A 70,565-nucleotide genomic window follows, 5' to 3' on the forward strand; every position below is an offset into this window, starting at 1 on the left:
TCACATCTGTTCATCCACCCACAGAAATGCACAAAGCCTCTCATATTCATTGAGACAAAGGGGAAGAAGCAGGAGCAGACTTGCTATTTGTGCTGGCGCTGGAGAGGTGGTGCTTTCAGTCATCAAATTATTTTTGCCCTGTGTGTTTTACCCCCTCAGCCACATGCTTGTAGAGCAGCAGAGACCTTAGAAACTAAGACTGGGTTGCACCAAGAAGGATTAATTTTTAAACCCAAATAAATCATGGTTTAACGTCCAATTATGTTGCACTAAACATTTAAACTGGTTTCAAATTAATTAAATTTAAGCATCTCTTAAAACATCAGTATAGTTTTAACTCTAAACCTAGATTAAATTTATTTCTGTTGCACCAAAACACCAAACTCTGATTTAAAATGTGATCCAGTATTAACTTACACTTGAGGAGGAATGCGGAATTGTGCAAAATAATCAAGATAATTGTGCAAAATAATCAAGTTCCTTAAAGAAAGTTAAGGAAAGTTTATTCTTTCTATATTGTTCTGTTGTGCCTTTTTAAAACCTTCGATTGTTTGGCCATATAAACTTGCTTTATTAGCTAGCTAGCAAACAATATGACATTTGTTAACAAGGCAGTGTTTTGTTACTTTAGTTTTTTTAAATATATTTATTAAGCAAGGGTCTACCTATTGTTACAGTTTAATTTAATAGCAATTTAAATCTTGAAGCCTGGATTTACTACATTGAGATTAGTTTTTAATTGTACAACAGAGCTCTGCTTAATTTTAAATCTGGATTTGTGCATTTTAAACCTAGTTTTGCTGAACTCTGATTACAGGCCACATCTGATTAATTAAACAATGAGCAGCCGTCACTCAGGCCAGCATCCTCGTCCTCCTGAGACCTGCTGATAAACGTGCAAACGCTGCATCGCATTCATCTTTTCCTCCCTCTGGTGTGTCGTCTCCAACTAGCGGGGTGAGCAGTGCAGCTAAACCCACCCTCTGCCTTTCACTCATGGATGGGCGTCCTGATTTCTGCACCTCCCCGCTCGCTTCAGTCTGATTACACATGTTCCATCACGCACTCCTCATAAAGTCACACAAACACAATGAAGGAGAGCACCTGTTTGTGCTTGCACAGACATGCACTCATCAGACTCATGCATGTTATGCAGCAACTGTAATCCCCAAAGCTCGAGTATGTATTCATCCAGGCATACCGAACATATATGCATACACACTGAGAGTAAGCACAGTTATACATATGAAGATGGGTAAGACAAAGTGTAGGTAAAGAAAGTTAAATGAGTTTACCTGGTGTTTTTATCAGATAAAAATGTTCAAGGGTATAACTGCTTTGAGAGCACAGAGGCCATGTCTTTTTCTGTTTTTTGCTCCACTAGCAGCAGGAGGCTAAGGACGACCATGTTGGCTGTTCAGTCTGTCTGTCCGTCACTTCGGTTCAGACCACGATTTCTCAAGAACTACTGAGTCAGATCAGTGACTCACAAACTATTTCAACCTTATCCTCCTTTGGGTCACAGAAAAAAAAAAAAGTCATGGCATCCTTTCACCGCTTTAATTTCAAAGCATCCATAACAATGTAGGAGAAATTAACAAAAAAATTAATCACATTTATTTTATTTTATTGAAATAACACTGAAGACTTTGCCCAGATTGTCTTTTTTTAAAAAAAAAAAAAAAAAAAAGACACAAGGCTCTCCCGCTACACTGACTGTAAGATTTCTTTGTCATATTTTGGTCTTGACTGATATGTTTGCCTTGATTAGCATTACCCGTTTTTCATTTCCTGCTTGTCAAAAAAATTTCTTGTTATTTTTCTATGTAACTTGAATCTTGCTAACATAAAAGCGCCCTTATTCGTCTGTCATTCACACATTAATTAGATTCATTCAGCTTTAGTTCTGCTCCATATTTTTTCCCACTTTATTCACACAACCCCCTGCAATGCCACCAGTCCCCCGCTGGGAAGACCCACCACTTAGCAGTCTGAGAGCCACTAGGCTAGAAATTTAAACGAAATGAAATTGGTTTTGATCCACGGTATAGTCATGGTCCCCTGAAGATGAATCTAAATGTTTTTAGGGACTGCTGAAACTTTTCTCTTGTCCCTAGAAGACCAAAGTTTGATGTATTTCAAGCTTCATTTTTATCTTTCAGTCTGACTCTGGGTTTTAACCTTAAAGGAACATTCTTTACAGTCAGACGACATGAAGCATCACAGGGGGAGTATAATGCACCGTTTACATTAAAAGACCTCAGAGCCCTGAACCTCTGTGCAGCCATTCCAACAAACCATCAGGAGTGCAGAGATAAGGACCTTAAACACTGTTAGTACCCATGACTGAACCTGAAACTCTGTGATGGTGGGTTAGTGATTTGCCCCTGCACCTGTGTGCCTGAGATGTATTGTGGAAAAGATAATTTCACACAAGCTACTTTGATAAACGCTTTATTCTACAGATCTGTAATTCTGTCTAATCCTATAGTTTCCTAGGAAGAACCATGTGATTTATTACTAATTGTATGGGGAAAAAAACAAATTTGTTATTCACTTATTATTGGAAATGCTGTCTCTACACATGTGGAACTGTATGCTCTCCTGCAGACAAATTTCACATCTATGCATGTCCAGCTGACCTGCTGTGCACTGACAGTATTTTCCCTATAATTATTATCAAATTATATAGCTCTTCCCAGGAAACATATTGGAAATTATAAACATATTATACTGAAATTATGGACCCATAAAAAGTGTGATTGCTACTCTCTTTTAAAGTAAGGCACAGTCACATTTTTTGTGTTACAGAAACTAGTGTAATTTTATGTCTCTGTGCCTGTTAGTGGCTGGAGGAAAAAGTTCATCCTACTCTGGTGAACACGATATCTCAGGAACTCCTGGACATAATTTCTTCAAATTTGGCACAAATGTCCACTTGGATTTGAGGATGAACTGATTAGATTTTGGTGGTAAAAAAAAGTCAAAGTTCAAGTTCACTGTGACCTCAAGTTCATCTCATTTTCATGAACAAGATAATTGGTGGTTAAAGGTGCCATTTTAAGGTCAAAGGTCAATGTCACTGTGACTCATAATGTTCTGCAAAAACCCCTCTCTGGTCATTATTCAGTACCATAACAGAATGGGAGATTGCGACCATACATCACGTTCGGGAAGATATTGAATTAGTGGCACTAATCTTGGCTGCCCACCTTGAAATTGCGGTGATAGTATAGATCTTCTGTGCTGGGCGGGTTGAAGATGTGTGTGAAGCATCTATTTTTCAGAATCTGTAGCTTCTTTGCAGAGCATCCATATTTGAAGCACTGTAGTCCACCGCATGCCCATTTTGTTGATATTACACCCTGTGAAGAAGCTCTCTATCAGTCCTCTGATGACAGGCATCGTTTTCTTGATTCTAGTTCAGCGGTCTGCCTCATTCAGTCTCATTTCTCGGAAAATCTTCAAACGAGTCGACTTGTTTGAAAACTAGTTGAAATATTCTCACGACACTGTCAAGATAAACCTCTTCAATGCAATTTTAAATACTCAATAAGCTCATCATGGGGCTCATGCACCACCCTCAGGTTAAAATAACAACAGAAGATGTCTTTTAATGTAAAAAAAGAAAGCTGATTGCCATGAAATTGGCTGAGCACATACATGCTCCCAAAGGGATAAACTCTTTTGTTTTTAATGACCCTATAACCTTTCCTCTGGCAGCATCTGAACTAAGAACAAACGTGACATTTTTTTAGCCTCACTGCTAATAAAAACACACAGCAACATAATAACAATGTTTGATCCACTGGGCTGCATCATATTATTGTAAGTAATGAACATTGCAGCCTCTGGGGGTCTATAGCGCGGCTCCCTGCCTTTGAGGCTTATTAGACGTATGCAGTTCATTTACATTAGTGGATGGATATGATCTAGAGGCACGTATGAAGTCTAAAAGGCATCTTTAATTAAATGTATTCATATTCAACTTCAATTAAAGGACATAAGAACAAACACCTCCTTTGATCACTATTGAATCTCAACCTCGATTTGTTTATGTTCCAATTACACTCCTGTAAATATGCCTTTATTTAAGCCTCTACATCATATTGAATATTGATTTCAGTTGCATGAGAACAGACGGAATACATAAATTAATGGTGTGGGTTATTGATGTCTGCCTTGCGATGATCACGAGCTGGAGGTTCCTCTCACATCACAGCGGACGTCCATAAATACAGACACGCGCGCACACATATACACACACCTGGTGCGTTATTATCATATAAGTGGTCTCAGTGGAAACAAGACCGGGTCGACGCAATGGCACAAAGTGTCACGGGAGCAGGTGTTTATGCCTCTCAGAGAAATAGGAGTGCTTGAGATGTAGGCTGAGAAAAGGCTCCCCTCTTATTTTTCCCTCCTGGAGCTATCCTCAATCCATCAACAGATTTATTTTCCTCCTACAGCCACTTTTGATCTTTGCTCTTTCAGTTCATCTCTTTCTTTTTTGGCTTTATTCTTTCCTACTCAGCTCTCCCATCATCCCTTATCTCCTTCTGTGTTTTTTTTTTCTCTCCAGATTCATTCTTCTTCTTGTGTGTCACTGTTGCGCCTCTTATGTCTCTAAATATCCCCCCTCTCAATATTGTGTTCCCTCATCTTCGTTCCTCTTGTGTTCTTCCCCACTGACGTATTCATGCTCCGTCTGTTGGTGTCGCCCGTCATCAGCAGCATTAAAACACACATATATACATAAACTCAGAGATGGGCAGTATTTTTGAATGTATTTAAAATACATATTTAATTACTTTTGAGTATTTTGTCATTTCTATTTTGCTGGGCAAACAGAAGTAATTTGTGGAAAAACACCTTTAGGAGCTTGTATTTATGTATTTGAAAGATTAAAAATACAAGGAGAAATCTGTAATATATTTGTTACTTACATTTGAAAACTCATAAAATGGATGATATATTAGAGATCAAGGAAACATTCTAGGTTGAAATACTCTCCTTTCTGACAATAACGCGACAGCCGCTGCGTCCTCCTTTGAAATTTCTATTCTGTTTTAGTTAATACTAGTTGCTGTGAGAATAATACATAGATGTCTTTGACACAACTTCAAAATGGTTCTTTCTTCACATTCTGTTGATAGTTGAAGTTGATTTTTAAAAGTTTTAAACTTTCATATTGCTCATTCAAGGTCAGACCAATACTGCTGTTCAAAGGCTAACTGCTGTAACCACCATTTTTGGTGGAAACAGAGTTATAATGAAGAATGAACCTCTTGATATCTGTTATATCTTGCAATAAAGTGTAGGAGAAAAAGCGGTTCAAAAATTGCAGTAACAACAAAATCTGGAATGTGAAACTATTACTGCAGTTAGCCTTTGTGTGTATTTGTGTCCATCTCTGCATGAGCTGAGTGATACTGCATATATATAAAGAGATTATTGCAAGCCTGGAAAACATTGCATCATTTTTTTTTATTTACAACACACTGTCCATGGCAGACCTGCTCACCACATGGTTTACAATCCTGCATGATTGGTGAAGATCACAAAGCTCACCACCGCATCCGAGCAGCCAGCTCTAAATCAGGGGGAGGTTTGCCAATAAACAAACAGTCCCTTTAAAAGAAAACACCAAAAATGTTTCCACTGTGCATTACATCAAAATCTCACTTTTTTTTTTTAAGTCTAATGAATCCACACTGAGCACAATGCCTCCACATCAATATATATGACTTCTTCAGTATGACTATCTTCAGTATGATGTGAGTCTTGGCAGGGGCCAATATGATCCCTCCCGCACAATTCAAGTGGACGCCCTTGAAATTTGATTTGTGCATGCGCTGATGGTGGTGGTGATGATGATGATGAGGGAGCGGGGTGAGTGGGGGAAGTGACTAACATCAGTTGATCCACATAGTGAGGTGGCAGCGGGCCTCAAGACGCAGTGGCCCACATCTCTATACGATCAATTTACCCGCCTTAAAGCTCCATCATGGCTCCAATAATGGAACTATGCCAATGAGCAGTATACTGTACATACTGTACAAGACATATCCACAAGAAAGTCCAACACCTTGTGCTATCGATAAGACTGTATGCATGTAAGAAGTAAAGTCTTATTTGAGGAATAATACTGTTCAAATGGAGTCCCAGCCCTGTTGAGTGTTAGTGAGTGAGTATTAAGGAGTAAAAATCCTCTTTTGTTTGCATTTATTGCCACAGTGTCTGTCCCTTTTCTTGCTTCATTGCTGCTACTGTGTAACTCCTCCAGGGCAAAAAGCAGGTGTGCCTGACCATGACCATGAGCATGACTGTGGTCACTGTTATGGAGTTGTAGCATGAGTGCACAGCCTCATTTCCATTTTAATTTCCTGGCACATCGTTGTCTCCCTCAGCAGCTGAGGATCTTGATGAAGGCCCGTCTGAACTCGATGTTGAAGGTGGTGTAGATAACAGGGTTGAGGGCACTGTTGACGTACCCCAGCCAGGTGAAAGCACTGTAAAGCCCAGGGGGCACGTAGCATGTCCTGCAGTGGGTGTTCAGAATGTGAGTCACAAAGAAAGGCAGCCAGCAGATGAGAAACACCCCTGGAGCAGCCAGAGAGCAGAGAGGCATGGAGAAAGGACGAAAACCAAAAACACAAGAGCAAAAATTGTAAGGAATGGATTAGACAGTGTGTTTGTTTGCTGTAACATAAGCTGCAAATCTTAGCATGCTTGGTTAACTGGGGCCTGTTGCCCTGAAGACAAACATCCATTGCTCTGAAAATACACACTAACTGCATTTAGGTAAGGTTAGGGTTAGTGTGTGCAGGGGTAGTGTGTATTTTCAGAGACAGAGATCTTCAGAGCGATAGGCCTTTGTTTTCAGAATAACAGGCTGTCGGACAAATGCGCTTTGCAATGAGACATTTTTCAGACTGTTGGGGTTTTGGATTCAGCCATCGGAACAATGTCATGGCATCGGCTAGCCTAACAGCTAGCTTACTGCAGACAGCAGTATCTAAATTTAGCTATTAATGTATAATAATAAATGTAGCCATTAGCTAACTACATTAATTATCATGTGCCGTTAAAGAATGCTACTTTATTAGAGCTCAGAGTAACAATTGATCGATGTTGCGTATATTAAAAGTTTGATGCATGATCTTTTTAAAGCCTTTAAAAATCCAAGCACACAAATGGAAAATTGTAAGGAATGGATTAAACAGTGTGTTTGCCTGCTTTAACATAAACTTCAAACATTAGCATGCTTGGCTAACTGGGAACTGCCCATGGTTCCTAAGTCCAATGCCAAAACTCCAATGGGCTGACAAATGTCCTATTGGACTGAAAGCCCATTTGTCTGCTGTTGGGATTAGGGTTTAGGATTAATGTGCTACTGCAAGGAGAGTGGGTATTTCTGGAGCAATGGGCTTTTGTTTTTGGGGTAACAGGCTATCAGACATTTGCGCTTTTGGTTCAGTGGAAAACTAACTAGCTTACTGCTCAGCAAGCATTCTAAACTCTAAAAAAGTTTTACAAAAGCTGTCTAAATTTAGCTTTTAATGCTTTTAATGCTTATTTTTGAGTGTTATGTGCTAGGAAAAAAAGTTGACATAGCAACAGGCTTAATGAGGGTTCAATTAAATTACTTAATACACCCAGCAGCAGCCAACAGGCCATAGTTTATTTTGTATAAACAACCATAAATGCTGCAGCATAGTTCAAACACTCATTAAATTCAAGCACTATAATTGGGGTCACAACATCACACCAAAGCAGTGATCAGTTGGCTGAAAAGCAGGTGGGACATGGGCTGGGCAGAGATGATTTTCTGTGTTTGCGTCACAGTTTTCACTGGCACCGCTGTAATGCAATCAGACACCCCTGATTACATTTTTGTCAGTGAGATCTGTGCTGTGCCAGAGCTAACTTGACCAGGCTTATAGCAACCTGGCTGATAATTGGAGCGTGTGGAAGCTGTGTCAGGAGCTACAGCGTGTGCCTAGACACACACTGTTAACCCGAAGCCAGCCAGACTTTTTTTTTTTTTTTTTGACGTTTCAGCTTGATTTGTTGTGGCTGTGCAAAATATGCAGCCAATGCACACAGAGTAAGCAAATGTGCCCGTGCCATCACAACCAGGTGAGAAAGCAGCACAGGTGACCAGGTACATAAAGCAGAAAAGTACATAAGAACAATGTTAAAGTAACTCTGTTGTATATTGCATCTGTAAAATTGCTTGTAATAAAGGGATAGTTTGGATTATTTAATATGGGGTTGTATGAAGTACTTCAGTTAGTGTATTACCTATAGTAGGTGGCAGTTGGCATGCCAACAGTTAGGAGAAGCAAAGCAATGGACTGCTGTGGACAGGGTCAGCAACAGAAGGTATTTCAGCCACTTAAAAAAGGTACCCACCTAAAACTATCAGTATCAGTTTAAGTGTATGCTATATTTAGAATATTTTCGCCCCTTGAGTTTGCCGTCAGACAGCCTTTTCTGACAGGAAACCACTGTTATATAAGCCAAAATACTGCTCTATCCAAACCAACCAAACTCCATGGGTGAAATCAGTTATTTTACCTCATATAACATTGGAATTGTTGGTCCTTTTCCAAACCGAGGGTGGCCATCTACTGTACTGACCATCGATAACTAACAACCCCACAATAAATATCTGAACTATCCCTTACCATGACATTTAACAGTCTCCACTCACCGAGCACGATGGCCAGCATCTGAGTGGCCTTTTTCTCCCGTGCGTGCATGCTCCTGAATCGTGGGTTGTTGATATGAGAGTGAGACACCGGCCGCAGCGAGGTGTGTGTTCTTCCGTTGGACAGATCCTTCACCTCGCAGCTCATCCTGACAGGAGGCGGCGCGTGCTGGTTGTTCCCCTCCGCCTCCTCCTCCCCTCGCTCCTGCTCCAGATCCAGCTCGGTGCGGCCGCAGGAGGCGTGACTGATGCTGCAGCAGTCGTGTGTGTCCACCGGGGGCAGCACAGAGTTCTCCACCGGTCCCGTCTTTGGGCGTTTGCGCCACAGGCATCCTGACAGCAGGCTGGGCTTGGACGGACCTGAAGGGTCTACACTCTGCTGTCAGGACAAGTGATACATGAAATCACTAAATAAATTGGACAGCGAAGAAGAAAGCTTACAACCAGAGCATGTTTAATTGCACGCAATCACATTTATTGTAATATTGTCATTAAAGCTGCACTAATTAATATTTTTATATAAACAATATATCAAATGACTGTGTTGTCAATCATCCCTGCTGTTCCCTCCAATTCTACAAAGTGTTTTATAGTTTTTCAGCTCATTGTTTTTCTCATCTGGCCTGCAGCTTTAAAGCCCCACTTCAGAGTATTTTAGGATTTTTAGGGCATTTAAAATTTTAGGGTCATTTCATCATCAAGTTATTACCTGACAATGTTGAAAAACCACATTGTGAAATATATAACATATCTTCCTCCAGGCTTGCACTGGTATAGTATCAAGCCCCTTTGTCACTCTTGACCCTTTAGCTGCTCCCTCTCTGGTGGGGTACTGATGTCACTAGAAAAATATAGCACCCTGAGACAAACTGTGTTATGTGATTTTGGACTAAGATTATATGAATAAAATCTGAATTGATTTGAGTGTGCACCACAGTTTTTGGAGATAACACTGTTGTGGCTCACTGTAGTGGGATGGCATTGTTGACAGGCATCCCTGAGCGTGCTGCAGGCAAAATGAGCATTATTTATCTATTTTGTTAAGTATATTTTGGGGCTTGGCATGTTTTTATTTGATAGAGATAGATAAAATGAGGACAGGAGAGACCAGAGAGAGAGAGAGAGAGGGGATGACACGCAGAAAAAGGCCACAGAATAGAATCAAACCCATGTCTGCTGTGGAGGATGATAGCCTCAGTACATGGGGCATACGCTCTACCAACTGAGCAACAGGAGCAGCATTGACTTAACCAGCGGGACAGCTGATTAGCCAAGGGACCTGTGGAGAAGGCTGGGGAACAGTGGGTGCTCAGCAAGCGAGGAGGCTCATTTACCTAACCTGCAAGGAGGAGAGGGAGAGTCATCTCCTGTAGGTGGGGTGCCTCTCGCCATCAGCAGACCCCCATCTCAGTGACTGGTGACTATGCATGATAACCTACAGTGCTTTACACTACCTGCCAAGAATAAAAAGGCCAACTAAGTTAGCTAGCTGGTGGATATAAGGGAGCATTTTGCTCTCTAAAGGGCTCTGTAGTTGTTGAAGAGATAGAGAAGTGAATATTGGATTTGTAAAGAAACACAAGCCTACAGTAAATGTAGTTCTGTGTCTGCGTGTAAAAAGCGAATTGTTTGCTTACTTGTTTGCCAGAACTTGATAAGGTGACACTGTGTCAATGTTGTGCTTTTCAGTTTATTTTCAGGGTTGCTGTGGCTCAGCGGTGAAGCAGGTTTTCCACTTATCTGAAGAGCAGCGGGCAGTTCAAGCTCCTCCAGCAGGCGTGTCCAACTCTTCTTAGGCAAGATACTGAACCCAAAATTGCCCCCAAAGCCTGTGCCAGCAGTTTATGAATATGTGTGAATGGAGGTCATTTAAAGTGCTTTGAGTGATTGGATGACTTAAAAGGTGCTATTTTAATGCAGTCCATTTACCATTTGTTCTGCTGCCTCCCAGTTTCTTAAAAAAATCAATTAGTGCAGCTTTAATGTTTGAACTAAAGTAATCACAGTTCATTGCTCTAGGTTGAAATATTACCTTCATCTTATCCTGCTTTAAACACATTTTAGAAGCTGAGTGGTACTTCAGTAAACTGACAAAAGTGTTGAGTACAACTCAGAAAGTTGGAGTTAATGGCCAATACATCGCAGAAGTGCTGTTCAGACAAACTGAAAGTGGTGACAAAGCTCTTCCTGCACCTCCTCTCCAAGTCTTTAAGTCCCACATACACAGTTAGTATTCAGCACATATCAATGTGACCACAATATCAATGTACTAATTGTAAAAGCCTGTTTATTGACTTCTTTTACTAGCAAATTCTTCCACTTTCTATCATCAACAAATTCAACAATACAGCTCCAATGAACCATTTCTCTGCAGAGTAATAAGAAGCGTTAGTTCTAAGAATTATTGTGCAATGTGTATTTCCAATATGGCCAGAAACAGGAATTTTCGTTTCTCATTTCACACATTTTCCTCAGGAGCATTACAGATTGTTATTCCCTTCGCCTTCAAACAGTCTGTGGCTTGTGCAGGTGCTGCAGTGCGTCACCCACAGACTTTACTCAGCTGACTAGTGACCAGGTGACACAAGGCAACAAGTCACGCATCACAATTTTCAGCTCCTTCTCAGACCCCTGGGCTGCGACTGCACAGCGGAACGAAGAACCTCAAGCTTGCATGAACATACACACAGAAGACAGGCTCACATGAAAAGCTAAAAACAGAACTGCCTTGCGTGCCACCATGTCACCACACGCCAACACAGTGAGTGCAGGGAGTTAGTCAGGCATTAGGCCACGCTGCATTCAACAAAACTAGAGCAATGAGAAGAAGAAATCATTTCAGGAATGTGTTGGATCTCAGTGTGGGATAGTTCAAAATAACACCTACCACTTTAATCCTTATAGGTGACAGGTCTTGCTTCGCCTTGGGAGTCTCCTCCTGCAGACAGGTCTCCTAGGGGAGCAGAGGGAAGTTCACGATCAACACCTCTGTCCGATCAGTCTACAGGTGCAAAACGTTTTTGTCATTCTCTTGGAAACTCATTGATTCATCTCTATTCATCTCAGAGGATGTATTAAACATCAAACAAATCCCGTTGAGTGTCGCAGAGAAAATGAATCAAGGGAATTAGGATTCACATCTGTTATATTTTCAGTCACTTTCACTTCAGAGCCAAACATGTGCGACTCAATTAAAGCTCGGAAATAAAGAAAGCTGCGTTTGAAAACGGGGAAAAAAAAAAAAACTGAAAGCCTCCGTCTTCATATCAAATGTTCCTTCAGTTGACTGAGTCAGAGTGCTATTATGTTATTTCAAAACACTTTTCCATTATAACTCTCTCAGCCTGAACTCCTCCAGGGCTTGGATCTTACAACGGGTGTCTCCACTCATGGATGAGATCCCAAACTGAGGCTCAACCACAACCAATTATCTGTAACCTGCTGTTAAAATACAGGAGTTGACTGTGAATTTGTGTGCAATGAAGGCGAAAAATAGAGTGGAATGAATGTAGCCACGTTAGACAGGAAGCTCCTGGATATAAAGCTGGTCCAGCTACTGCCTTGAATTATCTAATAAAGCCTTTTTATAAACAGTATTTTAAAAATAGGGTAGATACAGATGCACAGAGCATGACTTGATGTCTCCTTGCCCGCGGCTAAAAGATAAAGCCATCATTTGTATGATAGATATAACTGGGGCAAATATTAGAGTGATGGATGTGATCAAAGAACTGACAGCTGGTTGAAAACTAATTTCAGATTTGCACTGAAATGAGAAATCCACCATTTAAAGAGCAGTGACCTGAGCGGTCACCCTTGTCACAAAATTACCGATAGTAAAAAAAATGAGAGGTGATGATTCTTTTTAAGGACTAAAATATAATTTAGCCTTTGAGTCTAAAAATAAACATGAAACAAAACAAACAGTCTGTGATCTATCTAAAAACAATTTGTTTTTTTGTGGGTTATAGTTTACACTTAATTTAGCTTGTTTTTACCCAACATGTAACATGACGTTAGCTGCTCCCTGAACCTTAGCTGCACTTTAGTGCTAATTAGCAAATGTTAGCATGCTAACATGCTAAACTAACTAACACTACTTACAGCCATAGTGAAGAATGACTGTCATGTTTTGAGGAAGCTCTCTTTCGGCATTCCTCCACTTTCCTCTAGCTCTCCCAGAAGTCCTCTGATCAAATTGGAATGAAATTGCCATCATGTCTTGCATTCAGTTCTGCCTCAGTGTCTCTCAGAATTGCAAGCATCTTCATCGCGTCACTGAATATTGTTAGGTTTTCTCATGGACCACGGCCAGCCAAAGTTCAGTCAGTGGATCATTGAATATTGTTTCCAAGACAACAGGGATTTGTCTTCAGAAAGGAAAAAGGAAACACACTGTATATTTTCAGCACTCTTTTTCACTCTGATGGTGAAAATCTGAAATATGTCTGTGAGCGAGCATCAAGGGGAATCATGTCCAAAGCTAATCTGGCTTTTTTAAAACTTTGGTACGGTACTTTGCCTTCTCAGTCCTCCAAAACTGGCGATTGTGTTGTTGGCAGAGAAAACCTCGACCTTGTTTTCCAGGTTAAATTCCTGGATGACCACCAAGACCTCAGCTGCAATCTTCTCTTGTTTCTCTTTCCAATTCAACAAAGTCAATCAGTTTTGATTCCACAGATGTGCTGCAATCAATATCTGACCACTATTGGCAGCAGCTTTCCATTTCCATTACTGGATGCATCAATGGCCTAGAAGGGACTCAAAATCAACTGGCCCCTATTTTACCAAAACAGTTCACGATGGTGCTAACATGATACTGACTTGCTTTTTGTCCACATTTAAACTTTGGCCCATAAAGCACCTGTGTCAGTTGTGCTGTGACGTCTCTAGATCCCTAACCATGATGCGAAAACAGCCTCCTGCACAGATAAATCAGCCTCTACCTCCTTGTGGTAATTGTGGTAACAGAAAACCAACATGGACAATCAGCGAGGCTTTATGCTTTTTTCATCTGTGGATGTTCTACCACTGGCGTTGTTCCATGCTAACACTTGAAAAAAGAGCACGTACAAAGAGCGCAGTGAACCATAGTATCATCTTGACCTGTGCTGAACGTATAAATGGAAATTCTCTCTTTGTGTTGTCAATAGCTTTCCTGTTTCTTGGAGAGAGCCATTGTCAGCTCCACTTCAATCTCTGCGTGTCACTCACTTACTCTCTTGTGTCTTTCTTCTCCTCCAGTCTCTCTCTTCCTCTTTTCTTCACTCGTCTTCCCTCTCAATTCAATTCAATATGCTTTATTAGCATAAATGTCTTGTGAGCAATTTTGTAAAAGCGTTAAGAACAATAATACATAATAAAAATGGTAATAGAGTACATTATCACTATAATAACAGCAACATAAATATATATCACTCCTATTATAATGATATACACATAATCACTACCACAATAACTGCAATGACAGAAATAAATAATAAAGTGCTATTATCATCATAATACTGTCCTTTCTCTCTCTAAAGAGACGAATGATAATATAATATGAATCGCTAATTAGATTAGAGAAAAAAGAGAAACGCAAATAGAGGTCATTACATAAAATGAAATAAATACATGAAGTGTTTGTTTTCATATGTATATTAGTCTAAAGATATATTTATGGCATGTAGTCACACACTATGCAGCTAGGTGAGCTGCATGTGTGACCTATAATATAACCTTTTATTTTTCATCTTGTTCTCTGAAGTTAGGGATTAACAGATCTTTTTTTTAAAAAAAGTATGATGCTCTGGTATGGTCACATTTGTTACATTTTAAGTCAGGACTTCTTGTGTCGTCTTCTCTCTACGGCTGGACTGTGGTCACTCAGTCAGGATCTGTCTCTGCTTTGTATCTCTGACAGTAAAGAGATAATCTGCCAATTTATATTCATGATTTAGGGCCAGATAATAATTAAGTTTGTTTTGAGTTTTGGTTTCATCTTTCCAGTGATCCAGATAGGCATCTTTTGCTAATAATTTGGTTTTCTCTGATTGGTGATTGGAAGGCAGTACTGGTCAGAGGTTAAACTCTCTTGGCTGTTGTTCGATCAGTAAGTCTCAGGACCAGTTGATAGAAGAGACTGTTTTCGTTCCTTTCCTTCTCTTTACCTTTCCACCTCACTCTTCACTCTTTTTACTCCCTTAATTTTTCCTCTTCCTTTTCTACACTTTCTTCTCCTTCCTCTCCAATCTTTAAAAATAAGTAGCTCAATACTGGATAAAACACATTGCTTGCCTCAAGTTGATATTTTATCTGAAAAAAAAAAAAAACATTGTTTGGGATAATACATTTGCAGGCTCTGTAATCATATCTTGACCTTTTTTTCTCCTCTTTTTGCTTCCCACTCCCTCTCCACTCTACTTCATTTGAAAAGATGTGTGATGTTTTGGATTTACTTGATATCTGCTAGCTTCTGGCCAATTTTTCCACAGAAGTTTTCCCTAAATCTAGTGCAGAGCAAGAAGTGAATAGAAGAGGAAGAGTGATACGAAGCTGCTATACTGACAGCCATCTTTGTTGGCCAAAATAAACACAATGCAATTGAAATGTCAACCATTATTAGTATTTAACTTTGCTCTCTTTTTTGAGCCTGCAGTTAAAAATCAGGACAAGTCAACAGCTCCAGCTGGGGTGCAGGCCACCAAAAGCTACTAGTATTTAGCCATAATAATGATTCCCATCAGCCTTAGCTGTACTTTGTACTTAGTGATAATTAGCATGTTAACATGCTAAACTAATATGGTGAAAATGGTAAACATTATCTGTGTTAAACATCAGCTTGTTGTGAGCAGGCCAGATTATTGAAAAGGGGAGGCATTTCAATTTTTTGGGATGAGCTAGAAATGCTAGAAACCCCATTTCTAAATTTCCTTTATCTGAAAGTCCTTTTCAGATGCCAGCTGGATCAGGAGGGCTTAGTGTTTCTGAAGCATTCTGTGTTCACCACAATGAATTCCACAACATCAATAACTGATGACAAGGGAGTGACAATTACTTATCAGCTGATCTGCATTGATTAGAGTGAAGATCTCCTGGCCTGTCACTGTGCGTCTCTCTCTAAACCTCCATATGGCTTCACACATGTGATGCCGCTTTGATGCACCCTGCATTATTTATCCGACTTTCCATGGCGTATTTCCAATTTGTAAATCCAGTCACAGTAAAGTGGCGTCTGGAGATGATGCAGGTGACTGAAACCTCAGACAAGGAGAGCAGAAAGCAGCGTCTTCTTGAATTGAATATTCCAGACAATCCCAGGATGAATACCATGAGCTCGTAAAAAGATCGTAGGAAACTTTGCTTAAATCACTTGCCTGTGGTTTTCAGTGGACAAAACATCTGTGGTATGAGCTTGATTTTCATGTTAATGTTGGAGAAGTTTGAGGCTAACATTAATGCAACAGGATGGCCTAAAGTTAGTGACTGTTGCATTGGTGGTTTTGCTGCACTTGCTTCACCACAGTTTGTCTCCGTTGCTGATTATGCTGCTGGCTCTTGCTCTACCTTTGTAGGTTCGGTTTTTGTTTTTTTGTTTTTTTTGACATTATCAAATATCCATGCCAGCATTTGCATCACTTTTTCAGCTTTTTTCCCAGACCAGATGCTCTGTGTATAGCTGCCTAACACTGCTTCCTAACTGGAAGCAATGCAAACAAGCAAACATCAGATTGTTTCCATTTTCCCAATTAAGCTGTTCGGAATTACAAGCAAGTAAACTGTCCCCCAGTTATATAGAAACTTAATAAATGTACATTAGTTATGAATAAATAACTTAGACAGTTAAATTACTCATCTGCAGAGGGAGAAATCATGAGCGTACCAGCTGCTACGATGCTCATAGTACATCTGGACCATATTTTTCAACATTTTTTTACACTCCATCTTAGTTTAGGTGTAGGCGGAAGGTCCCTATTGGCTGATTCTGGCCAATTATATTGTGAGGAGTCTTACACTTTTTAATTAATTTATCTATCTGTATTTTTTCTTTTTTCCTCAAAACTCATGTAGTCTTGTGAAAATGAGCACAAGGCTCCTCCACATTAAATTACTATATTTATCTTGAGCCGTTTTAATTAAGAACAGATTCAGTTTCACCACGATGGCTGTGTCAGCACGAGCTTTACAGTACATTTACATTTAATCTTTGACCTGTGTCCATCACAAAGGGCCAACTGCACACATTTACAGAGCACCCTCACACAAAGTCATGCTGATTTTCTCTCCTTTTAGATCAAGTAACATTCCTGAGATTCCTCTGACATTTCCTCTGAACACTTTTACCTGTGAATTATAAAAATCCATGCATATGAGAAAAAATACTTTTATATGGACAGTGTTTCTGACAGCAGCAATGCATTTTGATACCATAATGGAGCCAGTTACGAGGCTTTAGGGGAGGTTTTACTACAGTGAAGTATGTGCACATAAAAGGAAAAGGAAAGGTGAGCGACTCCAACAGTAAGAGGTTGCAATATAAAGGTGAAATGTAATTTGCAAGTCATTATGAGTGTGCATAATGTGAGCCATTGTTACTGAGGGGGAGAGATTGTATCTATATGAGAAATATAAGGTTGCTGCAAGGAGAAAAACTTGCTTACACAAAAAAAAAAATCAGCTCATTAGAAGCTAAAGAAAATATCAGCACTATTCTAAGCCTGACCACTATAAATTCATGACTTTAATCAATTAGATCTAAAGGGTTTTATTACAGTGGATAATGGTATTTTTCTTAGTTGGTAGACAGCCATATATAATTCAGGTTCAGGAGCAGGTAATTCAGCCAACAAGTCTGAAATTATAAATGTCAGTAAGTAATTAACAGTTATAAATGTTAATAAGTCATTAATAAACGATAATCAGCAATCACATCTGCAGTTATAAACAGTTATAAGTCATGTATAAACAATAATAATCATGTCTACCTGAATAAATGTTGGTATGGGTCTTATTTGTAAATTCATTTTGGTTCAGATGCCCTGCAGCTCTTATCCAGAAACTAAAAAGACAAAGCATCTGTCATGCTACAGTAAACTAACAGTTGTCCATATAAGCTCTTACACCTGATTAATAAAGCAATTAACAAGGCATTACATAAAACTTACAAATCTTTTATGAATAGTGTCATTAGAAAATGGTACCATAATTCAGTAAGACTGAAAACACCAACAAAGTAAAGAGAGGGAAAGAAAAATATGGTAATTATCTCACCACAGACGGCGGCGTTGAGCCTGGCTGCACTTTCCCGCTGACCTGGCCGAAGGTGATCCTCTTCCGCCTCATCCTGAGAAAGACATAGATGCGGATGTAGACCAGCAGGGTGACAATAAACGGCAGATAGAAGGACACCACCGAGGAGTAGATGACAAAGTCGGGGTTGGAGATGGAGCACACCATGGGGTCATCTGAGTCAAAAAGAAAATTTCATTATGCAAAACAGCCTGAAAATCACAGGATGATAATTTACAGCCGACCTCTGACCGTGGTGCATGCTCTCCATTTTGAAAATGACCTCGATGGCTTGTCCTCATTCATATTCTGCATACAAACTGAATCGTACAACCCTGCTTCCATTAACTCACAGAGATGACGGTGAGATGAGGGGATGATTAATTTGACAATAATTACGCAATAAATTCCAGATAAGAGACTATTTGACATTATAATAATAGTTCATAGACTAATTATTCAATCCAGAGTTAAATATCTATCAAGTGAGCTGAAGTAACCCTGCTATAAAATGAAGTGACACAGGCTCTGACAACAGCTGTGAAATATGTATTGCATGTCAATGGCATGAACATACTGAAGTGATTTGCCTCTCCCTGGACGTTACCTCGGATCAATACCACATACCTCAATACACAGAGAGATGGAAACAAGGACAGACAGATACAATCTATTTCTAGCCACACTTCAATCCGCCCTCAGTTTCTATTTTAAATTCACATTATTTAGCAATTTTAGTTGGCACATATACAGTATATGTCTTGCCAAGCTGCTCTCTTTCAGTCCATTTCTTCTGAACAATGATGAAGGATCCAGCAGCTGATGTGAACCCATTGGTCCCTCCCTCCAGCGCTAATGCGTGGTTGCATACTGACAAAACAGTTGGGATTCCTGCAATCAGCGGCCTTTGTTATGCATTGATTGTACATGGACTCAACAAAATCTCTGTGAGTAGCTTTATGTTTTGTTTGACTAATGCTCTTCATTGTGTGCGTGCAGTCATGCATCTGTCCTGCTGCTACTGAAATAATAATAGGTACTGGCAATGACACCTCCTGCATTCCTCAAGCCGATTTATTGATTACTGGGTTGATTGTTCTTGTTGCCACATCACACTGGCCAAATCTGGAAGACGTGATTTTGTTGGCACAGCAAATTTTCAGTTACTTAGAAAACATCCCTCAGAATAATCAGAGACGCTTTCAGAAATAGACACCATCTCTCCACCTTGTCATTGTCATTCATAATTGTTGTAGGCCTAAAGTGATTCTTAGATTTCCCAATTGTAAAAATGTACCGTACTGTTAGCTGTTAGCGGGCAATGGAACAGCAGCACCAGCCTCCCAGTGAACATGGTCAGACTGAACACAGCCTCCAAGACCAACATAAAACAAAGTGCCAAGGTCATTTACCATCATTAATCTTTCCTTTTGGAAAGATAACTTTACTTGTTGCTGCTGTTAACTCAGTTAGTTGTGCAACTAAGCAACTTAGCCAACTCTTTTATAATCAGTGTAGCTAGCATTAGCTGCAAAAGTCACTATAAGTTGCCAGATGACATCATACACTCATGTTTTGTATATATTTTGTTATCACGCAGTGGTTTTGTTGTTTGCAGCGAGGGAGAGATCCCCAGCCACTGTACTCTACTGTACACCGTCCCTTATTTATGGTGCAGCTATGACTCCATATAGAAACATCCAAGTACCAGAGAGAAAGAGTGAGAGAGAAGATCAAACAAACTATTTACATAATTACAGGCTATAAGAACATCTTGATCCAGAGATCTGCAGAGAAAGAATGAGAGAACATCACTTGTACTTCCAGATCCAATCCAGAGAAGGCTTAGACAGAGAGTGTCAATGTAACCATAGAGACTCACTACAACTGAGCTCCCTCTCCTGCGGAGAGTGGCGTCCTGCCTGCCACACACCACGCTAACTGCCTACACACTGCACAAGACGAGAGGGAGACCCCGCTAAATTTGTCGCTAGTCGCTTTTTAGTTCCTTCCTAGCTGCCCGTCTTTACAAGAAACATGTAAATATGTGTGACCTGTTGATTCCACTTGGTACAGCACGTCTGCGCCACGGTTTGATTCATCCTCCGCATGGTTTAACGCCCAACAACAGCGTTTCGGCAGGATTTCAGAAATGTAGTGTTTTGCCTACCTGATTATGTTTACTTGCTCAGATTTTGTTTGCTTTTTGTGCTTCCAGCATGGATAAGTAGGCTATGTAGTTAAATAGTTTCTTTTTTTGTGATTGCATTTTTACACAGTGTGTTTTATTTTACAAAATTGACTGAATACGGCTCAATCTGCTCTGTGGATAATGCTTATAGCTTATAGCTATTCCACCAGGCACGGCCGCATGGCGTTATGGCTGCGACACGTCCACTGGAGCTGCTTGCTGTCGTTACAGTCAATGCTTGTGATTCATGGGGATTTTAAATAGATAAATTTGCTATTTTTGCTATGTTACATATTTGTAGTGTTCCCTGATCTTTCAAACTCAACCTGGTCCAGTTGGTGACTCAGGCTTGCCGTTGAAAACTCGAAGTCTCAAGCTTATTTTCTCAGACTTGACAAAGCTCATGGCACAGGAGATATTATACAGTACAACATTTTCACAGGCTGAGCAGTGCAGCACTCCTCATGACTAACAAATTGACTCTGACATGCTAAATTGGTGGAGTGCACCTTTAAATCCCACTTTGCATTTCATGTCCTACCGCTGGCTCCACCACTGAAATTTGACCCTGAATCTTCACAACACAACACGGTGCCTCGCACTCTATTCTGCATCCTGTATAAGTTGTCTCTCTATTACAGTGAAGTCAAAATATGTTTAACCTGACCTGTGGTGTTGAAACCAAAGAGCAGGGGACAGGAGACGGCGAAGGCCAGGACCCACACGGTGGCGATCATCACAAAAACTCTCTTCCTGGAGCGATGGGTGGTGTTGTACAAGACGGGCATCACCACTGCTGTGTACCTGCACACACACACACACACACACACACACACACACACACACACAGATTAGAGTTTGTCCAGCTTTGAAAATGTGTATGTAGAGGTGGTGACATCTGAATGAAGTAAAAAGTGCTGATTTAGTACAGTAAAAGGGAGTAATTGGAGGGATAAAATGAGCCTACGTGAAAAGTACTGTACCATGGGGATGCCAAGAAATGCACTGCTGCGAGGAAGCGGATAACATAAAGAGCTTTGGAGCAGCAAACCTGGCATTTCTATTTAGAAACAATTTGGGTATTCAGCACTAAACCTTGTGGAGCTTTGATTTAAGAGTTAATCAGCACACTATATGCCAAGACTGTATAATGAGCCCGGGAAAAACTGGGTTCAGCACTGGCTCCGAAGAAGCAGCAATTATGCTGGACCCCGACCCAAAATGGATGTGATGTTATGTTGTTTAGAGCCAGATAACTGCCATGATTGTTTATCCTCATCAGACTAATTACACTGGTTCCTCTCTGGGCAAAATGCAGGGCGAAACCCAGAGCAGAGACGCTAACTAAAAATACTTTTCCCTCCCTGCTTTACTCCATCTTTACCCTCCCGCCTTGTTGCTGTCTGGTTAAATAAAAGCAGGGATGAAATAGTGGAGAGGTAAAAAAAAATAATGTAATGATTTATTGAACAAGTGCTGCTCTGAGTTACATTTTTCGATGAGGATGAAAACGAGGCTCCTCGGCTCTGAGTCGCTGCTCAAAGTATGACCTACGCTGTAAACACTTTGACAAAGACACTTCACCTTGAAGTTTGATGCAAAAACTTCCTCTCTGGTGTATCTATGCAGCCTTGTTCGACTCTTCTGTTTAAGAGGCGACAAATCTTCACTGCTATCACAGCGCCGATTGCCATAAACTTATAAATAAACAATGCTGCCACAAAGGTAACACGGGTGTGTTATATACTATCAGTGACACAGAATGCCCCTGGTGCTTCTCATTAATTTAGCACCTCACAAAGCGTGTGATACTGTAGCAGTGATGTTGACTTGTTTAATAATCAATCAATGAGAACCACAGGGCTCTGAAGAACTTCATCCCTCACACACAAATTATTAACTGCATACAAAAACACTGCAGGACAAACTTATGGGCAGGCATGTAACCATGTGTGATTAAAGATACAAACTATAAAATAATTACTGTACATGATTAACCTGCTAGGGAGCTCGAGGCAGACATTTCTGCATTGTGAATGTAGCATGTTGCCTTCAAGACTTCCCATTAAGACCCAGTCCTGGCTGCGGGTTGTTTTTGTAGATGAATTCATTTGTAGTAATTTAAACCTGCAACAACACAACAACTTATCATCACTTTTTAAGTTGATATGATTAACTTGTTAGCAAACAGTTGCTTATTTTACTCGAGCAGCAGTAACGACAACCAATGATAAAACCTTGACTGTAAGCTGATCAGCTATAAATTGTCTGTCAGTGTAAAGTTAAGTCCATTATCCTGAAAACAAAAGCCCACTGCTCCAAAAAATACACTCTGTGGAGTTGGAGTTCAGTTCGTTAACACATTGCTCAGTTTAACCATTATAAACATCTGCTCCTTCTAAATGATTATTGATGATTTCTTACAACACTTACTTATTTGGTGAACAGCATATATTTATTTTAGCTCCATGTAAAGTTAATAAATGTGAAATGCGCCATGTGGCCAAAAGAAAAACAGAACTTTTGCAGTGGAATGAATATTTCAGAGCTCGCTGCAGAACTGTTGTTGCATTTAAACTAAGCATGTTTCTTCTTTTCATTTTATGATTTACTACAGTAAATATATCAAATTACTCTTTTAAGTCCAATATTCACTCTCTTTTGGCTTTTAGTTTTCACCAACTCCTGAGGGAACTATTTGGCTCGTTAGCTGCTACATGTTCCACTATGTTCACCAGCTCGTCTCTAACTACATCTGTTTGCCATGTAGTTGCACAACACGAGAACCCACACAGGTGAGAAACTACTTTTGCAAGACCTGCAGGAGAAGATTTGGTAAAATGTCATGTTTGAAAAGACATAATGCACACAGATGAGAAGCTATACCCCTGCAACATAAGTGAGAAAAAATTCTCTTGCGTGGGAGACATGAAAAAGCACATATGAATCCAAACAGGTGAGAAAACATGCATGGATAAACTATCTGACTTAATGGTAACCTGACTGTCCACATGAGAAGAGCCCACACTGGTTAGATGCCGTGGAAAAATATACTTTCACGTGTCTCATTTGTCAAAGCACGTCAGACAGGTAGCCTTGTATTTGCGAAATCTGTGGGAGACACTTCACTTCTCGTGGTTCATGGTCAAAACGCACAAGAACTCACTGAAGTCACGAGTCACATAATTGCAGCAGCTGTGGGAAAAGTTTTACTAAAATCACATATTGTACTTGAAAAAACACACAAGGATAAATGTACAAAGGAGAAATCATTGAGCTGAAACTCCTGTGGAGATGTGTTCGCCCACATCTCAGAAACTGAATGAAATATTTTCCATAAAAAAAAGAAGTCTGATGCTGAGCAGGTAGTGTACAATGTGTTTTTATAGGTTTTTGACAGAAAACAGCTGCCTGCAGCAGCCAGAAACAACAATATTAAGGCAGTGACAGTGAAGCAGACAGTAGAGTTATGTTGAAACAAAGATGAAACTCACAATCAGGCTCTTTAAAACCGTGGGGAGCTGCAGATTCAGGTGATAATTCTCATGAGTGACCCCTTTCACATATTCTCACATTGTTTACACGCTGTCATTTCATTAATTGGATTAATTAAGTGTTGAAACTAGATGTTGATACGCTACATGGCAGGGGCACACAATTAGATAATAATGCAGGACCACCTTATTTGTCATTTTTACTTTGCAAATTTCATTTTCACGGGAAACTTCAACTGTGCCCAGTTGAGGTTTCCCCTAAATTTTCATCTGAGGAAAAAAATTGTTGCATAAAATCACGATAAGGATTTCCTTAGATATGGTCTATCTAAAGTAAATTTGAATCTATCTCTTAGTAAATTTTAAAGGACCCACAGGGACCCACTTTGGATATTTGCACTTTCCACATACCTCAAGGAGGACAACATCTTCATCTTCTGTCCAGTTTGGCTTTCTTTTGCTGTCCGTTTTGTAGAAGCTAGCTAACAGAGGTGTGTTAGCTAAGCTCTCCGTCTAGCTAACCATGGTAACTGAAGTGCACAGGGCTGTATTATGACAGTAACTGCTGTGAAAGCCTGAGTCTAAACACTTAGGCAAGGAGACAACCTAAGAGGCTTTATGTAACGCTGTTAAGTGAATCTCTTTGCTCAGGGAAACACAGTATTCTGCTTTGGGGACAAACTTAGTTTTGAAACTTAAGGTGGTTTATGCAACAGGGGAGTGGGACTTTTGGGCCCCTTGGGCAGCTGTTGCTTTGCCTTATTGCTAATCCAGCTTTGTAAATGACGATACTATAACTTATGAAAGCGCCCATCAGAAAATCTTACTGAGGAAGACTCCTTCCTCTATACACGCTCTACACATACATCCCCATGACACCTCTGGTCCTTCTATAGTACTTAATTCATTCCATACAGTTGAACTCTTGAGGCCTGGGGGTTGTAAGTTCAAAGACCCTAGAGAACTATTAAATATTTACTGTGGCACAAGAGGAAAACTAAGCAAATAAATAATGTAAACACATGATGCACATCTACAGAAGAGGTTCAAACTGACGGCACAGCACAGTTCCCCATACATTAATGCAGACATACACACGGCAATTACATGTTAACATACCCAAAGTGCAGTGCGCCAGCTGGCTCCTGGGTGTGTTTGAGATAAAAAATGTAATGGTGGTGTAATGCTGTCATTTTGGTATTATTATTACTATAAGGCACTGAGCCTTCTCTCTCTCTCTCTCTCTGTGTGTGTGTGTCTTAAATCAGCAGGAGAGCGTACTGTATCTATTCTCTTTGGTCTTTAGGCAGCAGATCTTGTGCAACTTTATTGCAATTTAATTCAAACAGTTGCAATATCTTAGAAGAAGCAATATGTAAGACCCTAGACTTCAAACACGTGTACTGCAGTCCAATTAGCGAGTTGGAGCCATGTGACCAAATATGTTAAATCTTTATTTAAAATAAGTTGAAGTGAGCCTCAGGGACCTTCTTGAGCGCAAGAAAAGCACACCAGTATACTACAATGACAAGTGACAATGAGTCATACACTGTGTCAATGTAAAGCTGAGTCTGTTATCCTGAAAACAAAAGCCCACTGCTCCGAAAATACATACTCAGAATTTAGTGGCTCAATTTAACTGTTTTAAACATGCTCTCTTTGTGAGAGATGTAGAAGGTGGCGCACGGCCTAAAAGTTTGGGAATGACAAATCAAAAACACACAGGGTACACAAAATCTCCTCTTATCTGCCTCTTCCTCATCATCTTTCATTCCATCACTCCTTGATGTGCACAGATACACACAGGGTTGGAGACCAAAGTAAGGAGCGTGGACTAGTAACTTGAGACCCCTAACTGCTCGGGGCACCTGACTATATGTACGTGTGCAGCCCCCTCGCTCTGACATCTCTCTGATGCATGTCTGTAGGTGCATACAGTCACAACATTACAGTTCAGTGCAGCTCTGCTCGCTTTCAGCATCAAAAGACTCACTGTCTGATTTGAAGAAGCACCTTGAGGTAACCTTAAGTTCTTTTTTGTCATGCTTATGTGTTCTGTTACTTTAATGAGGGTCTAACGTACAGATTGCAAAGCCCCCTGAGGCAAATTATGATTGGTAATTTTGGGCTATGTATATGTAAATATTGACTTAATTTGCTCATTTCTAACTACCTGGCTAATTAGCTCAGCTGAATTTCTGATATGTAGCGCTAATTAGACACAAATATGATCCATTTATTCAACACATGATTCAGATTGTATTCTTTCGGCATGTGTGACATGCATAAGATGCTCTGTTTGTGGCAGCACCTGCCTTTATTTATTCATGTTACTCCTCTATGTGACCAAGCGAGAACAGCGAAGGGATCTCTCCAGTGAGGTCATTCTAGGGTGACCAGGTGTGCTGAAAAAATTCACTGTCCCAAATCCTGTCCTGTTTGTCCCAAAAATAAACCTTTATAGTAATAGATAAAATGAGCAACACATGGAATTGTTAAATTATTCTGATCAAATCACTTAAGTAGGCTATAATTGCTGGTTTTAGTTATTTAAAAAGTCCTGTTTGATTTTGTAAATTATGTCAGAATATTACTGATGTGTTTTCACTCGTCTATTGCACTGATGAGGTTATCATGAATAAATTATTGATGTCATTCCACCTTTAAACCAGATGAGAGTGCAGGCGCCACTGTGGAAGGACTTTGTGACAAAAAATATCTAAGATTCAGTTTGTACAGCTTAATCTTATCTGCTGAAAAGACATAAAATCACTGAGACACACCTGTCACTTGTGCCAGGACACTGTGCTTCATGTCATCCTCGGAATAATTGATCTTCGTACTATTACTAACAAATGATGTTACTCTAAGTTAATCAGTTTTAATCCTTCTGACATGAGATGCCTGTATTTTGCCCGTTATTTTGTTATATTGTATCAATTCTCAAAAACACTGTATCATGACTTCAAGATACATACAAAGATTCACGGCAGTGGTTCATTTTGTGTTGTGTTTAAACCCCAGCAGTTAGAGAGCAGCGTGGTTATCTATGCTACCTAAAAGCAAACTTTTTAAACCCATATTTTATGCCTGTGATGGTCTATCCTTTATACCACAATAGTTTCCTAAAATCAGAGGTGGCAAACAAGCACACTTAGTTACGTCTTTTTCGTTGTTTTCGTTTTGTGGCGTCGTTTTTGTCTCGTTATGTCTTGTTATGTCATTTTCGTGTTGTTACATCTTTTTTGTCTTGTTATGGCATTTTCATTTTGTTGTGTCATTTTCTTATTGTTACGTTCATTATGTTGTTAATTGTCTTTTCTATATGTTCGATCTTGATGTTGGCAGGGCAGCGAGCAAGGATGCAAAAAAAAAAAACAATTCCCCTCAGATGCATTAAAATTAAAGTACCAAGCATGTTTTGAAATTGTAAGGAGTTGAAAGTATAGATATTTGTGTTCAAATGTAGGGAGTAAAGGTAAAAAGTGAAATTAAATCATGACACATATTGTATCACCAGATTATTGCCAATACACAGCCCTATTAATCTGTAGTGGAATATATTTTAAAACACTAGATATACATAAATCTTTCAAGAGGATATGAGCAAGATGTATTTCCCTAGGAAGTTTTGTCATTTCTAGACAGTGACGTGAACAAAAGAAGAACACCTTGAAATATGTAAGTTTCTCATCGATGACATTCATACTACTGGAGATGTCATGGCAACATCTGTAGCTGCAGCAGGAAGGTAAAAACACACACACACACTGCACACTCACCTGTCAATGCTGATAGCACACAGGTTGAGGATACTGGCGGTGCACATCATCACATCTAGCGTGACAAAGATGTTACAGTAGAGCCGGCTGAAAAGCCAGGCGCCGCCGACCACCTGCACAGGACAGACAGGCATATTAACAATGCACACGTTTCCTTTCCCCTTCTTCACTGTGAAGTGTGAAGAACCCATCAAGCGCACACATGAACGCACACACTCAGCACATGTGACCGAGAAAAAAATGTGCTCATGGAGATAGCTTGGCTTATGTTACATGGAGGCATATAGAAAAGGCCAAAAACACCACCATATTCACCTTGATATACAGCATTTATGCTAATATGGATATTCATTAGGAGAAATTATGCATGAGTTAGCAAATCTGTTAATGTCAGCATACAGTAGTTGTTCTCAGATAGCAGCACAAACTGCAAGATGCTCAAGTGTGAATGTTGTGTGATGATGCCTACAACAAACATAATGTTGTTAGCAGTAAAGCAGAATCGAGGCAACGTGTCAAACACAGGCTCTAATTATCCTCAAGGGAGTTTCCAACTCTTAGTAAGGACATTAACCCCGAGCTTAACCAATAACACCCTAAACCATCTCCTCAACCTCCACCCCCCCATCAGCAGAGTCCTGCTCAGACAGACAGGCTTTCACTTCGGCTCCATAATGCCTGATAATAACTGTCTGACAAAGATAAATGGGATCCAAGCTCCTCCGCCTAACTACTGAATCTCTTAAGTCTGAGATGGGAATATACGCCTACCTACACAGAGAGGCGGCAGGCACACATGGGAATACGCACAGGCAGGCACACACGTGTACAAAGACGTACAGAGATAGCAATGTCTCTGTCGCATGGACCGGAGATGAAAGAGACAAACAGATACAGATTTCTCTTATACATACTAATGTGGAAACATTCACCATGAATGTTCACTTCAAAACGTAAGCTTAAAGGGACAGTTCACCCCTAAATCAAAATTCTATGTTTGTCCTCTTCCCTGCTGTGCTATGCATAAGGGGTGGAGAAAAATATAAATTATATTATCTTAAATTTATCCATTTTCCCTTTACATACTTAACATAAAACAACATATGTGCTCATATTTTGAGTTAATAGCTACTGTAACTTAATCTGCTACTCTGGCTTCAACACTCCACTATGACCAGCTACAGGAACCTCAAAGGGCCAAAGCTCAAACTTTTGACTTTTTAGGATTATGAAAGGACATTTTTCAAGTTCAGAGGATGTTGATTTGAAGGCTCACAGTTCATACATCTTATTTTATTTATGTTTTTCACACCAGCTTGATGAGCAGGAAAAGCTGTAGCAGTTTACTTCAAAAAATATTTTATTTACTACTTTTTCATGCAGTATAAGCAACAATGCCGCTGAATTGAAACTCAAAGACCAACTGACGCGATATTCATAGTGTTTGGAAAAATGACTCAATATACAGTCTCTAGAAGTGTATGATTCAACTTTTTCATATGGTCTAATGGTAAAAAAGCAAATAAAAACTGCAAATAAATCATAGCATTTAATTGCAACACATATCCAACTGGCACCCAGATATTGTGATAATATCAAATCAGGAGATACGAGTTTTGTTCCAGTCTTGCTGTTTGCTGTGTTCTACCACACCAGCCAACTGAATCACCGTGCTAGCTAGCTCAGTGGTGCTAAAGTTTAGGTTGCGTACTGAACTCGGTATTTTTCAGGGTACCAAGTGCATTACACGTTAAATAAATGCATCTGGTTGAGAGAAGATAGAGGAAAAACACAGCAATAGAGAGAACGTTGTCACCCATGCTGCATGTGCAGATCACAGTGAGTCAGGGCAACAGTACTCATAATTGTGGTTTAACTACACAACACAACTGCACATCATCATCACCATCTTCAGGTGATTAATTGAATTCTGTGCAGTGATATGGTTTGTATTGGTAGAAAGAAAATAGTTCCTACATGGAACTTTTCGCAACAACATCTGTGGATTATCTTGAGTAACCAGGTCACGATGTCTGGAAAGAGACATTGCTGTTGAGTTTTTCAAATATATTTTTTGGTGCCTTGTGCATCACAAGTGTTATCTAGTTCCATTTTTATTGGAGAAAAGGCAGATGACTCTCCGACTGATACCTCCAAAACTCACACCAAAACAATCAAGAGGGAAAATATGTATTTTTGATTTAGATTTTCCCCACAGCGCCCTTTATACAAATAACCTAACTTCAGCCCATTCCCATATGAAGTAACTGCATTTTTAAAGGTGCCCTCCACCAATGTTACACATAAAAATTTGTTTACTTGTCATGGTTAGTACCACTCAGCCTGTGGAAGCAGCTGCATAATGTGTTCTGCAGCTCTGGAGGAGCTTTGTCAAGTCTGAGGAAATAAACCAGCCTCATCATCAGGGTTATTTTGTTTTGGGCTTCCAGACTGCACATTTCTAATAGAAACGCCTGACATAAATTGGGGACATTGAGTTTGTAGTAATCAGTTTTACAATTGAATTGCATTATGGGAAGGGTTGGAACCAACATTTGGACAGCTTGACTACTAACACTGTGCCCCAAATCCATACTCCATATGTAGGATCTGAAAAGTACAGATACACACACTGAAATAAGTTCACAAAGTTTTACATTTTGCAGTGCCAAAGTTTTCATGCCATTGTTTCTGGGAGACTGTTGCTAACTCCTGTTGATTCTGGGCAGTATTTACCAGGAGTTTTTCAAAGCACAGTAATCATAAACAGTTATAACATAACTAGAAGAGTGTATTCAGTACAGTGCATATATTCACCAGGCAACATCAAACACATATTTGGATGTAACCCCTTTTAATCACCAACATTTTGATAAGTAATTGTAATTTAATTGCATATATTTTTTCTTATTAATTGTAACAGATAGCTATTACATTCATTTTGTAATTTAATTGCATTACTCACCAACACCGCTGGTAGATAAGACTTGTTTTTAGCCTAGCAGTTATTACTGGCTTGCAGCCCTTATCAGCCAGTTAAGAAGAGTGAGGAGTCAGCAGTCAGTATAGCTTCTGGAATTTTACAGTGGTTTATTTAGAAACCAGCAATCGTTTCATCTCAGGTTCACATATACTTATAAAATACTGCATCCATTCTATCAAATACTAAATTTATGAGTTTGCTTTTGTTGCACATTCTTTTTTTTTACTGCACAAAGGAACTGGAAGTGCTCACAGCTGCAAAAAAAATAATAAATTGCAGGAAGTGTGAAATAAAAAAAGACCTTAGAAAGCAGAAAAATTACATAATTGTAAAGTATGTTGAATTATTTATGTACTAACTGGAAAAACAGTGACAGTTAGTATGGCGTATATAACTGGGCTGTAGTATGGAATTGGGATGCAGTGGAGGGATAATAATCAGTATACAGTACTGCATCAATCCTGACCATTCTGTTGTTATTCTCTTTACTTTTATGAAAGTGTATATTAAATTGCTGCAGAACCATTTTATTTCCATTCCGAAACCAATTTCAGAATCTAAAACTAGCTATTTAAAGTAGTGTGGGCTGAGAAAATCCTCTCTTATCTGGCATGCCGCTATCATCTTTTTAATATTTATAAAGACGTTTGGTTTTCTTAAGTATAGAAAAATAATATATACACTGCATCTACGTGTTTGTACTCACTCACCCCCACACACAAAGAGACTGAGGCAAACGTGTATGTGGGAATATATTGAATATTGCGTGCACAGTGCGGGAAAATGATGGGGACTCAGTGGGGGACACCTCGCATCGACTGTGTTTGAACCTATGTAATCCATATTTTCACAACAGTGAAGTCTACTAAATGTCTCAGTGAAAAGACACAGCAGGGGCAGCAGTTGTTTGGACACCGGGACAGGAGATAGATTAGCTGTCAGATGGAGGGAATCTGTGGTTGCAGTGTTTTCCAAAGGGTAAAATAACAGGCTTTTGATGGTAAAATATTGTGAAATAGGTGCAGATGATGCTGAATGTTCATTTCATCCAGACTACAATTTTAGATATTTTTCTTGACAAAGGCTGGAACAAAATGTTGACCCAAGAATAAATCAGCAGCATGTGCGTGAGTACATCTGTATCACTATAACTGTTTTGTAGCAACAAAGATTAATTTAATCTACGACTAGTTCTAATCAGACTTAAGCAAAACTAGGTTTTAAATGAGTAGTGAGTTTACTGATATAAACCAAACATTAAATAGAGTTTAAGCAGAATGGAGACCATACCCAAAATAAAACAAATAAAAAAAATAAATTTCAGCTGCTGTCCAGAAGAGGGAACTGTTAACTTTAGGCTACTCTGTAATCCTTAATAAAATATCGTTCAAGGTAGCTAAATAAAAATACAAAACTTTACATTCATTGCTTGCTAACTAGCTAAAAACTTAACAAAATGACACGCTGTTTGTTTGTTAGCGTTGCATAAACAAAATATCTCCATACTGCTCGTCTAGTGTAACCCAAGTCTCTCAAAGCCCCAACATGCCAAGTTGACTAAAAAATATTATTATTTACAGCATGTTTTTATCCTGAATCTTCCCTGTAGATCCTTATCTTGGAGCCACGTGCACACTGTCTGAACTGGGTGTGTGTGGTGTTCAAACAGCATGTTGGAGCTTTAGGAGTCTTCGATTATACCAGACAAGCAGTATGGAGGCATTTTATGTCTTTTTTTCGATTTTATGAGGCATTTTATGTCTTTTTTCCATTTTATGTCTTTTTTATGTTTGAAAATTGGTCACCATAAACTTAAACTGGGAGATTCTGCCACGCTGTTTTCCTGTGAAACTCCAGCAGTGTTTTGTGGACTAAAAAACTACTTCATCAGCATGAGGGTGAGTAGATAATGCATTTTTGGGTGAACTATCCCATTAATCTTATCTTTTCTGGCAGGTGTCACATAAACGCTACTGATAAAAGCTGGACCTGAAAGAAGAATCCTGTCCATATTTCAAATGGAGCTGTTTCCACAGTCAGGTCGTACATTTGCTGAGGGAACGCAACATCATTTAAGATGAATTGTGGAAAGCGAGCGCTCAGTCATTGCTGCCAATACAACCACTTCCTTCAAGTACAAGTCATACATCAACTGTACCATCCAGGTATAAGCTGGCTTGCTCAAGGGCACATGATTAGTACCTGCTGAGGGTCGAAAGAGCGATACTCAGTCACTCTTCCTGCCAAGACACGCCTGCAGAAGCAAACCAGCAACCCTGCAGTCACAACAAGTTAATCCCTCCGTCCCTCAGATTAGAGTTTATAGTGCCAGTGTGGGGAGTTGAATGTCTTTGCCTTTTACTCTCAACTAATATGTTTTTTTCCCAGCCCTAGCGAAGATGTTACTGACCTTTACATTCCTGCTAAATTAACGAATAGTGCACTTTTGTGTCATACTATCTTTTAATGACCTATTCCTAATGGGATTTTGAATCTGAAATTAAAAATGTAGCACATGCTCTTGCAGCATGGCTGCTCGTGTGGAAGTTAAACTCATGACTGAATCCCGCTGAGGTTCCTGGCTACCTTAATTTACCTTTCACAGGATATAATCATCTTTAATTTGTCTGCTTCTGCTCACTGAGTGTGTTAAAACATTTTTTTCTGGCTGACCTGTCGGTGAATCTCCTGCACACTGTGAGAAATAACACTTTCTGCTGACAGTGAGCAAACTACAGGCAGCAGGGTGGCTGCTTGTTAAACATAACTGGTCTCAAACCAGATGATTTTTAGACCTCATGTGGACAAAACACTTGCCTTTGAGCAACACACTCTGCACCCTCAAGCTTCAACGATGTTACACACACACACACAAGCCTGTGGACACCTCTGCAGTGCATTTTTACAGTGTGTGGTGAATTACTTTGATGAAAAGTAGATGCTTGAGGGTCATGTGCGCCGGTAGTTAATGGAGTTAATAAGCAGCAAGTGACAGAAGGATGGAGGCTGAGGAAATGAACAATTAATAAACTATAAAGATAAACTGCTTCACTTGAGTAATCTGTGAGGCGCAAATAAAAATTAAAAGCAGCAATAAATAGCAATTTACTTCAAAAGAGGTTTGATAAAAGTTAAATCTACAGGTTTCTTCATGGTTTTAAGCTCAGCCAATTACCCACAGCAGATGAAGTCATTATTTGTTAATATCCAATACGTCCTTCAGCAATTATGTATAATCTGAATAGTGAAGCATTATCTAACTACCTTTCATCATCATTACTGTCTTCCTATCACCCACACAGTTGTCACTCCGTAATAAGCTCCAAATGACCCTCATCCCTTTTCTCTCTGACTGAGGCTCCTCATTCTGCTGCACTTTCTCTCCCCCACAGCTTCCCGTCCTTTTTTCTTCTCCTCTCCTCTCCTCTCCTCTCCTCTCCTCTCCTCTCCTCTCCTCTCCTCTCCTCTCCTCTCCTCTCCTCTCCAGTGTCATCTCCTCACTCGCTGCCAAGCATCTGTATTTCAATCTCTTCCACTTCCACTTTCTTACCCTTTCTTTGCTTCAAAGCTCTAGATCATTGATTCCCAACCAGAGGTGATCACAAGCACAAGGAGTACTTCTGCAGTCAGCAGTGGAAAGACTGCGGGGAGGCTCAACTAATTGAAAAGAACAAATAAATTACGATTTTATTAAAACATAATTCCCACATATTTGTCTTTGTGGAAGAAAATAAACATCCAACTAGGATTATAAATTGGTCTAACCCTGTTATTCCCACAATAACCAGTAAGCCACCTACAAAAAGCTGACTGTTGTGATCACTGGCGGCAAATGAAAATGGATGACGTGTCTTCACTTCATCCCACTGTACTAAAATGAAACAAAGATATCCTGGATATGAGTGCTGCCATCTGGCACTGGTGATGTAATTTGGTGCCAGAGTCTATGCAGGAGTGATCGGGGTTGGAGTTGCGATATCCAGGTCCTGCCTTTACACCCAGCCGACTCAATCACAAGCAGAGCTCAGCTGTCAATCATGACGTGAAATCCATTTTTCTTGTATTAAATAACTAATTACCATTGAAGCTGTTAAAAAGGCAGCAAATAAAGTTATTATATTGACATGGTCATATCATATATCATATATGAATATTTAGCAAATGATAAATAGATGAAATAGTTAAAAGTAATGAAAAATTGTTGTAATGGCTTCATGCAGAGGTTTTCAAATGGGAGTAAGAAGCTCAGTGAATGGAAGTGAAAAATATTACATTAATTATCAAAAAGACATCACATAGAATAGCCCAAATATATGTGATTTGGTCAGAGAGATGACTTTGAACTGACCTTTTTGTAAAACACCAGTATGTAATGCAATGTAAATTTGACTAAACCAGTGTGAACTATACTTATAACACTTCTTATTTTATATAGTGTTACTTTGAAATAAATTGAAATGTGATGCGCCTGGTCATAAGACATCAGGTTGAGAACCGCTGCTCTAGAGTAATGCTCCTTTACACTGAAAATTTGCAAATATAAGACCTTGACCTTGAACGCCTCACCTCCAGGTACACGGCCCAGGGCATGACCAACGAGGCCACCAGCAGGTCGGCCACAGCCAGGCTGACCACCAGGTAGTTGGTGGTCGTCTGGAGGGACCGCTCCCTCAGCACAGCCAGACACACCAGCACGTTTCCAAACACGATGGCCAGGATGAGCAGCGAGTACAGCATGGCGTAGTAGTTACGCTCATCCTGCCCCGACGCCTCTGAGCTCTCATTCCTCTCATCCCATCCCAGACTGTCTGATTCGTTCCAGAGCCGCTCTGCGCTGCTAAACATCGCCATGGAGGCGTCCCGGTGACATGGGAGGTGAGATGTTTGGCAGACCTACCAAAGGAAAAGAGCATATTTGATGTTAAGCCACAAATAATATTTCTCACATCTCATTAGTCAGATGAAAGTGCAGCATATTAGCTATCAGATGATGTGGCAGCAGGATCATTTCAGGTCAGAGGCCTACTGGGAAACATCTCCTGGCTCCTGGCAACAGCAGTCGGATAAATAAAATGGTTTAAATGCATCCAAGCAGTAATGCTCTTTACTGTACACCACTGCTGTTTGTTGTTCACCGGCACAAGTGCTTTAATTTTCCTGCTGAACCAAATGGAACCACATATTGATGCCTCCTGTGCACTCTTAGAAATAAAGATGCTGACTAGAACCATAAAGCATTCTTCAGCTTGTCCCCATAGGAAGCCTTTTTGGTTGCTGATAGAACATTAGGAATCCTGTCACAGAGTTCTACCTAAAACCCAATTTGGGGGCTTGAACCATCTGAGAAAGGGTTTTATCTAGACTACACTCAAGCAGTTCTCCAGATAAACCTTTTTATATCACAAGGGTTTTTTTTTTTTTATCTAGAACCCACCCAGGGGCTTATACCATGAACCCTTTCTATATTCCAGAGTTTTATCTATAATGCAAGAACCTTTGTAAATTCCAAGAGTTTTATCTAGACCACACTCAGGCAGTTCTCCAGAGAAAGCTTTTTATATTACATGGGTTTTATCTAGAACCCACCCGGGGGGGTCTACTAGTACAGTAAGAAGAACACATGAGAAAAGAGTTCCTCTAAACAATCCTCAAAGAACTCCGTCTTCCAAATAGGGTTCTCTGGCTTACAAAGGACCCTTGACAAACTCTTTCTTCAAAAAAGTGTTCTTCACAAGCATTGAGTTTCTGCGTAGAACCTCAGCTCTTCTGGAAGAACCCTTTTGGAGCCCTTAATTCTGAGAGTGTGGCTCTATGGCTCCTACACACTCAACTTCATGAAGACTCAGCAGAAATTCCTGCTCTTGCCAGGAAAATTCATCAATAGTATAATACACTTATGATGGTTCCAGTTGGCCTTCCTTCCTGTAAATGCCTTTTAATACAACTCACAGAAACTGCAAAGCAGAGATGGTAACTTTAATGAGGGGCTGGCAGTGTGCCTTTGAGCAGTGTCAGTGAGGTTAGCTCAACAGGGAGGAGTAATAAGTCAGTGCTGCCACCCTGAGAGGTCCGGTTGGCTCGGGTCCTGGGCTCTGCTCCTCGCACCCCATCCTTCCTCTCATTTATTCCCAATCCTCCCTACCTGGCTCGAGTCCAACGAGCAGCGCTGCGGTCGTGCTCACACACCTGTGCCTGATGTTTAAACAAACTGACCCATCTTATCCAGCTCCCTCTTCTCTTGCTGTGACAGAAATAGGGGGAAAACGCAGAGAAACTAAAGGACCATTTTTAGATCTGGCTCAAGCCCAGGAGGCTTTTAAAGATTTCCTCAGTCTATAATTCCACTCGGTTCCTCAATGGCTCCAGTATCATATGAGTATCCACAAGAGAATCTGAAGAAGCAAAGAAAAAAACAGCCACTGATACCACTGTTCACCTTGGAGTCTCCTTACTGGAGTGCAAACATTGAGTTTATCACAAAATTAGGTGTGACAGGTCATGAGGAATAAACACCACATTTATGCATGCACACACACACACACACACACACACACACACACACACACACACACACACACACACACACACACACACGAGCATTTTCAATTTGAGGGCAGTGGTTACGTGATACAAGGTTGCATAGTGTGCTCCAGTGAATGGTTTGTCTATAAGCCTACTTGTAGATCAAGTGCTAATTGAAACTGATTTCCCTCTTCACTGTTTTGTTCGCCAGACCTCCCACTCATATCAACCACCACCTGATCCTGCTCTCTCAATGTGCATATAAAACGTGGCCTCATAAAAGTCTATGTCAAATCACTGGCTTCATTGGACCCTGATATATATAAATATATATGTATGTATACTGGATTTAGAGGTCAATATTAGTGAGTTAAAAAAAAATCTAATATTGAAATTCTGTCTGATAATATTAATATACAGAATATGGAATATACAATATTTTATGGATTAACAATAAACTTTAATGTCCAAAATGATATCAGGGGACTGAAACAGTAAACTTTCACCAGTAATTTTAAAACATACACAGAATGATTCTTTTAAAACAAAATAAATAAATAAATAAAAAACACGTTTTCATTTCAGCACATCTCAGACAGCACATATGCTGATATAGACCGATAGCACCAACACATCAGCAAGTATTGGCCCTGCATGTATATGATGTCCCATATTATTTTCTTTTTTACAGAACATTCTGCAGATTGGTTTGATTTTATTTATTTATCTTTTTTTTAACTGTTAGAGTCAGCGTTTAATTTGATCTAAGCTCAAGCTGTACTATTTGTGTCTGCTTTTTAAATATATATATATATTTATAGTTATTTATTATTATATATGTATAATCATTTATATACACAAAGTTTAAATACAGAATATTGGTGGATACATCGATATCAGATTCTTTGTACTCTCTGATTAACTGGTTGCTATGCAGCCACAGAAAAAAACCCATCACCATCAGCTGATGTTTTTTTTTCTTCCAAATGTATTATAGCTGCCAAGGAATCTTAATTGGCGCGAGTCAAACCTCAATAAAAATCAATTAAAGCCAGTGATAGCACCTTATCAGGCTTCACCATCACACTTCCAGAAAGATTGGGGTCAAATATAGTCCACTGACACAACGGAATAATTACGCACAAACGAGTTTCCCATATGGTCACATCTCAGAGCACAAGCAGAATGAAACAATTAACAAGCAAAGAAAGAATTTAATTTAAGGCAGAAACAAGAAAACAGGAAGTTGAATGACGCTTTAGTCTGTTTTTCTTCCACTCCAAGTAAACACACTTACCTGTTACTGTTTCCCAGTGAAGAATTCATCAGATGCCATCGAGGAAAAGCATCATCCGTGCAGAGGTAAAAGTTATCCGGTTACATCGCGTCCAGTTCTGCGAGGCGAGCAGGAGGAGCGCTCCTCGGTGCCATTGCGCACAGCAGCGAGCGTGAATGTGAATGTGGGAAGCTTCCACAGAAAAACCCGCGGCGCACTCACTTTCTTCTCCCCAAAGAAAGCTCGGTGGCTCTGTGACGGCAGGTAACACGTTGAGCGTTTTTTTTTTTTTTTTTTCCACTTTGATTGTGCAGCCACACTGGAGGCGCGCCTGCGTGCGTAGCGGAGACGTCAAGGTGTCTCCATTTGCGCGTTCAGAGAGAGTGTCCAATTATTGCAACCAAAAAATATATTTTAATTTCAGAATAAGTAAGGTTTCACTTCAATATTTAGTTTATAATATACTAATGATGCTTGAATTGTGTTACACTCATGTCCCTTGGCTGTATTCCTTCGCATGACCCTGAACCATGTCTGGGTCGTGCTTTGCTGGAAGTGACATTCGCATAAAAATAGCCTGTTGGCCTCATAAAATAGGACCAGTAGGATCTACAGAGCGTAAATTAGGTCAGACTGGGTCTATGCATGAAAAAAATGTATAGGCAGCAACAGTATTGTGGCTCTGATATCCTGTGGGTCCCTTTTCAACCAGTTTTAGCACAAAGAAATGCAAAAAACAAAACAAACAAATTCATTGCAGATAAAAAAGTACCTGGAGTATGTCTTATATCTCACATTTCCAGCCAATGTGCTTTGTTTTTCTCTCTTCTACATGGCATTTTAAGATAACAGTAATAAGCCCTGCAGGAGCAGCCACACAGACCAAACAAAGGAGATCTGGACCAAACCAATGTGAAGTGTACCAAGGGAAGTTGTTATTTTTTCCCCCTCTATGAACCAGTTCCAATTTGCAATGAGTCCAGTTTTACTGTAGAAACCAGAAAAAGCAATAGGACTTTCTCTGTTTTTTTGTATTTCAATACATAATTTTTCTTTTTTTTCAAAGTGAGTAATGGATAAGCAGTCATTTGAGTTGCTTAGCTCAAAGTAACACATGGATGATTGAAAAGGAAGCTAAAGGTTTAAGTTGAAATGATTAGCTAATTATTAAACAGGTCTACTAGTTAGGTAATGGATAAATAGCTGAAACAGTTAGCTAAAAGTATTAGATGAATGCATAACTAATGGATAAATATTTAAATAGCTGAAAGTAATGGCTTAACAGTCAAAACAGTCACGCTATCTTAAATGATGTACACAATTAGTTTAAAGTGAAACAGTTGAAATAGTTTGCAAAACGTAGCCTAGTGGCTCAAGAGTTGAAAAAATTAAGTTATCTTAAATAATAGATAAACAGATTAAATAATTAGCTTGATGCAATGGCTTTACAGATGAAACAGTTAAGTTAGTGAAATATAACAGTTGAAATGGCTAAAAGTTATAGATAAACAGCTGAAATAGTAAGGTTAGCTTAAATAATAAATAAACAGTTGAAACAGTTAGCTAAAAGTTATAGATAAACAGCTGAAATAGTAAAGTTAGCTTAAATAATAAATAAATAATTGTAACGGTTAATTTAGCTTTAATAATAGATGAAAGTTGCACAGAGTCCAATTTCATTTGAAAAACTAGAGAAAATTCAATAGGCTTTTCTGCGCCACTTGTATTATAATACACAATGGGGGGGTTTAATCACCACATTAATCTGCCAGTTGGGAGGCAAATAAAGACCACATAACAGCTCACATTTCCCAATATCTTTATACCTAAACGAGAGCAGATGCACCGCCTCACATTACAAAGCCTCCCATAAAATGCATTTTTAAAAAAGCAGCGAGCAGCAGGAGGTTGATGGCCTGTTCGATGTGACCACAGCGGTTGACAAACAGCCACAACTGATCATTTTTCACCACCAGTGTCAGTCAGTTTGTATTTTAACTAATACAAAAGTGTCCAGATGTCCTTGGTGCTCACTGGAAATTTGACCCATCTTTCTTCTGCTCAGCAGCAGCATGGTGGCAAATATCTCTTAACACAATCCTAACACACACATGAATCTATCCATTTGAAACTTGACAAAATTGATCGTGTTTGGCATCCATATAACACATGCTGAATCTTGACTTTGGACAATATTAGTCCACTGAATGATATTTCTCCACTCATGTCCAATAAATCCTGATTTCCCTCGCAGTCCATTTATGTGCATTATGCAACATTCAGGAAATCAATCTCAGTCTCTCCCACATGAATGACAGCCACTGGAAGTGTGTAATTTGTCTCTGGAATGGCTATTTCCTTGCCGATGTGGTGATTTATGAAAACAAAATATGCAAAAAAAAAAAAATAAGGGTGTTTTTGAATAGAGGCACCTCCAAAATCCTTTTTCATGGTCACTGAGAGGATCAGCACTTATGTTTAAACCCACAGTGGGCTGTCACAATCCTTTCACTCCCTGCAGAGATCAGAAACACCATTAATACCTCCACACACACACACACACTGGTGATGTTTTGTAAATAGCCCCACTGATGGGATGGAGAGGTGGAGGGTGAAGTGGGATCTGCTTTCCCTCTGAATGAGCGATGTATGGACCTTGTGCAGATCGAGCCGTTGGCAGCTGCTCTCAGAGGTGTTACTCACGGGATCTATACCTGTCTAGACTAATAACAGTGTGAAGGTCAGGCCTGAGAGGGCATTGCTCCAATAACCATAAAGGACAGTAGTTGGAAAAATGGAAATAAACATCCTCAGAGTTGGTTTATATTTTGCTGCCATCTACTGGTCCAGAGATTGAACTGCTTTTATCCACTTGTGTCCCAAATCCAAAAAATTAACATTGTAGTGTTTTCCTTTAGTTTCAGATACAACATCACAGGGCCAATTCAATGGAATAGCTCACATCTTGCAAGGGCAACCTCTAAACTTAGGTATGTACCTGTAATGACAGTAGTAAGATCTATATAACACTTTTTTTTTCTCCAAATGGCAGCTAAATTACATCTTGACCATGTTTTTTTGTTTTGATTTTTTCCCTCTAGGTATAATATGTGAATGGGAACATAAGGTCTGCAGAATCATGAGAATTAACGATCAATTATCGATTTAATCATTAAGAAATGTCAGAATAAAAAATCATAATAAATAATAATAATTTAAGGAGAACTTTAATCCACGTCTTGTGCGATTTACAATTTAAATGTGCAACTGTTAAACAATAGAAATATACCTACGCGGAGGCGTCGGGACTTGGGATCTTAACAAAATAAGAGCCAGTAGGCTATTCTCTAAAACAAAATAAATAGGCTACATTTCGCCTCTTTTAAACACAAAAATAAAACATCATATTATTAACTAATAGTCATTTAATCAAAGAACAAAGTAGACTCGCAGCTGTCCTTTTTTTTTTTTTTTTTTTTTTGCCAGAAGGCACGACTGAGAGAGGGAGGTCCCACATAACAATAACACATTATAGGCCTATAGGTTTACATGAAGGCTACGGTGGTAACTGTCCTGGGCTATAGCTTACTTAACCTACTTGTTTTTGTTCGCCGTGCACGCTTCATGTTTACTACCTTCAGATACGGCGGCAGGGCAGAAGTCAGCTCGCAGGCGGTTTTCTCTGCTATATCGCCCCCCGCTGGTGGGATATTTTACTACCGCCACATAATGAAATTCATTACATTGCTTTCTCGACGCACACTACATGAACTCTGTTTAACACTGTCGAAAAATCGAAAAAAAAATTACGTGATCGACAAAATTCTTAATGATCAATTATCGATCATCGATTAATCGTGCCCATCCCTACTATTGATATAAAGGTACATGGCTATGAAAAAATTTCAGAGCCCCTTGTATAGGATTTTTAGAGAAGCATGGTGTTTTTGTTTCAGGTCTTGGAGAGTTTTTGAAAGGCTCAATCCAGTCGGTACCTGCAGATAATATTGGAAATCATGGGATAGCAGGCTTCACTGAAAGCATTTAAGGCGTCTACTTCTGCAGGTTTTGTTCAGGTGAGTGATCAGATATTCAGACTAAGGCTGTTCAGTGAAGGCATTTTAACATTCAAACAAAAGATGAAAATGACAAACAAGTTACAAGAACGTAAATTTGGATCACTGCTGTTTAGCTATCTCTTGTATTTTCTTTCACCTTTTCTTTCACAGATAAATGCTGAATACATGTGTGTAACAACTTTGCCACTTCAAGCCAAGTTCCTTGGACAACTTGACCAATACACAGCTAACTTAATGAAGATCTTCGGTAGCAGAGGGGGAGCTGCTGGAAAGATCTGACTGCTCTTGGCTCTGATAGCTAAGGCAAGTGCATTAAACCGTTGCAATATTTAGCTAAGTAAAATCTTCCTTTTGGTCTAACACTTGGTTGAGAAGGGTTCCCATGTTCTTAAAACTAAATTTTTTTTTTTTTTTTTTTTTTTTTTTCAGTATATAAATTTCAGGGTGTTTTCACAGCTGGGTCATGTGGTCAGGATCAAGGACAAAATGACATCTTGTTGCATTTTAGTCCTGGTGTGGTTCATGTTGACACTGACACTTTACAAACGAATTAAAGGTAAGTCATTGATTGGACAGCTATGGCGATGAACCATCCTGCATCATCAGAACTGACTTGGGGAAGTCAAATTGCTGTGACTGACAGAAGTTTATGAAGCACTTCAATGCTTCTGATGTGACGAAACGGATTATAAACTTAAGTATCTGACAGCAAATCAACTGCAAGTTATGATTAATGACTAACAGGTAGATGTGGCTTATACCGTAATGATTTGGGGCTAATTACTGTGGGATCACTGGTACACACATTTTGATGAATTTTATGGACTGACAAAGTACATGGAGTGGGATATAAGCACAACAGTTTTACCTGCTTTTGATCCCTTCTTCAGAGAACATGCCTGCACTGACATACATTTGTGTTATCTTGATTAACAAATAGTTTGCAGAAATATACAGAGCCTGTTCATGGCCGTTCAAAAATGACTTCCTCAACAGATTTCAAAATTAGCAGATGGATTTATTTGTAGTTTAGCATTTAAAATTATTCTAAAATCACATGCTATCTGCTATCATAAAATCCTGTGGTTAGTTGGTTTGCTTTCAAATGAACCACAACAGAAGTGGGCTGAGATCACACTTTCAAACTGTCTATCTGTTTAGTCTGCACCAGGGTTTGATTGACAGCATTTCTGTGTGGCAGCATTTTTTGTGTGCAACTATTATCGGACTTTGTTGGCCAAAATATTTTCTATTTCTTTTATTCGCTGCATGTTGTTGCGGCTCGAAGTGCAGCACCTCGGCTGTGCGTCCCAACCCTCCAGCTGCGCCCTCACAGATACAGTCGACTACACACAATTTAACACAGATGAAACAAACTGAAACTAATAACACATGAACACATTATAAAGCACAATATATGATTAAAAAAATATCTGAAACGATGCACTCGTGTCTGCGCGACTGAGACGTCGAAAACGGCATTAGTGGAAATGAAGTTTATCCAGCTATTCATCTATTATTTCTGAGAGAACATTTCAAATCATACTTAAGGGTTTTTTGCTATAAGACACATGTCCGTTTGTAGGTTATTTATTATCCTAAAATCATGTTTGTGTGTGCGTGTGTGTGTGTGTGTGTGTGTACACTCCAGGGAGTGTAAATAAAACAGCTGTTCGTTTATTCATTGTCAGAATGGCGCTAATCCTTAAACCAACTCTTCATATATAAGTGAGAAGTAATATTTCTATTTATTTTAAACAGTGGTATCAATGTTAAGCTGTTTGTCGTGTTTCATCCATCTGTTATCAGTTGGAGTTTCTCATTTCTGCAGTTTATGTTCATAAGCATAGATCGGAGTTAGCCTACCATGCATGACCAGATATTCTCCTGTCAAGTCTGTTTATTATAAATCCCAAAGTTTGCATATAAAGTGTGTACGCAAAGTTTATAAACGACTCCCGCAGTCCTTTTAAAGCCGTGGGCTATGTGTTGCTAACTCAATATCTCTTCGCGTCCAATATGGCTGTCCATTGTTCATACGGATGAAAAAAAAATCCGCTAGCGGTACACTGTATTGGCTCGTATGGAAAACTAAATGTTGACTTCGTAGCAGCATCTGTAACCCCAGTTTATTAACCAACGACCTAGCAAACGTTAGCTGCATTACTTCTTGTGTCATTGTTCACATTATATCATAATATTTGTCATAATCACAAAAAACGTTTAAATTTATTGTGTCAGAAGAAGCTAGGTCTGGCCTAATTGGTTCATATGCTAGCTATCGTGTGCACTGCATTATGGGATATGATTTTTCTTTATTAAAATATTATTTTACAGTTATGGTTATTGTTTGTAATTTATCGGTTTAGACCGTGGTGGTTTATGGTGTTTCTGTTATATAACTGTCATTTTTTGCGCTAACTTAAACTTGGAACCATGAGTCAGAATGCTATTCTTACACAGCCCTTTATAAACTCCTGACTTCGCAAGTAAATTCAGTGCGCTTGAGGTGCCATGTTGTTACTCGATGATGACACAAGTTTTGAGTTGAGCGTCAGTACATGATATAAACTGATTCGAGGTCTGAGAGTAACAGGCACATATGTCTCAAGCATTTTGCATCATCATTTGTTCACTTGTGGAAGTTTAAGAGGACAATGTAAAGTTAAATATCTCCTCATGGTCCACTATGGCTGTAAACAATGTTTAAATTTATTGTTTGAGGAAAAGCTACATTTTGCTTAATAGTTTAGTATTCCAGCTAATTTTCATGTCCCATCATGCATGCTGGACTAAAAAAATTTTAATCAAAAAAATTCAAATGTTATGGTTACTGTTTGTAATTTGTCTGTTCAAAACATGGTGTCATTTTTTGCGCTAGCTTAAAATTGTAACCATGAGTCATTAAGCTATTTAACCCCCTGACTTCTCAAGTGAACTCAGTGCGCTTGAGGTGCCATGTTGTTACTCGATGATGATTGATGCCATCTGGTTGAGCGTCAGTACATGATATAAACTGATTCAAGGTCTGAGAGTAACAGGCACATGTGTCTCAAGCATTTTGCATCATCATTTGTTCACTTGTTGAAGTTTAAGAGGACAATGTAAAGTTAAACCTCTTTATAGAAGAGTATTATAGAGCCACATGAGGTGTAGTTTGTCATTTCTCCACTTTATGTACATAAGCATGGATCAGAGTTAGCCTATCGTGCAGATCACATATTTCACCCCATCAAGTTTAATTTTCATTAATAATTAATTAACAAAGTTTGACTCCTAAAGTATTTTTTAAGCTGTGGGAATTGTGTTTCTAATTCAATATCTCCTCATGGTTCACTATGGTTGTAAACAATGTTTAAATTTATTGTTTTGTATTATTGACTGAAAATTTTAATCTACAAAATTCAAATGTTATGGTTACTGTTTGTAATTTGTCTGTTCAAAACAAGGTGGTTTATCATGTTTATGTTATATAATTGTCTTTTTTTGCGCTAGCTTAAAATTGTAACCATGAGCCAGTAAGCTATTTAACCCCCTGACTTCTCAAGTGAACTCAGTGCGCTTGAGGTGCCATGTTGTTACTCGATGATGATTGATGCCATCTGGTTGAGCGTCAGTACATGATATAAACTGATTCGAGGTCTGAGAGTAACAGGCACATGTGTCTCAAGCATTTTGCATCATCATTTGTTCACTTGTGGAAGTTAAAGAGGACAATGTAAAGTAAATTATCTCCTCATGGTTCACTATGGCTGTAAACAATGTTTAAATTTATTGTTTGAGGAAAAGCTACATTTTGCTTAATAGGTTAGTATTCCAGCTAATTTTCATGTCCCATCATGCATGCTGGACTGAAAATTTTAACTTACAAAATTCAAATGTTATGGTTACTGTTTGTAATTTGTCTGTTCAAACCATGGTGTCATTTTTTGCGCTACCTTAAAATTGTAACCATGAGTCATTAAGCTATTTAACCCCCTAACTTCTCAAGTGAACTCAGTGCGCTTGAGGTGCCATGTTGTTACTCAATGATGATTGATGCCATCTGGTTGAGCGTCAGTACATGATATAAACTGATTCGAGGTCTGAGAGTAAACAGGCACATGTGTCTCAAACATTTTGCATCATCATTTGTTCACTTGTGGAAGTTTAAGAGGACAATGTAAAGTTAAATATCTCCTCATGGTCCACTATGGGTGTAAACCATGTTTAAATTTATTGTTTGAGGACAAGCTACATTTCGCTTAATAGGTTAGTATTCCAGCTATTTTTCATGTCCCATCATGCATGCTGGACTGAAAATTTTAATCAAAAAAATTGTAATGTTATGGTTACTGTTTGTAATTTGTCTGTTCAAAACATTGTGTCATTTTGTGCGCTAGCTTAAAATTGTAACCATGAGCCATTAAGCTATTTAACCCCCTAACTTCTCAAGTGAACTCAGTGCGCTTGAGGTGCCATGTTGTTACTCAATGATGATTGATGCCATCTGGTTGAGCCCCGGTACATGATATGAACGACATGATATTCTGAGAGTAACAGGCACATGTGTCTCAAGCATTTTGCATCATCATTTGTTCACTTGTTGAAGTTTAAGAGGACAATGTAAAGTTAAACCTCTTTATAGAAGAGTATTATAGAGCCACATGAGGTGTAGTTTGTCATTTCTCCACTTTATGTACATAAGCATGGATCAGAGTTAGCCTACTGTGCAGATCACATATTTCACCCCATCAAGTTTAATTTTCATTAATAATTAATTAATAAAGTTTGACTCCTAAAGTATTTTTTAAGCTGTGGGAATTGTGTTTCTAATTCAATATCTCCTCATGGTTCACTATGGTTGTAAACAATGTTTAAATTTATTGTTTTGTATTATTGACTGAAAATTTTAATTTACAAAATTCAAATGTTACAGTTACTGTTTGTAATTTGTCTGTTCAAAACAAGGTGGTTTATCATGTTTATGTTATATAATTGTCTTTTTTTTGCGCTAGCTTAAAATTGTAACCATGAGCCATTAAGCTATTTAACCCCCTAACTTCTCAAGTGAACTCAGTGCGCTTGAGGTGCCATGTTGTTACTCAATGATGATTGATGCCATCTGGTTGAGCGTCAGTACATGATATAAACTGATTCGAGGTCTGAGAGTAACAGGCACATGTGTCTCAAGCATTTTGCATCATCATTTGTTCACTTGTGGAAGTTAAAGAGGACAATGTAAAGTAAATTATCTCCTCATGGTTCACTATGGCTGTAAACAATGTTTAAATTTATTGTTTGAGGAAAAGCTACATTTTGCTTAATAGGTTAGTATTCCAGCTAATTTTCATGTCCCATCATGCATGCTGGACTGAAAATTTTAATCAAAAAAATTCTAATGTTATGGTTACTGTTTGTAATTTGTCTGTTCAAACCATGGTGTCATTTTTTGCGCTACCTTAAAATTGTAATCATGAGCCAGTAAGCTATTTAACCCCCTGACTTCTCAAGTGAACTCAGTGCGCTTGAGGTGCCATGTTGTTACTCAATGATGATTGATGCCATCTGGTTGAGCGTCAGTACATGATATAAACTGATTCAAGGTCTGAGAGTAACAGGCACATGTGTCTCAAGCATTTTGCATCATCATTTGTTCACTTGTTCAAGTTTAAGAGGACAATGTATAGTTAAATATCTCCTCATGGTCCACTATGGCTGTAAACAATGTTTAAATTTATTGTTTTGTATCGTTGACTGAAAATTTTAATTAAACAAATTCTAATATTATAGTTACTGTTTGTAATTTGTCTGTTCAAACCATGGTGTCATTTTTTGCGCTAGCTTAAAATTGTAACCATGAGTCATTAAGCTATTTAACCCCCTGACTTCTCAAGTGAACTCAGTGCGCTTGAGGTGCCATGTTGTTACTCGATGATGATTGATGCCATCTGGTTGAGCGTCAGTACATGATATAAACTGATTCGAGGTCTGAGAGTAACAGGCACATATGTCTCAAGCATTTTGCATCATCATTTGTTCACTTGTGGAAGTTTAAGAGGACAATGTAAAGTTAAATATCTCCTCATGGTCCACTATGGCTGTAAACAATGTTTAAATTTATTGTTTGAGGAAAAGCTACATTTTGCTTAATAGGTTAGTATTCCAGCTAATTTTCATGTCCCATCATGCATGCTGGACTGAAAATTTTAATCAAAAAAAATTGTAATGTTATGGTTACTGTTTGTAATTTGTCTGTTCAAAACATGGTGTCATTTTTTGCGCTAGCTTAAAATTGTAACCATGAGTCATTAAGCTATTTAACCCCCTAACTTCTCAAGTGAACTCAGTGCGCTTGAGGTGCCATGTTGTTACTCAGTGATGATTGATGCCATCTGGTTGAGCGTCAGTACATGATATAAACTGATTCGAGGTCTGAGAGTAACAGGCACATGTGTCTCAAGCATTTTGCATCATCATTTGTTCACTTGTGGAAGTTTAAGAGGACAATGTAAAGTTAAATATCTCCTCATGGTCCACTATGGCTGTAAACAATGTTTAAATTTATTGTTTTGTATCGTTGACTGAAAATTTTAATTAAACAAATTCAAATATTATAGTTACTGTTTGTAATTTGTCTGTTCAAAACAAGGTGTCATTTTTTGCGCTAGCTTAAAATTGTAACCATGAGTCATTAAGCTATTTAACCCCCTGACTTCTCAAGTGAACTCAGTGCGCTTGAGGTGCCATGTTGTTACTCAATGATGATTGATGCCATCTGGTTGAGCGTCAGTACATGATATAAACTGATTCGAGGTCTGAGAATAACAGGCACATGTGTCTCAAGCATTTTGCATCATCATTTGTTCACTTGTGGAAGTTTAAGAGGACAATGTAAAGTTAAATATCTCCTCATGGTCCACTATGGCTGTAAACAATGTTTAAATTTATTGTTTTGTATCGTTGACTGAAAATTTTAATTAAACAAATTCAAAATATTATAGTTACTGTTTGTAATTTGTCTGTTCAAAACATGGTGTCATTTTTTGCGCTAGCTTAAAATTGTAACCATGAGTCAGTTAGCTATTTAACCCCCTGACTTCTCAAGTGAACTCAGTGCGCTTGAGGTGCCATGTTGTTACTCGATGATGATTGATGCCATCTGGTTGAGCGTCAGTACATGATATAAACTGATTCAAGGTCTGAGAGTAACAGGCACATGTGTCTCAAGCATTTTGCATCATCATTTGTTCACTTGTTCAAGTTTAAGAGGACAATGTAAAGTAAATTATCTCCTCATGGTCCACTATGGCTGTAAACAATGTTTAAATTTATTGTTTGAGGAAAAGCTACATTTCGCTTAATAGGTTAGTATTCCAGCTAATTTTCATGTCCCATCATGCATGCTGGACTGAAAATTTTAATCAAAAAAAATTGTAATGTTATGGTTACTGTTTGTAATTTGTCTGTTCAAAACATGGTGTCATTTTTTGCGCTACCTTAAAATTGTAATCATGAGTCATTAAGCTATTTAACCCCCTGACTTCTCAAGTGAACTCAGTGCGCTTGAGGTGCCATGTTGTTACTCGATGATGATTGATGCCATCTGGTTGAGCGTCAGTACATGATATAAACTGATTCAAGGTCTGAGAGTAACAGGCACATGTGTCTCAAGCATTTTGCATCATCATTTGTTCACTTGTTGAAGTTTAAGAGGACAATGTAAAGTTAAACCTCTTTATAGAAGAGTATTATAGAGCCACATCAGCTGTAGTTTGTCATTTCTCCACTTTATGTACATAAGCATGGATCAGCGTTAGCCTATCGTGCAGATCACATATTTCACCCCATCAAGTTTAATTTTCATTAATAATTAATTAACAAAGTTTGACTCCTAAAGTATTTTTTAAGCTGTGGGAATTGTGTTTCTAATTCAATATCTCCTCATGGTTCACTATGGTTGTAAACAATATTTAAATTTATTGTTTTGTATTATTGACTGAAAATTTTAATTTACAAAATTCAAATGTTATAGTTACTGTTTGTAATTTGTCTGTTCAAAACAAGGTGGTTTATCATGTTTATGTTATATAATTGTCCTTTTTTTGTGCTAGCTTAAAATTGTAACCATGAGTCAGTAAGCTATTTAACCCCCTGACTTCTCAAGTGAACTCAGTGCGCTTGAGGTGCCATGTTGTTACTCAGTGATGATTGATGCCATCTGGTTGAGCGTCAGTACATGATATAAACTGATTCGAGGTCTGAGAGTAACAGGCACATGTGTCTCAAGCATTTTGCATCATCATTTGTTCACTTGTGGAAGTTTAAGAGGACAATGTAAAGTTAAATATCTCCTCATGGTCCACTATGGCTGTAAACAATGTTTAAATTTATTGTTTTGTATCGTTGACTGAAAATTTTAATTAAACAAATTCAAATATTATAGTTACTGTTTGTAATTTGTCTGTTCAAACCATGGTGTCATTTTTTGCGCTAGCTTAAAATTGTAACCATGAGTCAGTAAGCTATTTAACCCCCTGACTTCTCAAGTGAACTCAGTGCGCTTGAGGTGCCATGTTGTTACTCGATGATGATTGATGCCATCTGGTTGAGCGTCAGTACATGATATAAACTGATTCAAGGTCTGAGAGTAACAGGCACATGTGTCTCAAGCATTTTGCATCATCATTTGTTCACTTGTGGAAGTTTAAGAGGACAATGTAAAGTTAAATATCTCCTCATGGTCCACTATGGCTGTAAACAATGTTTAAATTTATTGTTTGAGGAAAAGCTACATTTCGCTTAATAGGTTAGTATTCCAGCTAATTTTCATGTCCCATCATGCATGCTGGACTGAAAATTTTAATCAAAAAAAATTGTAATGTTATGGTTACTGTTTGTAATTTGTCTGTTCAAAACATGGTGTCATTTTTTGCGCTAGCTTAAAATTGTAACCATGAGTCATTAAGCTATTTAACCCCCTGACTTCTCAAGTGAACTCAGTGCGCTTGATGTGCCATGTTGTTACTCAATGATGATTGATGCCATCTGGTTGAGCGTCAGTACATGATATAAACTGATTCGAGGTCTGAGAGTAAACAGGCACATGTGTCTCAAGCATTTTGCATCATCATTTGTTCACTTGTTGAAGTTTAAGAGGGCAATGTAAAGTTAAACCTCTTTATGGAAGAGAATTATAGAGCCACATGAGGTGTAGTTTGTCATTTCTCCACTTTATGTACATAAGCATGGATCAGCGTTAGCCTATCGTGCAGGATCACATATTTCACCCCATCAAGTTTAATTTTCATTAATAATTAATTAACAAAGTTTGACTCCTAAAGTATTTTTTAAGCTGTGGGAATTGTGTTTCTAATTCAATATCTCCTCATGGTTCACTATGGTTGTAAACAATGTTTAAATTTATTGTTTTGTATTATTGACTGAAAATTTTAATTTACAAAATTCAAATGTTATAGTTACTGTTTGTAATTTGTCTGTTCAAAACAAGGTGGTTTATCATGTTTATGTTATATAATTGTCCTTTTTTTGCGCTAGCTTAAAATTGTAACCATGAGTCAGTAAGCTATTTAACCCCCTGACTTCTCAAGTGAACTCAGTGCGCTTGAGGTGCCATGTTGTTACTCAATGATGATTGATGCCATCTGGTTGAGCGTCAGTACATGATATAAACTGATTCAAGGTCTGAGAGTAAACAGGCACATGTGTCTCAAGCATTTTGCATCATCATTTGTTCACTTGTGGAAGTTTAAGAGGACAATGTAAAGTTAAATATCTCCTCATGGTCCACTATGGCTGTAAACAATGTTTAAATTTATTGTTTTGTATCGTTGACTGAAAATTTTAATTAAACAAATTCAAATATTATAGTTACTGTTTGTAATTTGTCTGTTCAAACCATGGTGTCATTTTTTGCGCTAGCTTAAAATTGTAACCATGAGTCATTAAGCTATTTAACCCCCTGACTTCTCAAGTGAACTCAGTGCGCTTGAGGTGCCATGTTGTTACTCGATGATGATTGATGCCATCTGGTTGAGCGTTGGTACATGATATAAACTGATTCAAGGACTGAGAGTAACAGGCACATGTGTCTCAAGCATTTTGCATCATCATTTGTTCACTTGTTGAAGTTTAAGAGGACAATGTAAAGTTAAACCTCTTTATAGAAGAGTATTATAGAGCCACATCAGCTGTAGTTTGTCATTTCTCCACTTTATGTACATAAACATGGATCAGAGTTAGCCTATCGTGCAGATCACATATTTCATCCCATCAAGTTTAATTTTCATTAATAATTAATTAACAAAGTTTGACTCCTAAAGTATTTTTAAGCTGTGGGAATTGTGTTTCTAAGTTGTCTGCAAACCATGTTTAAATTTATTGTTTGAGGACAAGCTACATTTCACTTAATAGTTTAGTATTCCAGCTAATTTTCATGTCCCATCATGCATGCTGGACTGAAAATTTTAACTTACAAAATTCAAATGTTATGGTTACTGTTTGTAATTTGTCTGTTCAAACCATGGTGTCATTTTTTGCGCTACCTTAAAATTGTAACCATGAGTCAGTTAGCTATTTAACCCCCTGACTTCTCAAGTGAACTCAGTGCGCTTGAGGTGCCATGTTGTTACTCAATGATGATTGATGCCATCTGGTTGAGCGTCAGTACATGATATAAACTGATTCGAGGTCTGAGAGTAACAGGCACATGTGTCTCAAGCATTTTGCATCATCATTTGTTCACTTGTGGAAGTTAAAGAGGACAATGTAAAGTTAAATATCTCCTCATGGTCCACTATGGCTGTAAACAATGTTTAAATTTATTGTTTTGTATCGTTGACTGAAAATTTTAATTTACAGAATTCAAATGTTATGGTTACTGTTTGTAATTTGTCTATTCAAAAACTGGTGGTTTATCATATTTATGTTATATAATTGTCATTTTTTGCTTACTTAAGAGCCCAATGTATTTAATTGTCTGACACAATCTGTCAGTGAAAGGCTAGTGTTTATTGTGTAAGAGGATATTAGGGACACATGTTTAAAGTTTCTTTGAGTTTGCTATTTTTTCAATTGTGCATAATCACCTGAAAATAATAATGTTTGCGCTTTCCTTACCTTAGAATGAGCCCTCTACAGTCACTGTACCTTCTCTCGTATGCTTGGAAAGGCGCAGGGGGGAGGGGGGTGAGGCAAAGGACATCCAGTTGTTTGCAGTCTGCAGTCTCTCACACGTCACTCAAACTGACAGCCTGTACCCAAGGCAGAATCATGCCATGAAAGCCAGAATCATTAGTTTGTTTCCCTTTAAAAAAAAAGGTGTGGAAGAGGCGTGGAAGTGCGGGACGCACACAGCTGCACCTCGGCTGTGCGTCCCAACCCTCCAGCACCGCAATATATGATAAAAAAATATCTGAAACGATGCACCTTAGTGTATAATCACCTGAAAATATAAACAGTTGCGTTTTTCTTACCTTAGAATAAGCCGTTTATATCTGCAGTCTTGCGGCCACCGTAGTTTTCCCTACACACTTGGAACCGGATGTTGAGGGGAGCTGTCTGTAGTTGGTTGCAAACTGAAACCTCTCTGCTAAATTTGACAAAATTTTATACCCTGAACCGAAGCCAGAATTCTGAGATCAAAGCCAGAATTCTGACGTCATATGGTTAGGGTTCTGATGTCATGACGTCATCGTCAGAATTCTGAGATCAAAGCCAATATTCTAATGAGGTGTTTTTTTCCCCCCTTTCTATAAAAAAAACAAACAAACAAAAAAAAAAAACCCAGCATCAACATGAACAACAGCAAAAACAATCAAAATCAAAAAAACAAAACAGTGAGAATCAAGATATACATAATGGACTTTGTACAGACGGTGACATAATACATATAAGATGTATGTAATGGCAAAGGTTCATGAGTATAGAGATTAAATTAGAGTGAATATCATCTTATAGCCTTGTTATATTAATCTTTTAATAAATCAATAATTACTCTCGCTGTATATGCATACAGATGTGACACACATATATTAGTCAGCATATACACTTCAGCTGTATTTTACAACAGAAAAAATGGTTGCTTTTATGTAGGTTTAAGTTTTTCGAGGTATACACATACATAAATAGTGCATAAATGTTAACATATGATACATACTCATGTCAGGGATAGTTAGGTAAGTGACATGCATATATCAGGTCTGTGGCCAGAATCCCTGCTTTCTAATTTTCAGTCAGCTAACAACCTGACCCAGGTCCAGACATTTGAATCTGCCCACTCCACTGAGTTGACTGATCTCTAATACTGAAATGAAGTGTAACAAGTTGACAATTCATTCTCATATCAGGCTACTACTGAGGCCTTATTAATGACATAAAAGAAAAAATAGTCAACAGTCCAAATTCATGTTAGAACAAAAGGAGAATAAAGTGAATTATCATACAAAAGTACCAAATAAAGTTAAATGGGCTTGTTGCTTATTACTTTTGAGTAGAGAAAATAGTGGACAACTGCCATGGATAGCAGACAAAATGCAGCATATTCCCTGATTTGTCTGCTTAATGATCCAATGTCACCCAGCCTTACAGTGGGGCAAAACGGTTTATTCTGCTTGATGATGGTCACTGTAATGATTAAAACTAGAATTATATATGAAATAAACCCTGACAGGGTGACACAGGAGGGGTCTAAGATCACCCTGAAGGGGTCTATTTCACAAAAATGACCTGCATTATCCCACTTATTACACAGTTACTCACCTGAATAAATCAGGAATTTGAATAAAAACATTATTTTAAAAATTACATAATTGATTTTAAACTGATTTTATCGTTTCCCCAGAGTCTATGGTCAGAAGTGCATCCACAGCAACAGTCTGCTATACAGAAATAACAAACCTTAAAATGCTGTAATTGACTAATCAGAATCGAGTATTTAACAAAGCCTTGTAAAAAATGGTATTAACTACTGTAGCACCACTTGGTTAACATACATGCAGCATCCTGTGTAGTATTAATAACTCCTATCACTGATAATAATGATGAATACTGAATAATGATGATGATTCGTAAGAGAATAGATGTGGTCATTTAAAAATGACACATTTCCGTAGTTACTAACTACTTTTATATACAGTAATTGAAAAAAGTATTCAATTTCTAAGTAACTAGTAACTGTAAGTAATTACTAAATTTCAGTACCTTGCCCAACACTGGTCTGCACAAATGTGAACATGCTGTTTAAGGCCTAGTCACAGGAAATGCTAAATACATATGGTTGAAAAGTTCATCAAAGGCTGACAGGTAAGACTTCACCTCACAGGGAATGAGCCCACCATCCGATGTGGGACTCATGGATGCTGTTTTGTGTCGTCACAAGTGCCAGGATGTTAGGCTGGTCTGGATTTCCTGAGTCATCTAACGTTAACACTACTGATGCTCAGCAAGTCGACAGTTAATTCACCAGACACTTTGTTTGAACAGCATCCGATCAAGTTTTTTAGGAGAGAACCATGAAGACCTAACTTTACATTACTGAGGTCCAATAAAAAATACCAAAGATAATTTTGTTTGTGTACAGAAACTATGTGGTGGTCAACAAAAAACAAATTGCAGTGTGCAAAATGTGCAAGGTGAAAATCACAGACAGCAATGCAATGACATTTGACCCTTGATAAGTCCCACCACTTTTTTGCCTGCTCTCTATTCGGTCAACTTTACACTTTGCTGTTTCCTGTACCTAAATATACTACGTGCTCGGCTCGTCTACGTTGAAAGGAAAATTAAATTTTGAAGATGGATTAAAGGTGTTGCTGAGAGACCTGTAAAAGGACTAAACTGTGCCTGATGTTTTTTTTTTGCAAAATAAATTCAAGTGCCTTGTTAAAATGGCTTAAGTATAACTCTACATCTTGCCTTCATTTAGTATCCAAGGTTCACTGAGTATGTAAATCGTCTCTCTCCACAAACCCCACACGCTGCAACTATGTCGCAATTACATACTTTTTGAGCAAGTTGAGTATGTAGCCTGCTTACAGTGGAAAAGTGGCAAAATAAAACATATGAACACTCAAGAAAGTCAGTGTGTGCACCAAAAATGCTTGATACTCAGAAAACTGTTGCTTGACACTATTTTTTTCTTGCAGCTTCATTTGGTTCATTTTTGAGAACTGATATAAACAATTGACAATACATAAATGACAAGGTGAAAAAAAGTTACGTTAAGTTGAATTTTTAGTTGCTGAAGATGAGAGATGTACAAAGTCAAGTTGAATTTTGCATATAATTTAATCAACACAATCACTTTAACATTAATCAGTTTGCCAAGAATCATATGTTTTGACAGAGATACACTTTGAAAACCTTCATGACAGGCTTTAATCAGTACCTAAAAAATGTAACATGGTGAAGAAGTGATGCATACCTAAAAAGAAACCGTCAGTGTGAATCTAAATCGTAACTAATTAGCAGTCAGTATGATATAAAACTGTAACTGAATGTTGCTCAAGAGTAACAGATGTGTCATCTCTCATTTACTGTATATTCTGTAGTTTTGTATTAGCTCTATCTTTAACAAAGGTAATGCAACTGAAGTGCGGTGTGGATTCATTTTCCTTCTTGCTCGGCCCACTCGCTGTAGCCTCCTTTATAATGTCTCGCCCTGAGAAACAGAAGCACAACAAGAAGAGCTTTAGTCTTTTATCGCTGTTGTTTGTTTTCCTACTAAAAGGTCATCCGGTGTTCAACAAACCAAAGCAGCATCCGAGGACAGTGTACTCTAGTCGCAGCACCAGGACTGATTAATTATTAAATAACAACACATGGAATGGGCCACTTATATGGTTGAACAGCACAGCTACAGTACAGGGTCCACATTATCTAACATGACTGAAATTTAATCGGAATTTCACCCAGAAAGTCTAACAGTGGTGTAACATTTCTTTAATCTTTAGGTGATGACTGTCCTCTCACTCTGATGCTAATGATCTAATGCCTCAAGAAGAAGAATAGTAGTAGAATGGTAAAAGTAGAATAATAGTTGTGACGTACCATGAAACAGTTGCAGAGAATTTAAAGAATGGTAAGACTGGCTCAGGACGGTATCAGTATGCCAAGTAAAGGAAGGTTACAACAATGAACAAATATTGAGCTGACAGGCATAAATGCTGCCGACTGAAAAGACAAAGTAAGCTTATTAAGAATTGAGATCTGAGGCTTAGCAGTACAGATAAAGTTCAGATAAAGACTTACTGTGCAGGAAGAAACAGTTCACTGTTGCCTTTTTATCTAATGTGTTGGAACAGCTTGTTAATTATTCATGAGGTCTTTACAACATAGTTAATAATCTGCTTATAAGCTATTTAAAAATCATTAATCAGTGGTTTCATGTGTATGTACAGGTGCAACTGCTGATATTTACCTGTTATATCCCAGCTGACGGGCGATGTCCAGAGCTTTGGCGCTCCTGTTGCCACTTCTGCAGTATAACACAATGTTGTCGTCATCTTTCCCAGGAGCCCTCACTTGAAATTTCTGCTGAAAGTGCTCTAGGGACAGTTTCAGGGAGTCCTCCAGGTTTCCCACTGACAGTGACACACACACGCAGACAAAAGATATGAAAGAAAAGACCCGCAGACGACCACTCTCATCCCACTTGAGTATAGTTGTTAACACTTACGCGGGATGTTGACGGCATCTGCAATGCGTCCAGCTTGGTACTCATCAGGATTTCTCACATCGAACAGCTGAATGTCACGGCTGGACAGCATGGTCTTCAGCTGCGAGTAGGTCACCACAGAACCTGAAGTGGAAACAGAAAAGATCGCATCATGTTAAGATTCACTTTGTGCCAAAGAGGACCCTTACTGATTCCCGTAAAACCTATAAACTCACCATCCATTGATTTAATAGTACGTTGTGTTAATTTAGTGCTGGTTAATGTTGCTGTTCTCTGCTGTGAGGATAAACTAGAGCTTTCCCCACTGACACACCATTGTCGTCCATTTGAAACAAAAATGCCAGAGTCAACCAAACTCTCTGTTTCAAACAAAAACACTGAATACACATTCTTCAGTCCATTCAGCTTGACCACGCTGTCAGCTGTAGTGGAAGAAACACACCCATCTTTTACTGACATAAAAGTAGTAAAAACTCCCACAAAGACTCAAGTATAACCAAAAGTTATCCATAAAAAATTTTACTTAAATCTGTTAGCATCAAAATATACTTAAAGTACCAATTGTTAAATTATTATTATTATGATTGACTGTGATATATTTACTGTAATCATTACTAAATAACCAGGATCAAGGAAACGTTAAGTTGAAATGCTCTGCAGCTGCGGTGTCCTCCTCTGAAATTTCTATTCCAGGCTGGAAGTGTTTTTATTCGCCTGTTTCACATTAATTATAGTTAAGATTAACGCAGAATTTTCGCCAAATGAGTAAATGTCTGTTTATGGATCTTAAGTAATCATTAATAATCTCTAAGAAGGGGTAGATGTTTATAATGGTTAAACTGAGCAATATGTTAATGGGGTTTGTCAGGCAGTGAGACTCCTCTGCTTAACTGTTTACTGTCTACTTTTGTTTACAGGAGAACAGGCTTCTGCCTGCCTGAGCTTCCTCGGGTCTGTTGAGGAGGGGGTGGGGGAGGCAATTTGTTTCAGCCATAGACTGTATATTAAATAGGAATTCAACCTATTTAAAGGCTCCAACTCACTATTTAGCCTGCTGTGCTAATTTTTGCACGAGCAAACACTACATCTTGCTCCATTAACGTTGCAGCTGGTGAAGGTGGGGCGTCTCTTAAATAGGGCTAGAGCTCAAGATTATTTTTCACTGCCAAATAATCTGTCAGTTATTTTCTTGATTTATCGATTAGTTGTTTGGTACGTAAAATGTCAGAAAATTGTGAAAAATGTTGATCGACAGCCCGAGGTGATGTCCTCAAATGTCGTGTTTTGTCCACAACTCAAAGATATTCAAGTTACTGTCATAAAGGATTAAAGAAAACTGAAAATATTCACATTTGAGAGGTTGGAATGAGAGAATTTGGCCTTTTTTAAAAAAACCCCAAAAAACTAAAACTCAAAGCACTTATTGGATATCAAAATACATGAATTTATTGATTGACAACTAATTGATCAATTGTTGATATTTCTAATATAGTACTGAAAATATAGATTGTATACCTTTACTTTTGGTATTGTTCCTGATTATACATACATACCTTCACTTAGGTAACCTTCTCAATGCAGGACCTTTACTTGTGATCAATTTTTGGTGTGATATTAATAGTTTTACTTAAGTAAAGGATTTGAATACCTCCTCTGCCACTGAATACTACATCATTATTTATTTGTTGATTAAATTTTTGTATCAATTTCAATCTGAAAGGTAACTAAAGTTATCAAATGAATGTAGTGGTGTGACGAGTACATTATCTGCCTGTTAACTGTAGAAGTGTAAAGCAGCAGAAAATGAAAATAACCCAGGTAGAAGTACCTAAATGTTATACTTAAGGAGGCCTACAGTATTTAAGTAAATGCAGGTATTTCCACCACTCTCTGACAGTGTAATACAGGCAGCCTCTTATAAACCTATTAAGGACTATAAAACTACATTAAAGTTTTACAAGCACCCAAAAGTAATCTCCCCACTATAATAAAGAACATAATGACACCCGGCAGGTTAAGAAGTGTCTATAAAGTCACAGGTCCACGGGAGTATTACAGGGCTGTAAAGGTGTTTCCAGCTGACAGAATACCAGCAGAGATTTGTTTACCATTGTTGGATGGTTCTCCGGTTTTGGGACTGGAGGTTGTGAACGCCCGAAAAACTGAAGCGTATGTCGGGTAAGACCTCCGGTTCACTTCCGTAACAACCTGGCACAAACTGCGAGACAGCACACAAGACAGCATGATGAAGACAAGTGCGCCGCGCAGACTGCTGGGAAGTAAACTCATGCTGCTGCACGACTGCAGTTCACTTTCAGACGTCTTCCTTCTTCTTCTTTGGAAAACGGTCTGTACTAAATGCTGCATTTGCCGCCATCCTCAGGCTGGAAAAGGTTGGACATGTTTTGTCAGAAAATGTTGATCAAAGCTGAAGATGACATCCTCAAATGTCTTGATTTGTTTACAACTCAAAAATATTCAGTTTAGTGTCAGAGAGGAGTAAAGCAACCCCCCTGAAGACTGGGACTTTAACACCATTAATGGATGAAACTGACAAGGGAACATTTTAAAGGTGCGTTAAACTGATTGCAATTCATTTGCAACATGTCATGAGGGGTCAGGACGGGGAATTGATTGATTGTGAAGGACTGTGAAACAGTGCTGTCAACTAATCTCTGCTCCCTGCAAAAAAACAGAAAAAGAAAAGTAAAATGTATCAAAGGAGAAGTGTGTGATTTCCAGCGGCATCTAACGTTCAAACCTTAGATTGCAACTAAGAGGATTTACCCCGACACCGCCCCTCTCTCACCAAGAGTACGGTGGCCGTCAGCGGACAAAATGGTGAGCGAAAGCTTTCTCACAACAAACTACAATTATGTGTGTAGGATGAATTACCTGTCCAGCAGAAAACAGGCAACCTCGGCGTCACTGTGAAAACGTTTGTCCTCCATCAGCGATTTCCATCGTGTAAACACTATGCCGACGTTGATTCGCGTTTTTGCCGTTTCCTGTCATGCTTGCGTTTACTTTCTTCGCGTCTCCGCTTCTTGGATGACGGGGATTCACTGTCCGCTGCTTTTTGTTCTGGTACAGTGTATGTATGATCCTCCATTTGTCAAAACTGTGCCAGTCAAGGTTCACAACGCTAAATGGTCTGCCAGCAATCACCTGCGTCTATCCTCCCCGTCTACTTCCGTGTTTACGCTGCGGCGTCTACGTAAGGTCGCCATGGGCTTCCCAAGACTCATTGTTAGTGCAGTTTGTCCGCTCTGGGCTGCCGTAGACGGCGCAGGATGATGATCTCCGTAAATCGACCTGACCATATGTAACTATAAATGGCTATTTCTAAAGTAATGGGAACATATAGATTATGAGTTTACGTTGATTGATAATAATAAATAACATACTTATATATAATATATTTAATTTATGTACATAAATTCCTGTAATTATTACACATTACATTACATTACCTTTAAAAACTGATTAGTATTCTGAATCCACAGGGATTCTTTATTAGCATCAGCAGGAGCCAAATCAACACGAACACCTAAACACAATATTGTTTAACTAGGTCAAGTGACTGAATATAGAAGTGGAGGTATTTTATTCTGTTTTACACTGATGGAGCTACATATCCTGATTCAAGATTAGGATGTCTGTCACAGCTGAATTTCTCACTAATCCTGGATTTGTCACACTTGTCCAGCAGATGTCCTCAGTTTGTATGTCTCCATCATGCACTGGTCAATTTATTTGCCTGTGTGCTTGAGGTTGGATTGGATTGTGTGGTTTTATGCACAGTGGACACGGCTCACCCTGATCTTTCCAGTAAGATTTAATTATTTTCCCTTGAATTGGAAAGCACAGGTTAAATTATATGAATATTGTATTCCCACTTAGCAAAATTGGTCTGGCCCAGCAACGGTCCTCATAGCCCACTTACATTTGGCCCAAATACAGCAGTGAATTACAGTCAGGTGGTCCACATCTGATATCCACATATGGCCCCTGACATAGATACATCTCAGCCAGTTGTATGACTGTGGCTCCAGTGGTTTTATAAACACATTCTGGCCCTCTGTTGGACCGGACAAATTTCATTACTGGGTCAAGTCAACTCCAACTAAACCTTAACAAAGCCACTAATTTGACTGGCAGTCAATACACCAAGGTCTTTGCCAGTTTTAAATGCATAAAATAAGAAAACCATATCACTGTGTCACTATTAGGAGCCCAAATCCTCTGGCCGGTCAGGTCATCGCTGTCCAGTGAAAACCACTTATCTCCAAATGTGATGATTTTTAATTTTTCAATGAAACTGGCGTGGAGAGTCCTCTTTATGACTCGAGACAGTTCTCCTGTTTCTTAAGGTAAACAGACCATTTATAAAGGCACTGGATCATCTGATCGTGGCTGTTTTTTCATGCATAGCTCATGAAAAATTGACATTTTGGAGACAAGTGGTTTTCATAGTGACGTTAAGCTATGTCTTTGCCAATCAACGATCTGTTGTTAATAATAAAGAGAGGGTTCCTTTCAGTCTGCGTGAATCAAAGTGGATGAACCTGACATATGCAACCACCTCACTGAATGTTCAGGTAATGTATTTCAGACCTACATAACTTTTTATATTCATAAGATTCTTATCTGAACCAAAATCTATTCTAAAAGCAGATGTTTTACAATAGGATTACATTTCTTTACAGTAAAAACTTTAGTTACACAATCACTTAGACTATTTTCTGATTCACTTTGATCTACAGACACAATTGGCATATATCATTTACTCAGAAATATCAGTAACTAACCTGTGATGAAGTGTTTGCCACTTATATAAATAGTCTGGCCACTTTGACAGTTCATGTTTTCATCCAAAGGGGGTGTGGTTGTGAGATGTGACATATGGCTGTTACTCTTTCACACAGTTTGTGATGTGTTGCTGTTCTGTCTCTCTCCCTCTCTCTCTCTCTCTGGTGCCACTCCTCTCTACCTGTCTGGTTACAACACCGGAGATCAATCAGCATTCAGTGAAAGGAGGGGAAGGAGGAAAGGAGGAGCAGGGTGTGTGGAGACAGAGGCAGGCACCCCCCCCCCCACACACACACACACACCCACACACACCCACACCCACACACACACACACACACACACTGGGCAGCAGGCAGTTCTGGTTATGAGCAGTTTTCTTGCTTCCTCTTTTTCCTTTTTCTCCCCAGGCATTTCCCTAACATTTTTAGATTGTTTAGTTTGGGATAAAGATCCCCAATAGTCCTGTTTTTGCCTTTCATTTGTTTTAGGGTAGATCCTTTTCTTTAGGCAGGTAATGGGGAATGAGCGGGGTGTGAATACTTCAGTGTCTTCCCCATTTTTGTTCTGTTTGATCAAGATCTTCAACTCCTTTTTGTTTATTTCTTGTTGAATTTTGAGTATGCTTAAAAGCAATTAACTGCTGTGGACGGGGTCAATGACAAAGTGAATTTTAGCCATTTTTCTGTTCTCTACTCACCTCCTTCCTCCCCTGTCAGAACTGTAGTTGTGTAGTAAATGTTTGTAGACAAATAGTTAAATGAGGAAATTAAGTTGGCATTCGTCTGAGCTCTAAATTACACGAAACAGGTGCACAAAAACAGTTATTCTGGCCCAGAATTGAAATTTCAAAGGACACCATGGCTGCAGCCTTGATTTAGAGTAGCAAGTATTTCAACTTAACATGTTTCCTTGATCTCTGATGATGTATTATTGTGGTCATGTTATGATTTAGTACAGTAAATGTATTACAGATTTTTCCTTTAAATTAATCATCAGCATATTAGTAGACTTCCCAGCATGCATTGTTTGAGGGTAAAAAACTCCTCTGAGACCCTTCTCTTTTTGTATAATTTTAAGAAAACACATATGATGGAAACTTCCTGTGTGTCTTTAATACACTTTCAGATAAGTCGTGCTTGTTGGTTTTCACAATAATGAAAAATTCCTTGCAAACAATGATTAAGGTTAGAATTGAATTTCCACTGAAAATCGAATATATTTACGGGGAGCAGCTTCACATATTGTCTTCATGTCAATGCTGGAACAGAGTAGCAGCTGCAACTCTGTGTTCTATGTGGAAAATGAAGAACCTACCTTTAAAACTGAGAAAATATGAAAGGAAATGATATTTGTTTGTAATGTTCGTCTGAAGAGTTGTTAGTTCAACTTAATATTTTAGGCTTATTGAATTACCTCAACTTGTCTTTTCAGTTTCAGTCAACTTAAAATCTTAAGGCAGCCTGGACACAAACTTTACAGACCACCTGTGGACCATATTGCTTACTGTATTTGGGCTGAGGGTATGTGGGCTGTGTGTACTGTCACTAGGACAGTGTGTTAAGTCTTGAGTGTGTTAACATCAATGGAAAGCTTGATCATATAATAAAAAAGCAGATCAGATGTATTACCCAATCTCAGATGCATTAGTACAGTAAATTTTCTGCAGGCTAATGGGAAGTCTGTCTATAGAATTTCCTGTTGTATTTCAAAATTGTACTTGGACACAGGGATTTAGTAAATGTATATATAATTTCCTCTATGGCATATATAGGAAATTTAGTGTGTATAATTACACACACAAACAAAACAAACTAGTGAAAACTAAATATGCTAAGTATATTAAATTTTAATATACTTATATACTATACTAGTGTACTTGCAGTCAGACTGATCATCAGTATACTTAAAGTGTGTTAAATGATCATTTAACCTTTAGGCTGCTATTTAAAAAAAATAAAAAATTAAAATAGACAGATGATGAATCATTACCTCTGGCCTGTTGAGTGATTTATAGCTTGTCAAATTTGTAGTCTTAAATAAGGAGTCCTTACACTTGAAGTCTAAATCAAGCAATAAATCAATTAGAAGTTCTATAAGTTTGATATAGTTTATATAGATGGACTTCAGATGGGAAAGTAGTATGGCCTGCTGTGTATTTTCTTTTGAAAGCTTCACGTATCATTTCTCCTGCACAAGAGGGGAAGGGGAAAAAAAGGCCTATGAAGCTGTTTGGTACATGACTCATCTTTGAAACGCAAATCCCCTACATTTGGGAGGGTTTTCCAGTCCTACCAGACTGTAACACTCATGACCAACCACGTCTCAGCAGTTTGCTCAGCAAAGTGGTCAGCTGTCACATCCAAACACAGCCACGCCTCGGACTAGCCCACGTCGTCTGTAAGCAGGGTGAACAAAGAGAAATATTAAAATAAGCATAAAGCATAAAAAGCATGTTTCCTCATAATACTTTAATAATTCACACTATAGGGTAGTGTCTATATTTATTTACATTTCAGAGACTTTATCTGTTCTCTTAGTCGGTTTGTGACGTCGTTTAAAAAAGCAATCCCCCCACGCCGATGGTATAATCCAAAACACTGAGTCATATGATTTCCTGCCTTAACTTGAACGCTTCGCAGACTGAAACAGACACAATCGGTTTCCTTCGTCTTTTTGCCACATTTCTCCACTAAAATCTGTCAAAATGCCAATGATGTGCGGAGGGATGTCATCGCCAGTTGATGCTGACGAAAAGATCCAGACACTGTGTGATACTGTAAGTAGAAAAAAAAAAAAGGAATATCGTTGTTTCACTCTGACTTTTGTTCTTTCGAAGCTATAAACAAGGCCTGTGTTTGATTTCATTGTGATGTTACTATCATGTCATTGTTCCTCAGGTAAAGTCCCATGCAGAGGAAAAAGCAGGGAAGAGCTTCGAGGTTTTCACAGCCAAGAGCTACACGAAGCAGTTAGTGAGTGGGATGAACTACTTCATCAAGGTACGTTTTATTTAAAAAATAAGAGCACAACACTTTTACTCTGGTAACAAGATCAAGACTTAAAGGGACCATAATCAACATTTTTTTTCATAGGATCATATAATTACTTTTATATTAATTTGGTGTGATGAATCCATAAGGAATTATGGCTGGGCTCAGAGATTTATAAGTGCTTGCTTCACGGGCCACCACGCCCCTAACTTTGGTGGCCAAAGTACATATTAGTGGCAAGCTGGTGATGAGTACTGGTTGCTAGGAATTGGGATGTTTGTGGAAATGTAGCCTTGTGTTGGTGAAGGCTCACAATGTGGGGATGAAACCTGATGGCCACAGTGGGCCACCTATATGGAATATTTGGTGGTCACAGAGTAACTTCTTGTGGCTGCTGGCTGTCAGGCTGTGGTAAATGTCGAACCCTGCTGCAGTCAAGTCTGCAAAAGTTTAAAACTGCTTTCAGATATTATTTTGTTTTTCAAGGCCGTGCACAACCTCAATGCTTTGTCACTGCTCTGGATAAAAAAACTTTGGTGTCAGTGCATTTCACTTTTTTCTTTTTTTACTTCTGTTTGGCTAATTACTCTAAATAAAAGTTAATGAAGTTTCTAATCAATCTGCAGTGTGCATGCTGTACTACAGAATGAATAACCTCTGCTTTTATTATTATTTATTTATTTATTTATTTATTTATTTATATTGATTGTTACAATTATTGTTCCTGGTGTGGATTGCCCTAAAATCTTGTGCTCTAAATTGATCTGTAATTGTAATTGTCTGGATCACAGAACATAGTGAACTGAGGACGGTCCATACAGAACCAAATGTCCTGTACTGAATGGTTAGGGACAAATATACGTACCATTACACCCCTGTCAACTCATTATTCAGTTATACTGAAAGGTTAAACTTGAAACTGACAAACTTATCTAATTACGCTGAGTTAATGGTAAAACAGGACTTGATGTGATGTAATTGATTAAGAGATTTTACAGTGCAAAGCAGTTTAGTTTAAAGTAAATGCAGAGGGAATACTCAGCTCTCTATCAGTCCTCTGTAAAAATTGTCTCTACATGAAGACAGCATGTTTCTTGCTGAAAATTATTCACTGGAATCACGCATTTCAATACAGTGATAATTTCTATTTTGCTAGAAAATACACTTAGAGGACCAGTGTGTCTGATTTAGTGACATAGCAGTGAGCCTGAGGACTGAAAACACCTCCCCTTCCAGGCATGTAGGAACTCACGCAAAACATGAAAGGCCATATCTAGAACCATTCTGGGCTACTGTAGAAACATGGTGGTGCAGTATGACAAACTCCATGGAAGAGGACCCACACCCTCTGTAGATAGAAACAGCTCGTTTTAGTAACGATACAGTGATTTTTTTACACTAATAAAAACATACTTATGAATATTACATTCAATTTCTTCAAGTCTTCAGCATATATATTAAATGAGTCTGGACAGACATGGATGTAAACTTGACTGGTTTGCAGAGACAACAACTGTTTTCTTTTAACAAAACCAAAGAATATAAGTTGGCATGTTTGCACAGTGGACTTGTGGTGCATTTCTGAGATGGACACACACATAACTCCAAAGAAATGCTAACATTGCACTTAAGAAAAAGATCAGTTGTCTTTTTGCAGCTAGTTTTCACTCCCTTCTAAAACTTTGCTTTTTCGTCCTTGCAGGTTCATGTGGGAGGAGACGAACACATTCACCTCCGGGTTTATGAGAAACTCCAGTGTCACGGAGGAGACATTGAGCTGAGTGCTGTACAGCACCCAAAGAGCCACCATGACCCTATTGAATACTTTTAATGAGATCCCCAACCAAGCAAAGCATCAGTGCCTACAGGCTGCAGTCTCATTATAGCTAGTTGTTTAAAATTATCCCAGCTCATTGCGCAAAACAATGTTGTCATAACATGTAATAACATACCGTATTGGTACTGTAGATCATGATGTTTAGTGTTTGTCAAAATGGAACTATTTTGTACAAGATGAATTAATAAATGAATCTGATTCGTTGTGATTCTATTAAGTGTTGCTTCTCTTTTTGTGGTATGTGATGTGTAAAATAGCTGCAGGGCAATGTGTAATGTCTTCAGCTGCAAGACAGTAAGATGAAAAATCCATATTGACACAGAATCAAAGAAGGCAAACAGAGGTCTATTCAATACTGTGAGGCTTTTTGTCAGCTGTTGACATTGCTTCAGGTTCTTGATTGATTTTTATGGATCTTTAGATTACGCCGTTCCTTCTGAACCTTTCTCAGTCTTCCTTATTTTAAATGTTTGGGAAGGCAGAAGCTCCATTCAAACGCAGGAGTTTACATACATTTGTCAACATACAACTCTGTTACTTTCTGTTGTCCCCCCTGTTGTAATGTCATTTATTTCATATTCATACCATAAAAACCAACAGCCTAACAGCTAACCTTTACACAGAGATCAGTCATCAAGTTCATGGTTCACCTCCAGTCTAGTGGGTGTGATTCATGAGTATGTGTTTAGCTTATACAATGTGCTTTTGTTCAAACAAAATGGAGGAATGCATATATATGACTCATGTAAATGTCTACATGAACGTAAATATGCAAAAAGTAAAAGACTATTGCTCAACTACACAGGGGGAGTTTCTAATGGTCAGAGAGGTTCAAGAGGTTAAACAAGGTTATGCAAAACAAACAAGCAAACAAAAAAACATCAATACGCTCAGTTCACAAGGAAAATACAAGGCCATTTCCAAAAACATTGGGACACTGTGTAACACATAAATAAAAGCAGACAGACAAGATATTTAATGTTCAAACTGAGAAATGTCATTGTTCTGTATATTTTATATATTTATATTTTATAAATATGCACTCATTCTGAATTTGATACCTGAAAAACATTTCAAAAAAGTTTAGACAGATGCAACAAAAAGCTGAGAAAGTTGTAGTATGCACAAAAAAACACATTCCACAGGTAAACAAATAATTTCTAACAGGTGATAGTGTCAACCCCAAAACGCTCAGCTGTTCACAAACACGGATGAGGTGAGGTTCAACACTGTGAAAAACTGAGTGGGCAAATCGTCCCAACAGTTTAAGAACAGCGTGTCTCAATACAATATTACACCGTCTACAATCCATAACATCATTAAAAGATTCAGAGGATCTGCACATCAGGGTCAAGGCTGGAAATGCCTCGGATACTTTGACCTCTCAGGCAGCACTGCATTAAAAACCGCATAAAAAAAAGCATTAAAAACCCACTTAATTGTATAAAGAACACTACACTTGCATCTTTAAATGCAAGTTCAGGCTCCACCATGCAGAGGGAAAGATATCAACAACATCCAGAAACGCTGCCAACTTCTCATTAGAAACAATTTAATGAAAATCAAGTCAGTCCTTATGATCTGTTTAACCAAAGGTCTGTGAAACACCTGATCTGGTCACACAGTTAGAAATGACTGTACTAACCACATTTGTTACTTCAGGACTTGAAATGACTAAATCACACCAGAGTAAGTGTGTCAGCAGTATTTTTTTAATGTACTTCACGTGTTAGTCACATTACTGTTAGTTTAATCTTGTGACTGCTGTTCCTCTTTGTTGGACAAATGTTGCATGATCTCAGTTCCCATTAACAGATGAAATAACACGCTTGGCACTGTCACTTTGAACTCACATTTGTTACAGACTTTATAAACATGAAACATTTTACTGTGAACTCTTGTTCCATGATGGGCTCACATGAGGTGTTTTTCCATATGGGATGCTGACAGATGATTTATAGAAGGAAATCCTGAATTCCATCTTATTTTTGTGGAGGATTTAAATGATCATGCAGTGGATTAAAGTGGCCACCTTGGATTTTTTTTTTTATGTAAAAGGTGATCACTTTGTCCGACGTCCACCAGTTTAAAAACAGGAAAAAGTTCGGTTATTCCTGTATAGCAGACAGTTGTTATGAATGACAGACCACTGGACACAGTTCTGATCACAGACTCTGGAAGAGCAATAAAATAATTTTTAACATTTCAGAAGAGAGGAAAATTCTATTTGATCCTTTAAGAGATAAAGTTCAAGTAGATTTATTGATAAAAAGAGGGAAAAGTTCAGATTTGTTCCATAGCCTCCATCTGTAGTTTGGCTAACTAACTAACTAACTAACTAACTAACTAACTAACTAACTGACTAACTGACTGATTGATAATAATAAGGAGTGTTTAGTCCTTCATGTTGAGACAATGAGGACCAAACTTAGCTTATTTAAGACATACAGATATGGAGTGTATCTGGCAGCTCTTAATTGATTTTGTCCTTTGGCTCCCTCTAGTGTTCAGAACAATGCGGTGCTCTTGTGCCTGTGCATTTTGATGACTGACACATTTTCACTGTTTGTGACCCTAACAGTTAAGGAGCTGTTCTACCACCTCAGATGTTAGAGGAAGTATTTATGAACAAGAAATCATTATATGCACACATACTGTACCGTTCACTCATAGTCCCGTACATTACCTACTGTGTGGAGGTGTGGGGAACCACATACAAAACTAATGCAAATACAGTGTTCAAGCTGCAAGAATTTAAGCTGATGTCGGCTCTTTACACTTCATTTAATTATGTTTAATTATGACAAAATTACACACAAATATGACAGTTTATGTTCAAAAGGTCAAAGGTCAACTTCACTGTGACATCTTCAAGTCAGGTCAATATAGTGGTAACTCCTGTGTTAAATTCCTTTAAAGTCGTCACTACCTACATCA

At 38.5% G+C, this 70,565-nt stretch overlaps 3 protein-coding genes across 6 annotated transcripts; 1 reads left to right on the forward strand and 2 right to left on the reverse strand.

Annotated features, from left to right (window-relative positions):
* Window positions 1-6,194: 6,194 nt before the first annotated feature.
* drd3 (dopamine receptor D3) lies at window positions 6,195-38,497 on the reverse strand. 3 transcript variants are annotated; one of them, XM_084747148.1, is made up of 8 exons: window positions 38,256-38,497; window positions 35,003-35,329; window positions 27,454-27,566; window positions 20,845-20,981; window positions 17,969-18,162; window positions 11,604-11,669; window positions 8,720-9,092; window positions 6,195-6,603 (listed from the first exon to the last, which is right to left on the reverse strand). In XM_084747148.1, exons 2-8 carry the CDS (start codon window positions 35,285-35,287, stop codon window positions 6,407-6,409), a joined length of 1,365 nt encoding a protein of 454 aa, XP_084603274.1. In that variant the 5' UTR covers window positions 35,288-35,329; window positions 38,256-38,497; the 3' UTR covers window positions 6,195-6,406. The 3 variants fall into 3 exon arrangements, with proteins under 3 accessions (XP_084603274.1, XP_084603275.1, XP_084603273.1); XM_084747149.1 differs by having other exon boundaries at window positions 6,195-6,542; window positions 8,720-9,095; XM_084747147.1 differs by having other exon boundaries at window positions 8,720-9,095.
* Window positions 38,498-56,580: 18,083 nt separating this feature from the next.
* On the reverse strand, window positions 56,581-60,512 carry LOC146307560 (thiosulfate:glutathione sulfurtransferase). 2 transcript variants are annotated; one of them, XM_084747460.1, is made up of 4 exons: window positions 60,098-60,512; window positions 57,990-58,112; window positions 57,732-57,894; window positions 56,581-56,972 (listed from the first exon to the last, which is right to left on the reverse strand). In XM_084747460.1, the coding sequence occupies exons 1-4, from the start codon at window positions 60,354-60,356 to the stop codon at window positions 56,918-56,920; spliced, it is 600 nt and encodes a 199-aa protein (XP_084603586.1). In that variant the 5' UTR covers window positions 60,357-60,512; the 3' UTR covers window positions 56,581-56,917. The 2 variants fall into 2 exon arrangements, with proteins under 2 accessions (XP_084603586.1, XP_084603587.1); XM_084747461.1 differs by lacking the exon at window positions 60,098-60,512 and adding an exon at window positions 58,205-58,419.
* Window positions 60,513-65,420: 4,908 nt separating this feature from the next.
* Window positions 65,421-67,841, forward strand: LOC146307561 (cystatin-B-like). The gene is made up of 3 exons (XM_084747462.1): window positions 65,421-65,577; window positions 65,699-65,800; window positions 67,494-67,841. The coding sequence occupies exons 1-3, from the start codon at window positions 65,506-65,508 to the stop codon at window positions 67,620-67,622; spliced, it is 303 nt and encodes a 100-aa protein (XP_084603588.1). The 5' UTR covers window positions 65,421-65,505; the 3' UTR covers window positions 67,623-67,841.
* Window positions 67,842-70,565: the final 2,724 nt, after the last annotated feature.

This window comes from Lutjanus erythropterus, chromosome 21 (genome assembly GCF_056507025.1).
Source record: "Lutjanus erythropterus isolate fLutEry1 chromosome 21, fLutEry1.hap2, whole genome shotgun sequence".
NCBI lineage: Eukaryota > Metazoa > Chordata > Actinopteri > Lutjaniformes > Lutjanidae > Lutjanus > Lutjanus erythropterus.

Coding starts and splice junctions, on each gene's coding strand:
- drd3 (XM_084747147.1), bottom strand. CDS start 35,287: ATGGCGATGTTTAGCAGCGCAGAGCGGCTCTGGAACGAATCAGACAGT. Junction 20,982..27,453: donor TGTGCTATCAGCATTGACAG/GTGAGTGTGCAG, acceptor GTGTGTGTGCAG/GTACACAGCAGTGGTGATGC. Junction 18,163..20,844: donor CTTTGGTTTCAACACCACAG/GTCAGGTTAAAC, acceptor TTTTTGACTCAG/ATGACCCCATGGTGTGCTCC.
- LOC146307560 (XM_084747460.1), bottom strand. CDS start 60,356: ATGCAGCATTTAGTACAGACCGTTTTCCAAAGAAGAAGAAGGAAGACG. Junction 58,113..60,097: donor CGGAGAACCATCCAACAATG/GTAAACAAATCT, acceptor TTTCCACTTCAG/GTTCTGTGGTGACCTACTCG. Junction 56,973..57,731: donor CGTCAGCTGGGATATAACAG/GTAAATATCAGC, acceptor TCTGTTTCTCAG/GGCGAGACATTATAAAGGAG.
- LOC146307561 (XM_084747462.1), top strand. CDS start 65,506: ATGCCAATGATGTGCGGAGGGATGTCATCGCCAGTTGATGCTGACGAA. Junction 65,578..65,698: donor TCCAGACACTGTGTGATACT/GTAAGTAGAAAA, acceptor ATTGTTCCTCAG/GTAAAGTCCCATGCAGAGGA. Junction 65,801..67,493: donor GGATGAACTACTTCATCAAG/GTACGTTTTATT, acceptor TCGTCCTTGCAG/GTTCATGTGGGAGGAGACGA.